Source organism: Hordeum vulgare, chromosome 5H, assembly GCF_904849725.1.
Source record: "Hordeum vulgare subsp. vulgare chromosome 5H, MorexV3_pseudomolecules_assembly, whole genome shotgun sequence".
In the NCBI taxonomy this organism is placed as follows: Eukaryota; Viridiplantae; Streptophyta; class Magnoliopsida; order Poales; family Poaceae; genus Hordeum; species Hordeum vulgare.
Window position 1 is genome coordinate 508,589,069 of NC_058522.1, and position 70,750 is coordinate 508,659,818.

The 70,750-nt window shown below is 45.0% G+C and overlaps 6 protein-coding genes and 2 pseudogenes across 6 annotated transcripts; 4 read left to right on the plus strand and 4 right to left on the minus strand.

Moving 5' to 3' along the window:
• The first annotated feature begins 20,103 nt into the window (after positions 1-20,103).
• On the plus strand, positions 20,104-24,039 carry LOC123451778 (PRKR-interacting protein 1 homolog). The gene is made up of 3 exons (XM_045128314.1): positions 20,104-20,310; positions 21,743-22,054; positions 23,403-24,039. The coding sequence occupies exons 2-3, from the start codon at positions 21,773-21,775 to the stop codon at positions 23,712-23,714; spliced, it is 594 nt and encodes a 197-aa protein (XP_044984249.1). The 5' UTR covers positions 20,104-20,310; positions 21,743-21,772; the 3' UTR covers positions 23,715-24,039.
• A 2,369-nt stretch (positions 24,040-26,408) lies between these two features.
• LOC123451777 (protein CWC15 homolog) lies at positions 26,409-29,119 on the minus strand. The gene is made up of 7 exons (XM_045128313.1): positions 28,912-29,119; positions 28,032-28,138; positions 27,839-27,880; positions 27,661-27,745; positions 27,035-27,125; positions 26,836-26,942; positions 26,409-26,704 (listed from the first exon to the last, which is right to left on the minus strand). Exons 1-7 carry the CDS (start codon positions 29,040-29,042, stop codon positions 26,581-26,583), a joined length of 687 nt encoding a protein of 228 aa, XP_044984248.1. The 5' UTR covers positions 29,043-29,119; the 3' UTR covers positions 26,409-26,580.
• A 2,904-nt stretch (positions 29,120-32,023) lies between these two features.
• Positions 32,024-33,845, plus strand: LOC123451779. The gene is made up of 2 exons (XM_045128315.1): positions 32,024-33,288; positions 33,456-33,845. The coding sequence occupies exons 1-2, from the start codon at positions 32,083-32,085 to the stop codon at positions 33,759-33,761; spliced, it is 1,512 nt and encodes a 503-aa protein (XP_044984250.1). The 5' UTR covers positions 32,024-32,082; the 3' UTR covers positions 33,762-33,845.
• Positions 33,800-34,601, plus strand: LOC123397066 (annotated as a pseudogene).
• Positions 34,602-37,195: 2,594 nt separating this feature from the next.
• LOC123451781 lies at positions 37,196-38,293 on the minus strand (annotated as a pseudogene).
• A 48-nt stretch (positions 38,294-38,341) lies between these two features.
• On the plus strand, positions 38,342-39,110 carry LOC123451780 (auxin-responsive protein SAUR36-like). The gene has a single exon (XM_045128317.1). The coding sequence runs from the start codon at positions 38,459-38,461 to the stop codon at positions 38,921-38,923; it is 465 nt and encodes a 154-aa protein (XP_044984252.1). The 5' UTR covers positions 38,342-38,458; the 3' UTR covers positions 38,924-39,110.
• Positions 39,111-40,238: 1,128 nt separating this feature from the next.
• LOC123451783 (auxin-responsive protein SAUR36-like) lies at positions 40,239-41,180 on the minus strand. The gene has a single exon (XM_045128319.1). The coding sequence runs from the start codon at positions 40,728-40,730 to the stop codon at positions 40,314-40,316; it is 417 nt and encodes a 138-aa protein (XP_044984254.1). The 5' UTR covers positions 40,731-41,180; the 3' UTR covers positions 40,239-40,313.
• Positions 41,181-41,829: 649 nt separating this feature from the next.
• LOC123451782 (T-complex protein 1 subunit beta-like) lies at positions 41,830-45,887 on the minus strand. Its single transcript, XM_045128318.1, has 11 exons — positions 45,763-45,887; positions 45,600-45,656; positions 45,126-45,191; positions 44,905-45,016; positions 44,603-44,731; positions 43,985-44,056; positions 43,597-43,712; positions 43,362-43,438; positions 42,754-43,239; positions 42,332-42,647; positions 41,830-42,251 (listed from the first exon to the last, which is right to left on the minus strand). Exons 2-11 carry the CDS (start codon positions 45,654-45,656, stop codon positions 42,105-42,107), a joined length of 1,578 nt encoding a protein of 525 aa, XP_044984253.1. The 5' UTR covers positions 45,763-45,887; the 3' UTR covers positions 41,830-42,104.
• Between the last annotated feature and the right edge of the window lie 24,863 nt (positions 45,888-70,750).

Here is a 70,750-nt window from a genome sequence, read left to right on the forward strand (position 1 = left end):
ACACTTGCCTATGGCCAGGAAACCTTGACCATCTTTGATCAACGAGCTAGTCAACTAGAGGCTTACTAGGGACAGTGTTTTGTCTATGTATCCACACAAGTATTGTGTTTCCAATCAATGCAATTATAGCATGGATAATAAACGATTATCATGAACAAAGAAATATAATAATAACTAATTATTATTGCCTCTAGGGCATATTTCCAACACTTAATACACTAGATGCATGCTAGGTAGGGGTCGATGTGTGGAGTAATAGTAGTAGATGCAGGCAGGAGTCGGTCTACTAATCTTGGACGTCATGCCTATATAATTATCATTGCATGGATATCGTCATGATTATTTGAAGTTCTATCAATTGCCCAAAAGGAATTGTTTTCCCACCGTTTGTTATTTTTCTCGAGAGAAGCCACTAGTGAAACCTACGGCCCCCGGGTGTCTTTTCATCATATTTGCCTTTGCGAACTATTTTCCTTTGCTTTTATTTTCAGATCTATTAAACCAAAAATACAAAAATACCTTGCTGCAATTTATTTGTTCCATGATCTATTTATCCTATCTACCACTTTTACCTCATGTTATTTGCTTATCTTGAGGTGCCGTACCCGAAAGGGATTGACTACCCCTTTAACACGTCGGGTTGCGAGTATTTGTTATTTGTGTGCAGGTGTTGTTTACGTGGTGTGAGGAGGTTCTCCTACTGGTTCGATAACCTTGGTATCATCACTAAGGGAAATACCTACCGTCGCTATACTGCATCATCTCTTCTTCTTTGGGGAAATACCGACGTAGTTCTAGCAGACATCAACAGGCTCCGGGTTTGACAACATATCTTCAAGAATGTGCTTGGAAGCTTCAATAAGGGGGTAACCACTCGTCAACAATTATCAAACTTTTTTTTGCATCACGCGTTTGTTTTGTGTGTTGAACCCCAAAAGGTACATGATGCGCTCGATGATTAGGATTGGCTTGAAGCAATGCATGATGAACTTAACAACTTCGAGCGCACTCAAGTTTGGGAATTAGTGCCAAGGTCAACGGAGGAACATAATGTCATTGGGACCAAATGGATCTTTAAGAACAAGCAGGATGCACATGATGTTGTCATTCAAAACAAGGCAAGACTCATGGCTCAATGCTACTCCCAAGTCGAGGGTATCGACTACGGTGAAACCTTTGCCCGTGTCGCTCGTCTTGAATCTATTCGCATGCTGCTTGCATTTGCTTCTCATCATGATTTTAAATTGCAGCAAATGGATGTGAAGAGTGCTTTTCTTAATGGTCCCTTCAATGAGTTGGTATATGTCAAAGAACCCCCGGGATTCGAGGATCCCAAGCTCCCTACTCATGTATACAAACTCAAGAAGGCACTCTACAGCCTTAAACAAGCCCCACATGCGTGGTATGAGTACCTTACCGAGTTATTGCAAGATCGTGGGTTTGAAATTGGGAAAATTGATCCCACACTTTTTTACCAAAAAGGTCAAAGGGGATTTGTTCATATCCCAACTATATGTTGATGATATTATTTTTGGTTCTCCTAACGAATCTTTCAATGAAGAGTTTGCTGCACTAATGACCGAGAAGTTTGAGATGTCTATGATGGGAGAGTTGAAGTTCTTTCTCGGTTTTGAGAGCGAACAAGGAAGAGAAGGAACATTCATCAAACAATCCAAATACACTCAAGACATGCTCAAAAGGTTCGAGCTTGAGGACGTCAAGCCGGTCGAATTTCCCATGTCAACCAAATGCAAGCTTGACAATGATCCCAATGGTAAAGCAGTGGATCAAAAGGTATATCGCTCCATGATTGGATCCTTGCTTTTATATTTGTGCATCTAGACTAGACATCATGTTGAGTGTGGGAATTTGTGCATGGTTTGAATCCGCACCAAAGGAAAGCCAATATGCGGCAGTCAAACGAATCTTTTGATATTTGGCTCATACCCCAAACTTTGGCTTATGGTACCCCAAAGGAGTAAGCTTTAGTTTAGTAGGTTACTCCAACTCACTTTGGGCTGGAGACTATGTCGGAAGGAAGTCAACTTATGGAGGATGCCAATTCCTTGGTCGCTCTTTGGTAAGTTGGTCTTCGAAGAAACAAAATTGTATGTCACTTTCTTCCATCGAGGATGAGTATGCAGCTGTCGCAAGTTGTTGTGCTCAACTATTATGGATGAGGCAAACTTTAAAAGATTACGGTGTCACTTGTGACAAAGTGCCTCTAATATGTGACAATGAAAGTGCCATCAAGATATCTCTCAATCTGGTGCAACATAGCAAGACCAAGCATATTGATATTCGTCATCATTTCATTCGAGATCATATCAAGCAAGGAGATATTGAGGTCTTCTTCATCAACACTCAAGAGCAACTTGCGGATATTTTCACTAAACCTCTAGATGAAGCAAGGTTTCGCGAGTTAAGGCATGAACTAAATATCATTGATTCAAGTAATGTGGATTGAAACTAGGCACACCACACCTCACTCATCATTATATTTTTCTCTAGGTGTAGGCATGGACATAGGGGGAGTGTTGTTCTCTCAATGAACTTTCCCTCCCTCATTATGCATAAATTGATCACGTCTTTCACATTAGCCATTGTTGATGGCACTTGTGCTTCAAAGACAAGATGTTGTCATGAACCCAAGGATAACTCTTCGCGGTATCATACCATTTGTCTCAAACATTGGTGGCTCCAGCCACCGCCCTCTCTTCGTCAGAAGATTCGGTTATGTGTTCAAGTTGCGTGTGTGTTTATTTTTATCTTCCCTTGGGTTTTCCTGTGCTTTTTCTCTTCCTCTGGCAAGGTTCAAAGTGTTTTCATAAAAAGGGGGCAAGATTCAATGTGTCTTTGTCAAAAGGGGCACGATGCTACCGCTCCAGGCACGACAATAAACTTTTACTACCGCTGGCCAAGCGGTACTACCGCACTGCCAGGGCCACGGGGGTTATTTTAGGGCAAGGGCAGTTCTTTCTCCCCCGTACCCATTCATCTCGTGGCTCTCTCTTTTTTCTCTCTCTTCTCAAGAGACGCTGCCGGAGGGACTCGCCGGATCTCCTTCTCCGGCCACTCTCCTCCGATTCCGTTTGGTGGGATCGTCTCCCTCCTCTCCCTCGTGCCATGGACCTCGGTATTGCCCCTAGTTCCCTTCTTTTTGCCTTGTTTTTGTTGAATCTAGGGTTAGGGGCATGTATGTTCGTTCATCGTCATGGCACCATCTCTTCATGCTAGGAGGGTTGCGGAGTACTTGTGTGGTAGAATTTTTGTCTGGTGTAGGTTGCAACATGTGGGTTTGGGTCTCTGGTAGTACCGGATCTGCAATTTCCCTTGTCAGATCTGGCACTTCTTCGCCCGTGTCGTACTTCTGTGCCTCCTGGAGCGGTACTACCGCTGTCAGAGCGGTAGTAATATTTTACAACCGCTTGAGCAGCGGTACTACCGCTGTCAGGGCTGTAGTAAAATTTTACTACCGCTTGAACAATGGTACTATCGATGTTTCCTGAGTACACATGTTATGTCCTTCCTTTTCTCCTTTATCTGGGTTTTTCTGATTTGTTTTGATCTTTGCCTTGACCTTTTCTTTGTCGTTTTATTGTGTTTGTGTTGCGTGTCATAGGTGGTGGCTCCATGTGCTCTAACCTACCTCGGGATGCCAGTTCCAAGCAACCTCGTTCTTGAGATGCACCCGAGGGATTACGGGCTCCGAAGCACAATTTAAAGCGGCCCACTCACAAGAACAAGACAAACACTATCGATTGGGATGCTATCTCACTTGCAGAGTTTCAGCTTCACCGAAAGGTCAACCCCTATGACAGCGCTAGGGTTCAGTTGCCGAGAGGTGAAATGTTCTGGTCTAAGCAGCAGTCTCTTATTTATGAAGATGTGATCAAGACGAAGAAGAATATATATGTACCGGTTCAGTGGATTGACATGGATCATCTCAAGAAGGACCCTGCATACTTTGGTGAATCTCTGGCCATGGTGGAACAGCTTCAGATTGAGGAGCTCATCACGTTTCATTATGACTTTGATCCTGAGATAGTTGCTCGGTTCTTTCTTAATGTCCACTTCCACTCTGATGACAAGCGCACTATGTCCTAGATGACCAATGGGGAGAGGTTGTCTGGTACGTGGAAGGAGTTTATGGATTTTCTGAACGTCCGTGATGAGGGGCTTGAGCACTCAGTTGGTTTGCGCCCACACGCTAAGCCTTCTGCTACAGCTAAGGAGAAGTTGATGCCATTCTTTATTATGAAGGAGTACCATCTGGTGAGGTCTCCCACGTGCTGAACCCATTCCTTGATGTCATGCACCGTATCTTTCACAATACTCTTTTTTTGTTAGTTGGCAACAAGGACCGGGTGCATTCATACCTGGTGGATATGCTTATGATGTGTTAGAAAGGGCGGACTCTTTCCTCTGGACCACTTGATGTATCTCACATCATGTGGAGCGAGCTTCACTCGGCACTCCTCCACCGTAAGGTCCCAATCTACGGCCATTATCTGTTTTACCTTATCAAGAAGAAGTGGGCGCAGGCCTTCCCAGCTATTGAGTTACATGCTCCCGGGTGGATTCGCCATGAGCCTATTAAGTTGCGACAGAAGAACAAATGGGCCAACACCACCACTACACCTGATGTTGCCATTGTGGACTCTAATGAGGATGAGGTCGTTCTAGAGTCACATGTGCCTTCCTCTGCTGAGCCATCCGGGGCCAAGAAGCTCACGGATCGGATGAAGACCTTGTTCTGCATGCAGGCGATGGGGTAGTACATGACTCATGTTGCTCAGAAGGAGAGCCGTCAGCGCGACAAGCTGATTATGAGGAAGCTCGATGTGCACGTCTCGAGTGGGTCTTAGCAAGACATCACTCCTGAGGCTGCTTGGATGAAAAATTACAATCTTCAGTGGGCTGAGTCTCACAAGGAGTCTGATGAGGAGACAGAAGACGAGACTGATGAGGAGTTTGTTGAGGAGTCCGCTGGCTGAGTCCTCTCCAATTCGAGCTACCACCTGTGTCGTAGGTGTCCTCTCTGCCATTTTGGTGTCCCGCTGCCAAAGGGGGAGAGAGTGTAGGATTTGCGAGTTTCCTCGTTTTCTATGTTGCCTTATTTGATGAACTTTCGTTGCTACTTTGGTTGTCTTTGCTTTGTGTGTGAGACGAGGAGTTGTCGTACTTTATCATATGGTGTGAGACACATGTTATCTATCCTCTATCTTTATTGTCTCATTATTATACAGTTTATTAGTAGCTTGTGAGTCTAATTATTTTGTGCCCTTATCTTCATGCTCACATGCTATGCCTTGCTTCCATGCTTAGTGTTTATTCAGTTTGTTGCAAGGATTGCCTTGACTATAAAATCTAGGGGGTGCTTTCCTTTGGTTGTGTGTTGGGCAGTCCATATCCTTTTTCTAAAGTATGCACACATCCAGGGGGGAGCATGTCTCTAGTTTGTAGATTTTGGGTTTGCATATGCTTCTATATCCTTTAGTGCAAATCTTGTATTGTCATCAATCCACCAAAAAGGGGGAGATTGTTAGGGCATATTTCTCCCTAAGTGGTTTTGGTGATTGATGACAATGCATGTGCGGACTAATCGTGTGCATTGAGCATTTCAGATAATTCATGACTAGGCACAAGACGTTTCGATGCCCCTCGGAGTCTTTTAAAGACGGTTGCTTTCTATGTTTGTCTTTGGTGGATTTGAGTCGTAGGAAAGTCGTACTATTAAGAGGGGGTCCGCTTCGGAATGGTTTGGGTGGAATCAACGCGTACACATTTATATTGCACCACCTTTCCCTTGCTTCAAATGGAGCTCCTACCATGTTTTCCATGTATGTGCAAAAGGGCCAGCGGTAGTACCGCTCTCTGGGTGGTAGTAGTTTTTTACTACCGCTCTCTGGGCGGTAGTAGCGCTCTCTAGGTGGTAGTAGTTTTTTTACTACCGCTCTGTCAGACTTTTTGCGCATCCTTTTGCCTCTGCAGTAGTAGGCACGGTAGTATTTTCTTACTACCGTGGTTGGTGAGCTGCCGTGCGGTTGTACCTCTCCTAGGAGCGGTAGTAGCAGCGGTAGTACCGCTTGGCTAGTGCAGTAAGTGGGGGGTAACGGTTGGATTGTCCCCCCCCCACTATATAAAGGTGTCTTCTTCCCTAAGAAGACTACCTCTCACCTCCCCAAGCTCCATTGTTGCTCCAAAGCTCATTCTTGCCTGATCTCTCTGCCTAGCCAATCAAACTTATTGATTTCCTAGGGATTGTTTGAAAAGGCCCTCATCTACACTTCCACCAAGAGATATTTGATTCCCCCCCATTAATACCTTGCGGATCTTGTTACTCTTGGGTGTTTGAGCACCCTAGACGGTTGAGGTCACCTCGGAGCCACATTCTGTTGTGGTGAAGCTTCGTGGTCTTGCTGGGAGCCTGATACGTCTCCATCGTATCTACTTTTCAAACTCTTTTGCCCTTGCTTTGGACTCTAATTTGCATGATTTGAATGGAACTAACCTGAACTGACGGTGTTTTCAACAGAATTGCCTTGGTGTTATTTTTGTGTAGAAATCAAAGTTCTCCAAACATCCGAAAAATTTACGGGGAACATTTTTGGAAAATATGAAAAATACCTACGCCAAGATCCACCTGAGGGGGTGGGCCAGTGGGCCACAAGCCCTGCCTACGACACCCCCCTGGTGGCGGTGGACAAGCTTGTGGGGCCCACACGGCTCTGCCGCCCCCAATCTCATCTCTATAAGTTCACTTGCGTCCGAGAAAAAATAAAAAGAGAAGATTTCGTCGCGTTTGCAATACGGAGGCGCCGCCACATCCTATTCTTCATCTGGAGGGCACATCTGGAGTCCGTTTTGGGCTCCGAAGAGGGGAAACCGTCGCCATCGTCATCATCAACCTTCTTCCCTCTCCAATTCCATGAAGCTCTTCGTCGTTCGTGAGTAATCTATTCGTAGGCTCGCTGGGCGATGATGAGTAGGATGAGATCTATCATGTAATCGAGTTAGTTTTGACGGGGATTGATCCCTAGTATCCACTATGTTCTGAGATTGATGTTGCTACTACTTTGCCATGCTTAATGCTTGTCACTAGGGCCCGAGTGCCATGATTTCAGATCTGAAATTATTATGTTCTCACCAATATATGTGTGTTTTAGATCCGATCTTGCAAGTTGTAGTTACCTACTATGTGTTATGATCCGGCAACCCCGGAGTAACAATAACCGGAACCACTCCCGGTGATGACCATAGTTTGAGGAGTTCATGTGTTCACCAAGTGCTAATGCGTTGGTCCGGTTCTTTATTAAAAGGAGAACCTTAATATCCCATAGTTTCCTTTTGGACCCCGCTGCCACGGGAGGGATGGACAATAGATGCCATGCAAGTTCTTTTCCCTAAGCACGTATGACGACACACAGAATGCATGCCTACATCACATTGACGAACGGGAGCTAGCCACATATCTCTCCGTGTTATAACTGTTGCATGATGGATATCATCCAAACAAATCACCGACCCATTGCCTACGAGTTTGTCCTACTGCTGTTGTTACTTGTCTTGCTCTGCTGCTACTGTTGCTACTACTGTCGCTTGCTACGGTTGCTACTTGCTACTACTGTTACTACTGATGTTCCTTGCCACTACTATTGTTCGTTACACTGCTGCTACCTACTACAATTTTTATACGTTGGTCGTTGACGGGTACTGACAATTTCCGTCAACGAGGCAACTTGGCGCCATTGATACAATCGTTAGAAATACTCGGCCGTGTCAACAGATCGTTTCTGACACCGTTGTTATCATACTACTTTGCTACTGATACTTTGCTTGCAGATACTAATCTTTCAGGTGTGGTTGAATCTGACATATTCAGCTGCTAATACCTGAGAGTATTCTCTCACCTCCTGTTTGGCGATCAACAAATTTGGGTCGAATACTCTACCCTTGAAAACTGCTGCGAACCCACGCGCTGGTGGGCCATCAACAACATTCTTCTAGTTTCGTTGCCGGGGAGTGCTAGCAGCATTCTTCTGGTGCCGTTGCAGAGCCTCCAAGATTTGTGTGGAGATAGCCCCAACCTTGTTCGTAAAGGTCCAGTCGCCGCCTTCAAGGGCACCAATAGTGGAATAACGACATCTCGCATTGTGTGAGGGCGTGAGGATAATACGGTGGCCCTAGTGGCTTCTTGGGGAGCATTGTGCCTCCACACCGCTCCAACGGAAATGTACTTCCTGTCAAAGGAAAGGAACTTCAGTAACACTTCCTCGTCTCCACCGTTCCACTTGCAGTTATTTCTTACCTTTACTTTGTACTTAGTATTGTTGTGGTGTATTCCTTACTTGCACTTGTTGTCCTTGTTGTTAGCATCATATAGGTTGCTCACCTAGTTTTTCATATACAGAACCTTTTGTTTCTAACCCTAATTTGTTAAGACAAACTAAAAATTGGTAGTTGGCTACTCAACCCCCCCTCTAGTCAACCATATCGATCCTTTCAATGTTGTTAGACAACAATGATCCTACGAGCTATGGAGAAGCAATGGTGGACCTGGATTCCAACAAATGGTTAGAGGACATGAAATCTGAGATAGGATCTATGTATGAAAACAAAGTATGGACTTTGGAAGCATTACCTGAAGGGCGAAAGGCCATTTAGAACAAATGGATCTTTAACAAGAAGATAGACGCGGATGGTAATGTGACCGTCCATAAAGCTCGACTTGTGGCAAAGGGTTTTTCACAAGTTCGTGGAGTTGACTACGATGAGTCTTTCTCACACGTAGCGATGCTTAAGTCCGTCAGAATCATGTTAGCAATATCTGCATTTTTCGATTATGAAATTTGGCAGATGAATGTCAAAACAGCGTTCCTTAACGGGTTTCTTAAGGAAGAGATGTATATGATGCAACCGGAATGTTTTGTCGATCCATAGAATGCTAACAAAGAATGCAAACTCCAGCGATCCATTTATGGAGTGGTGCAAGCATCTCGGAGTTGGAATCAGTGCTTTGATGAGGTGATCAAGGCATTTGGGCTTGTACAAGTTTTTGAGAAGCATGTATTTACAAGAAAGTGAGTGGGAGCTCTATAGCGTTTCTAATATTATATGTGGATGACATATTGCTGACTAGAAACAATATAGAACTTTTGGGAAGCGTAAAGGATTACTTGAATAAAAGTTTTTCAATGAAGGACTTAGAAGAAGCTGCTTACATATTAGGCATCAAGATCTATAGAGATAGATCAAGACGCTTGATAGGACTTTCACAGAGCACATACCTTGATAAGATTTTGAAGAAGTTCAAAATGGAACAATCCAAGAAAGGGTTCTTTCCTGTGTTATAAGGTATAAAGTTGAGTAAGACTCAATGCCCAGTGACTACAGAAGATAGAGAAAAGATGAGTGTCGGCCCCTATGCTTCAGCCATAGGGTCTATCATGTATGCAATGTTGTGCAGAAGACCTGATGTCAGCCTTGCCATAAGTATGGTGGGAAGGTTTCAAAGTAATCTAGGAATGGAGCACTGGACAACGGTTAAGAATATTCCGAAGTACCTGAAAAGGACTAAGGAAATGTTTCTCGTTTATGGAGGTGACAAAGAGCTTGTCGTAAAGGGTTACGTCGATGCAAGCTTCGACACTGATCCGGATGACTCTAAGTCACAAACCGGATACGTGTTTATTCTAAATGGGGGTGTGGTAAGCTGGTGCAGTTCCAAGCAGAGCGTCGTAGCTGATTCTACATGCGAAGTGGAGTACATAGCTGCCTCGAAGGCGGCTAAAGAGGGTGTCTCGATGAAGCAGTTCATGACAAATCTTGGAGTTGTGCCAAGTGCACTAGATCCAATAAATCTGTTCTGTGACAACACTAGTGCCATTGCTCTAGCCAAGGAACCAAGGTTTCACAAGAAGACCAGACACATAAAACGACGCTTCAATGCCGTCCATGATTACATCATGGAGGAGGACATCAATATTTGCAAAGTGTTGGGTAACGTAGTAAATTCAAAATTTTCCTACGCCATACAAGGATCTATCTATGGAGACACCAGCAATGGGAGAGGTTGTAGAGCATCTTCATCCCTTTGAAGATCGCTAAGCGGAAGCGTTACTATGAACGCGGTTGATGGAGTCGTACTCGCAGCGATTCGGATCACGGTCGGTTCCTATCTATGTGTCAAATCACGGCACCTCCGTGTTCAACACACGTATAGCCCGATGACGTCTCCCACGTCATGATCCAGCAAGGAGGAGGGAGAGGTTGAGGGAGAGCTCCGGCATCACGACGGCGTGGTGGTGGTGGAGCTACAAGGTCTCCCGATAGGGCTTCGCCAAGCACCGTCGGAGAGGAGAAAGAGGAGAAGCAGGGCTGCGCCAAGAGAGAGATTTCGTGTGTCTCAAATCAGCCAAAAGCTCCACTATATATAGGGGGAGAGGGAGGGGCACCCCCTTTAGGGTTCCCACCCCCAAAGGGTGCGGAAGCCCCATCTAGGGCTCGTGGTGGCGGCCAGGGCAAGGGAGAGGGGGGTGGCGCACCCCAGATGGGCCTTAGGCCCATCTGCACTAGGGTTTCCCCCCTTCCCTCTCTTGTGGCGCCTTGGGCCTAGGTGGGAGGCGCACCAGCCCACTCTGGGCTGGTTCCCTTCCACCTTTTGGCCCATGCTAGCCTTTGGGGCTGGTGGCCCCTCCCGGTGGACCCCCGAAACCCTTTCGGTGGTCCCGGCACATTACCGGTGTCGCTCGAAACAATTCCGGCGACCAAATCCTCACTTCGTATACATAATTCTTTACCTACGGACTATTCCAGAGCTCTTCGTGACGTCCGGGATCTCATCCGGGACTCCAAACAACGTTCGGTAACCTCGTATAACAATTCCCTATAACCCTAGTGTCATCGAACCTTAACTGTGTAGACCCTACGGGTTCGGGAGGCATGCAGACATGACCGAGACACCTCTCTGGCCAATAACCATCAGCGGGGTCTGGATACCCATGGTGGCTTCCGCATGTTCCACGATGATCTCATCGGATGAACCATGATGTCAAGGATTCAATCAATCCCGTATACGGTGATCTCCCGCATGTTCCACGATGATCTCATCGGATGAACCACGATGAGATCCCATACGTCACGAGGGTTTCCGGAATGATCCAGAGATGAAGATTGATATATTGGAAGTGTCCATTTAGCTTTCGGAAGATTTTTGGGCATTACCTGTAAAGTACCGGGAGTGACAAATAGATTCTAGAGTTCCACCGGGAGGGGCCACCCACCCAGGATGGAACCAAAGAGGCCCAAGGGTGGCGCACCAGCCCCTGGTGGGCTGGTGGCTGATACGTCTCAAACGTATCTATAATTTTTTATGGTTTCACGCTGTTATCTTGTCGTCTTTGGATGTTTTATGTACCTTTTATATCTTTTTTGGGACTAACTTATTAATTCAGTGCCAAGTGCCAGTTCCTATTTTTTTATGTGTTTTTGACTCTTTTCAGATCTGATTTTGGAACGGAGTCCAAACGGAATAAAATCCCCGAAATGATTTTTTTCCCGAACGGAAGAAGATCAGGGGGCTTGTGGGCCAAGCCAGGAGGGCTACAGGGAGCCCACATGCCCCCACTCCGCCACTAGGGGGCGGCGGTGGGCAGGCTTGTGGCCTCCCTGGCGCCCCCTGACCTAGATCTTGCGCCTATAAATTCCCTAAAAATCAGAAATAAATCAAGGGATCCACGAAAATACTTTTCCGCCGCCGCAAGCTTCCGTTTCCGCGAGATCTCATTTGGAGACCCTTCCCGGTGCCCTGTCGGAGGGGACTTTGGAGTTGGAGGGCTTCTTCATCATCATCATCGCCCCTCCAATGACTCGTGAGTAGTTCACTTCAGACCTACGGGTCCGTAGTTAGTAGCTAGATGGCTTCTTCTCTCTCTTGGATCTTCAATACAAAGTTCTCCATGATCTTCATGGAGATCTATCCGGTGTAATTTTCTTTGGCGGTGTGTTTGTCGAGATCCGATGAATTGTGGATTTGTGATCAGATTATCTATGATATATATTTGAGTATTTGCTGATTTCTTATTTGCATGATTTGATATCCTTGTAAGTCTCTTCGAGTCTTGGGTTTTGTTTGGACAACTAGATCTATGATTCTTGCAATGGGAGAAGTGCTTGGTTTTGGGTTCTTACCGTGTGGTGACCTTTCCCAGTGATAGTAGGGGCAGCAAGGCACACATCGTGTAGTTGCCATCAAGGATAACAAGGTGGGCTATGTCGTAGATATGAGATTGTCCATCTACATCATGTTATCTTGCTTAAGGTGTTACTCTGTTCTTTTGGACTTAATACAATAGATGCATGATGGATAGCGGTCGACGTGTGGAGTAATAGTAGTAGATGCAGAAAGTATCGGTCTACTTGTTTTGGATATGATGCCTATAGATATAATCATTGCCATAGATGACGTCACGACTTTGCGCGGTTCTATCAATTGCTCGACAGTAATTTGTTCACCCACCGTCTACTTGCTTTCATGAGAGAAGCCACTAGTAAACACTACGGCCCGCAGGTCTATTCGCACCTATCGTTTCCACTTTTGCTTTTACTTTGCTTTGTTACTTTGTTGCTTTCAGTTCTCACTTGGCAAACAATCTATAAGGGATTAACAACCCCTTCATAGCGTTGGGAGCAAGCTTTTTGTGTTTGTGCAGGCTCTTGTGATACTCCTTCACTGGACCGATACCTTGGTTCTCAAAACTGAGGAAAATACTTACCACCGCTGCGCTACATCACCCTTTCCGCTTCGAGGGAACACCAGCGCAAGGCTCCAAGGCCACGGGGGAAATCCTTTGCATATTTGCCTAGGAAGTCCCTTAAGGCATAGCCGTAGCAGAAGGATTCCTGGTGCCGTCAACACACCTATTTATGGCGCCGTTGGAAGGTCCTTTGTTGCAGTAGCAGTGGCCAGCCCAAGGAGGCCTATTCGGCCAAGGGGAACAAGGAAATAAGGGTGGGGCCAAACTGAATTGGGGAAGGGGAGTCCTCCTTCCAAACCGTATTGGAGGAGGACTCCTCCTCCTCTCCTTACGCTGGCCGAACCTAGGGCTTGTCCCTAGGGCGCCACCCCTTCCCTCCCTCCTATATATAGTGGAGGTGAGAGAGGCTTTTGGCACCTCAAGCCAAGGCGCATCCCTCTCTCCCTCCACCACTTTGTGACACCCCGTAGCTAGTTCAGTACGGTACGACGAAGCCCTACCGGAGTAGCTCCATCACCATCACCGCCACACCGTCATGTTGCTGAAGAATTCAGCTACCTCTTCGTCTCTCTTGCTGGATCAAGAAGGAGGAGATCGTCATCGAGCTGCACGTATGCTGAATGCGGAGGTGTCGTTCGTACGGTGCTAGATCGGGACGAAGTTCATGGGACGGCTTGCGATTTGGATCGTGAAGACGTTCGACTACATCAACCACGTTTCTTAACGCTTCCCGCTTAGCTATATACAAGGGTATGTGGATCCGATCACCCCTTTCGTAGATGATCATCGTCATGGATAGGTCTTGCGTGTGTATAGAATTTTTTTTTTCCCATGCAACGTTCCCCAACAGTCTCCGCTCCCCGAACAGACACCTTTCGATGGGACGCATTTGTTACATCTGTATAAATACAGTAATCATCTAATGAAATGAGAATCAGATTGATTATTGTTGTCTCGTTTTATTTTAAGAGTCAAAGCTCGTGTCGCTACAACGAGGACTGTCGTCTAACTTTCAAAGCTGCACTTTGCTGCCGTACACTTGCTAGAAGAGCCCTCAAAGGGGAAAATTGACAAAAATGACCCCTCGGGGGAAAGAACTCATAGAGTGACCCCTCGGGAAAAATATTTCACCTGACTGACCCTTTTGTGTGGCGCCCGACACCTAGGCTCCACACTACACTGTGTGACACCAAGTCGTTCGGCGCCACACCCACCGACCACCTGGCAGAGAGGGCCCATCCCCCAGGCCGTGTGACGCCTAAGCCTCGGGCGTCACACATTGTAATGTGTGGCGCCGAACGCTTAGGCACCACACATTGACTTAACAGGCACGGGCCAGCCCCCCTCCCCACCCCCTCCCCATTCCCCTCCCTCATTCAAACAGAAACAGGCACGGCGGCGGCTGGCTCTCATCCAATCCCTAATCCCCTCCCCCATCTCCTTCAGATCTGGTGATTTCTTTCTTGGATTGATCCCCCAAGGTTGGCTACTAGGTAATCTCTTCCGTTTCCCATCCTTCTATCCAAGTGGAATAGGTTTTTGTTGAGTAGATTGATATGAGTAGATTGATATGACTAGATTGATATAAATAGTTAGGATATGACTTCTTAGGATTTGAGTAGTTAGGATATGAGTAGATTCATATTAGTAGTTAGTATTAATAGTTAGTATATGACTAGATTGATATGAGTAGTTAGGATATGAGTTCTTAGGATTTTAGTAGTTAGGATATGAGTAGATTAATATGAGTTCTTAGGATTTGAGTAGTTAGGATATGAGTAGATTCATATGAGTTCTTAGGATTTGAGTAGTTAGGATATGAGTAGATTCATATGAGTTCTTAGGATTTGAGTAGTTAGGATATGAGTAGATTCATATGAGTAATTAGGATATTAGTAATATGTATATGGGTGGATTAGTAGATGAGTATTTTTTTTGAATATGAGTATTTTTTTGTGATTTGTAGGATGGTGTGGCTTTTGAATGATGTTTATGACGTTGAACACTGGGCCTATTTGATGTCGGAGAAGAAAATGGTAAGTAGATCATATGATAAAAAATCATGTATTTAATAAGATGAAAATGTAATGATATCACTTACTCCTATCTGTTTGCAGGAGCTTATGCCCTTGAAGATCCGGTCTCACGGGGCATCGTCTGTAATGCAGTACGATGAGCGGTACACCCCATACATCGAGATGACAGGACTCCTTCCATACATTCAGCTTGTGAGTCGGTCAACGCCCAATCTGAACGCTGCGGCAGTCACTGCACTTATTGATCGTTGGAGGCCGGAGACACATAGTTTTCACCTCCGGACCGGAGAGATGACAGTTACTCCTCAAGATGTTTCCATGATCACCGCACTTCCGATCGAGGGGAAGCCTCTTTGTATGAGCACTGATTCCGAGGGATGGCGGCAACGAATGGAGGCCCTTATTGGTATGTCGCCTCAGGAGCCGGAGGTAGAAGATGGAGGGAAGAAAGATAGAGTCCCGGCCGGCGTACACATGTGAAAACCTGCTGGAACCTTTGAGCACACTCTTTCCCGCCCAAGGCTTAGGCGCCACACATGTGAAAACCTGCTGGAACCTTTGAGCACACTCTTTCCCGCCACCTTTCCCTCCTCGGTTCCCCCCAAATTTTGAGCACACCCTTTCCCGCCACCTTTCCCTCCTCCGTTCCTGCCAATATTTCCACGTCTTCTTTCCCGCCACCTTTCCCTCCTCCGTTCCCGCCAAATTTTCGACGTCTCCTTTCCGGCCAGAATTTCCCCCGCCACCATATTTCACCTCGTAGTGAAAGAGGGATTCCACAAGGTCTTGTACGCTTTTTATGCTCATTGTTGGAAGAGAGGAGATGGAGTTCGAAAGCCTATAAGCGATGAACTCGGAGGTGAGTTGTCTATGGCTTTGCGACAAAAGGGCACCATCAACCCTCTTGCCTCGACACGTGTGAGGCATACAACTGACAATGTTCCATCCTGGCCCTCCTTTCCATGGTCTTGCACGGACAATCCAAGGACACCCTCTATCCTCGCATGCAACCGTGTAACGCAGATTCATGTTTGAATTAACAACTCTGTGTGGCCTATAATGCATAACAGAATATTCATCCAACCACATCTTCAGTTCAAAGAATGTTTCGAACTTTGACCCCGGCAAAATAATATTCTTCCCATGTCTCTCCTGATGAGAAGGTGGCCTAACTCCAAACAATATGCCTTCGCCTCCATCAACCACGGCTTCATCCGCAAGGCTAAGATCCTCGAACAATGCTGTCCAGTGATCACGCTTTAATACATTCCTGAAAGCTTCAGCCTCCTTTGTCATGAACCCTTCCTCATCAACTTCTTCATTGGGACCCTCATCGTCAGACTCAGATGCATAGCCACGTGAGTACGGAATAGAATGGTCCATTATCTCTTGCAAATTATATTTTTCCAAATCACCAAGATTGTTGTCATGAAGAACATTACCATCATTCTCATCATCATCGTGCTCATCATTAGCCTCTAGCAATGGTTCATGTTCAATGTTGACCTCTTCGTTGGCCTCATCGACACAAGAAAGAGGTTCAATGTTGGCCTCTTCGTTGATGAGTGCAGGAATAGCTTCAACAATCGGAGAGGCAACCCGGTTCAAATCCAACAAGTTAGGAACATTTGTTTTGATGGCCAATAACTCTAGAGCCTTGTCTAGTGATTCGGCCACCGTATCCTTGTATGCAAGCCAACGTTGCTCGGAGTTGACACGCATGGTCTTCCAACGAATGTGCATTCCGAATCCCACATTATGCCTACCATCAAACTCAACTACATCACTAGGGTCCATCCAATTCAAATCCTTTCGGACTTGTTCCAACAATTCACCATAGCTAGGACACAAATCGAACACCATGTCAAGCTCATCCGGGTCCGGATCAATATTTCCTTTTAAAAAGGCATCCTTGTCCACGTGATGAACATAAACACATGTTCTTGCCATCCCTAAACAACAAAACATATAACTTTTTTTATAAGCAATCATACAACTACAATATCTACTTACTAACTTCAAAACATCCATAACCCTAACCCCATCATAACCCTAACACAACCAAATATCCCTAACCCTAGCCTAACCCTAAAACAACCATAATGCAAACATCCAAACAATCCTAATCCTAACCCCATCATACCCCTTATCCTAACATACAAACAAATACAACAATATCATATACATCCCACATTTCATGAAAAACTAGGGTTTCCTCAAATTTGCAAAAAAAAAGACCACAAGAGATTTTTATTTGGATGAGAATGAGGGGAGAGGTGGGGATTACCTTAGGGAGTGATTGGACACCAAATGCCCGGTCCAAACCTTCAGATTTGGTGATTTGGAGAAGGATTTGAAGAGGGGCCCGTGGCTGGGAGAGGGGGCTGGGGAGGGGAATAGGGAGGGGAATGGGGAGGGGGTGGGGAGGGGGGCTGGCACGTGCCTGTTAAGTCAATGTGTGGCGCCTAAGCGTTCGGCGCCACACATTACAATGTGTGACGCCTGAGGCTTAGGCGTCACATGGCCTGGGGGTGGGACCTCTCTGCCAGCTGGTCGGGGGGTGTGGCGCCGAACGGCTAGGCGTCACATAGTGTAGTGTGGCGCCTAGGTGTCGGGCGCCACACAAAAGGGTCAGTCGGGTGAAATATTTTCCCCGAGGGGTCACTCTGTGAGTTCTTTCCCCCGAGGGGTCATTTTTGTCAATTTTGCCCCTCAAAGGCCACTTTTGGTGCCATGCTATTGCCACTACAGGTCAGGGACATGTATGGCTGCAAGTTGTCACATCTCAATGCAAGAAGTTACTGTATGCTCGAATTCTGGCAGCCGTTGCTACAAGTCCAGTCGTCGTTGTCTAGCTTTGCAGGTGGGACATAAAGTGCTTCAAGGCCCTCCATTACTACTGCAAGCACTCGGTGCACAACACACTACTACCTCCGTCGCGGTTTAGAAGACACGGTTAAGCTTGCGTGCATTTCCACAACACACAAGGTTTAAGACGCATTGCATTTACTCCTAGCAGCTAATTAGTACTCTGTTGTACTAGTACTTCTATATGCATCCATAGTGTGAATGTTATTTTTTTAACTCATTTTACAACCAATCAATAACCACCTAGGTTCTAGAGAATTTGCATGCACGCCTTCTAAACCGTGACGGAGAGAGTAATGTTGATGCTGGGACGGTGCTTTCAACGGTGCTTTCAATGACTGATGACGCGGGTGGTCTTGCATTGTGGCATGGGAGGCCACGAAGGGTTGCTTTGATGGCGGCTATTTGCATGGGGATGCGCGATGTGATGAACTTGGCGAGCGGTTGAGGGTGGTCAGATGGTAATATGACGCTGCGAGGACGGGATGCAAACGCGTGCATGCAAGATGCAACTGTGAGGTGTGAAAAGAGAAGACGGCTTGGGATTCTCATCCAAATATCCAACGGCCCCTGGCGGGCTAATCGGGTGGCTGGCGAGGCGGGTGATCCCGCCGGCTCAGGCGGCCAAATTATATGGACATTTTACGAGGAGTTTTTTACATGAACTATTGAAGATGCTCTAAGATTGTAGTTTAAACCATGTTTTATGTACGCTAAGCGTATGTTCCCTTGAAGACTCTTTGGGCAAACTTCGGTGGGGCTTCTTCTTCTGCTCGGCCTCTAGCCTAGACGAAACTAGCCCTTCGTGTCTTCTTGCTCATATGGATTTGCCTGAGTAACAATGAAAGGAACAACTAAGTATGTATTATAACTGGACCTGCCCCTAAACCCCCTACCACCTCATGGATGAACAAAATGGCAAAAAGAGATGATATTTTTTCATCCAATAAGTCATCTTCAATGGCGTATTCTGAATCGAACACACTAGACGTCCGTGGAGACAGATACCAAGGCCGGCCATTTAACCATGTGCACCAAACGTCCGCCTCTTTTTTCTTTTTTCTTTGTCCGAACACTCAAAATTCTTTATTTTTAGTCGTTGATTGTTTTTTGAGATAGCTAACGTCTTATTTCAAGTGGTGAACACTCAAAATTCTTACACAGATATAGCATAAATAATACTTCAAGTAGTGCAAATATTCAAAAGCAACAGTAGTTCAAATATAAACAAATAATACAATCCAAACATCAAGTGTTCAAATAAAATAGTTCATACTTGAATTCAACTTGCACATGTTTACTCATTCATTAGTGATAGTTGAGAACTCATGTTCAGCAAATTAAATGTTAAGTTTCTCAACTCGCACTAATGTGCCTCCTCGCGTGCCAACCCAACACACATCATCCCGTTCACTCACTCGGTTGGACACGTTGAGGCAAATCCTATTTGACGCTGCAGGCGTCAAGTGCATTTTTCTTAACCGGCGCGTGCCCAACGGGAGGGACATTTTTCGGTTTTGTGAAGTTTCTCAAAGCTTCCTAGATGGGGTTTTTTCATTTATATTTTCCTAGGACTGATTTTTCTTCGTTTTTTCTCTTTATATTTTTTTGTTTCTTTTCTTTACTCTTTTTATTGCTTTTTCATTTCCATTTTATTTTTTATATATATTTTTTTTAAAGCGCAACCTTTTTCTATTAACTTTTTTCAAACGAAAAAACTTTTTTCCAAATCACTGAACCCTTTTCAAAAAATTACGAATTTTCTAATTAATATTCTATGAACTGTTCTCAAATTTTGATGATTTTTTTGGAAATTTGATGAGCTTTTTCTGAAATTGATGAACTTCTTTAAGATTTGTGAACTTTTTTTCGAGTTGAACGAACTTTTTTCCAATTTCATGAACTAATTTCCAAAATCCGTGAATTTTTTTTTATATCACAGTGAATTTTTCGAATGCGTTATATTTTCTTTTAAAATTTATGAAGCATTTTTTGCTTTTATAAACTTTTTATGTTCACATTTTGTTCGCTTAACTCGGCGATTAGGAGCTCCCACGTTAACTAGTTGACCAATTGCTTATTTGACTGTAGACCAGGTCCACCGCGCGCGGAGAAAATAGCATTATACAACTTATTTTAGGACGGAGAAAATAGCATTATACAACTTATTGTTAAAATAAGCCAGAAGTTAAAAGAAAAAACTGATTTAGAAAAAGCTACCTTATTTTCACCTCGTAGGCAAGTGCAATGGGAAAAAGGTGCTGGCTGGTGGCTTCCCGCAGGCCGCAGCTTCCCGGAAGTGAATCGAACAGGTATCCGAGAGGGTTATGTTGTTTGGTGTTAATTACGGCCAAATTGCCACCGCGGAAAAAACTGCTGCTAGCTCCCCGCACCCAACTCCCACCTCGCGCGAGCACCTCCCAGACTCACTCACCTACGAGGTGGCTCTGCTCTCTCCCTAGGGTTCCCCTGCGCCGCCGCCCCGACCTCGGCCCGGTCCAGTCCCTCCCCGCGGCTCACCCACTCCGGCAACGCCCCCTCCGTCCCCGCGGGCGGCACCCCACCCCTCCCTCCCCTCGACCCGGTCCGGCGACCCACTCCTCCGCCGCCCCACCACCGTTCCCTCTCCCCTCGTGTGAGGCAGCAAGGTGAGCAGCTCCTGTGTGGTATTTTTTGGGATTTCTTACAGCAGCTCATACGAAAGAAATAATTTTGATATAGATTGTGTGGATGGTTTCTGCTCCTTGATGCTTAGCTCTAAGGTGCATGCTTTTGTTGGCAGTATCATGTACTAATAATTTAAAGATATTTTTTATTCAGTACTTCTTCTCAAGTACTCGTACTCGTACATGAGACAATGATGCATGTATGATATTCGTATGCGAGACAATGATCCTCCTTTATGTTCGATTATGACATGTTTCAAAGTCGAATTTATATTCATATGGGCAACGAAATAATAAATAATAGCGCAGTATCAATTAATCCGAACAAACAATATAACCAAAGGGCATTACAGACTTTTCCCTGATCATACCACAAATAAGCTGAGAAAACAGGCACTCAAAAGAACTGGCTAGCTTATTATCTGGAGCTTATTCTCACAGCAGCTTATTTCCACGGGAGCTTATTTCCACAGCTATCGTTCGGTCCTCCTCCACCCAGCCGCCGGCCCGTCGTCCTCCTCCACGCCCCCACCGGCGGGCCTCCGCCACACTCCCGTCCTGCCCCGTCCGCAACGGTGACCAGCAGGAGTCTCCTCCCTCCAGTTCCAGGGGCCGCGCCTCTTTCCCTGCTCAGCTCGACAGCAGTGAAGCGGGCAGGGGTTCCATCCAGCCTGGTTCCTCCTCTCGGCGGTGTGAAATCCCTAACACTCCACGATTCTTTTCTCTCCGAGCTGCTTCAGGCCGTCCAGGCGGCGGCGGCGGCCTGGCCTGTCTGCTCTGATAGAAGCTCATTTTCTTTCTGAATACTTTAGGAATCCCTCAGGCCTTGCACTTTTCATTTAGTTAGCATAGCATGTGAGCTTGAATCAGGTTGAATTCGGGATGCTTTGCCTTGTTAATGTGATGCCTCCCTTCGTTGATTGTGCACCGCGCTGCAAATCTTGTATCTCTTGGATACAATTGCAGTTACAATTACAAACCAGGGATCCTGAATTTCATTATCACATATAGTTTACATCTAGTCCAAAGGTAACCAGGCTTAGGGGACAGATAGATAGGGTCACATCTTAGATAGCGTTGATTCATTAGGAGAGGGTATCTGCTTCATCTGCGTAGGACATGGTCCATGTCTTGATGTGTATTTGCTGGCTCTACTAGCCAGGAAAACTTACACATAGTTGCGTTTTACTTTTTCACGAGGTTGGAGGATGGAAAAGTATTACTAGTTGTTACTGTACATTCATTTAGTACTTAGATTTGTCATGTTCCGTAGATTCCTCCCTTCCAGTCATCACTCTGTTCTTGCTATTTCCAGGTCCATTATGGCATCTGTTATGGTATTGTGAACATGTCCAACATAAACTTAGAAGAATTCTTATCCCTAGCTCATGCTTCAACATTCTGTTCTATGCAGGCAGATCCGCAGGTGGAGCTAGTATCAACAATGTCAGATCCTGTTAAGGATAGCAATATGCAGCAGCTAGTCCCAATGGCACCACCCGCAAGGGTTTCTGGTGGCGAACTAGTGGCAAGGGATTCTGTAGGTGACAGTGGAAAGCAGCTGGCGCTGGTGGAGGGTGGAGGAAAGAGCTCGGGAGGGGTCAAGCTGCGGGAGGATGAGGAGGACATAGAGGTGAAGCTCAGGCGCATCATGGAGAATGTCCCCGTCCGTGCCAGCAACACCTCTGGGTCCTCTGCTGGTTCTGGCTCTGGTGACTTCCACCAGGTACTGTTTCTCTCTCCCACCCTCTCACAAGTGGAGAATTCAGCGAAACTAAGTGTCAGATTGAACCATTTTTTTTCCTTATTATGCGGATGAGATCACATATAACTCTACATTATGGCTATGATAAAATTTATTTGTCAATTAGCACTTGAGTAGATGCTTGCAATATTTTGGTGAAGTAGCCATTTTATTGATTTTTTCTTTAAAGAACTTTTGGGTCTACGGTTCATCTGAACATGAATTATTGATTCTAAATGGTTGCAATGTTCTGGTGAAGTTGCCATTTATTGGTTTTTTCTTGAAGAAAATTTAGGGTCTATGGTTCATCTGAACATGAATTATTGATTCTAAATAGTTCTTTGGCGTCTATATAAGGAAAAACAAACATGGTGCCTTCGGAAAAAAAACGCATGTACACAAGACCCTTTACCTGTTGATGTTCTTAAGAATACTGACAGTATTGAAAGCACTTGAGTAAATTTTGTGTATGCAGTTGGCTATACCAAAACAACAAGATGATTAAAACTTGCATGATTCTTGAATATGTAGAATGCAAGTCGTTTTGGATTCTAAGCTATCATTACTGAATACGAAAAATGAAAAGAATATGTTTTGCTGCATCACTTATCAACGGGGAGGTTATAAGGCTGACGAATGACCACAGTTTGATAAAAGGTAAAGGTCTGTTAAGTTATGATGTGATATAAGAGAAGGGGTCAGATACAAGATCTTTGTATTTTTGGCTTAGCTCATAGGCATTATCGCTTGATAATCTGAAGTTCCAGTAAGAGTGCTGAAATAGGACGGATGCCAGAATTGCTACCAGCCTACCAGGAGAAGATTTAGTGCTTTGCTACTCAACTCTTCATTTGAGTCGTTAAAATGAAGTACTGATGTTGACTTGTGGGCGGAATCCTAGTTTAACTTTAAAACTGCAATTGACTTGTGTGTGGAGAACTGGAGATTGTCTTGCTGAGACTGTATACACGTTCATTCGAATTCTGCTCTCTTTGAGGCTCGTGATAATAATAAACTCAAGATATATTTTGTCTGTCATGCTTGTTCACCAGAATTATCAAATCCTTGTTTCGGGTGACATCATAGCAGCTGAAATACATGATATTTGTATTTGATTCCTCCTGTTCCAGCATTCAGAGAGCTAGAGCAAACATTTTCTTGATGTGTTCTCAACTATCTTATTCACTGATTTCTTTTGTATATACAAATCAGCTAGCTCCAGATTTCTCAAGTTTTATGATATGAATAATTTTGAGAACTTGAATGGAAACACACTGGTAGTTAATAATCTGATGGTTTAACTAACTGTAAGCACTCTTGTTTTTGACAGTATCGGCAAATGAGGAGAAGAGAACAGGACCGAATAACGAGGATGGAGACTGATTACGAAAAGAGGAAACAGGTGGCCGAGTTCAACCTGCGGAGGGAGGAGAGGCTAAAAGCAGCCGAGGATCGTACATCCAAGAAGCGCCTGAAACGCCAAAAGAAGAAGCAGCGCAAGAATGAAAAGCGGGCCAAACCAAGCGGCGGTGGCGAGGAGCCCAATAGCGAAGCAGTGCCTAAGCAGGTGCAGGAGGAGTCAGACGAAGACGATGAGGGTTCGGATTACGAGGGTGACGACAAGTTTAAGCAATGCACATGAAGTTGCTGTTAAACTGCAGACTGCCGTTTCTGGATATTACTTTTCATCACTAGTAGGGATTCTGGATGATAAGGAAGACCGGGGGCAATGAACTAACATCAGGCGCTTGTTTTTGTAGTAATGGAGACTCGGAAACGTACATGCTAGATTGTGGCTGTTAGTGTTTTTGAAAATGCTTGTCTACTGTAAGATGGCAACCGGATGCCAGTGGATGCGCATTCTCCTGGACGGTAGATGGGGATGGCGCATTGGCTTCTTGATATGGAATATTATTTGACCTTTTCCAGATGACATGGCCATGCATGAAACATAGTGTTGGTTTTCTTGTTCTCTGTGCTTGCTTGAGGCCCCTTCTACTAATCACCTAATGTTTCTTTTTTCGTAAATAGTCTTAAACATAATGTATGAACATTTTGGGATGCACAATTCGATCCTGTGAGCATCAGATGAACTGAAGCAGCTGTGACTTTGGTGGGTTTTGTTTATTTTGGCATAGATTTTATGTAAGCAGAAGAAATAGCATTTCATGCCCGTGCTTTCGTCAACATGCTGGTTATTATTCAACTTGCTTGGTGTTGTAATGGAAACCTCCCACCTTGCTTATCTTTGAAGATTATTAGCAGGTTATCAGCATATGAAGAGTATATGTGCCAGTTTTTACCTGGCCCAATTACCTCACATGACAACTTTTCTCAAGAAAAGAAAAAGATCACCAAATTAAACTCATTGTTCCACTATCATTAATTCCAAACGTGTAACAAACATAATCCTTACCGATATGCCATGCCCTCTCATATTACATCATAGCATCAAAGCATAATCTTACAAGTTGGTAAGGTGGGTAGGAGAGGAAACAGCAATAGAACACCACCCTCAAAACTGGGGCAAAGAGAGAGGGCTCAGTTTTGGATGGTGTTTGGCGGTCCTTGGTCTCGTTAGGATACTCCCTCCGATCACTTCTGTAAGACGTTCTAGACATGACCGTGTTGCACTATTTGAATGCAGCAGCAACAACAGGTGGATCACCCCAACCCCCAACCCCCCAAAAAAAGCGAGAGGCAGGCGGGAGATCTACATATTGCCAGCCAACGAAATAGTGCAAACGGAGCAGCAAGGATTCTTCCAGTTTGATGATTTGCAGGCAGACAGGCCAGGAAATAACAGGATCTACTGCATTCGATAACAAGCGACCATATATCAATCAACGAGAACAACAGAATTTGCAGCACCTTGATCTTGATCTCGGCCCAACACGGATTAATACACGCAAAATTAACTCAACACAATGAAACAAGGGGGAGATTAATATTACCCTAGGCATCTCGACCAACCTCATAGAGTGGGCATGCATGGACAGTGGAGAGCTACGAGTGGTGGATTTCCGAGCAGCACAACTCCAATGCCATGAGAAGAAGAGGCAAAGAGTAGCGTGCCGTTTTGCTCACATAAAATCCCACAACTTCGGTCTAGCTTAATCAGAAAGTAACCAAGTGTCCAACAAACCCATTTTTTTAAATGAAAAACATGGTCAGGAAAAACTCCAAGTAGTACTACCCTCCGTCCCGCGATATAAGAAAAACATGGAGTAGATAACAAATTAGAGGCAGCCAAAACTTGAGCATATCAACCAACAAAATTGAAAAAAACAGCAGATAAGTTCAGCCATGGCCAACAAAGACGATTTCAATCACAGGACAATAAGAGAACTGCAGAGACCAACTTACTAATTCAGCCACAGAGAATATGCTCACCCAGCTCCGCTCACCAGCCCCAAGGTAATTAAGTAGCCAGCAACATTGCAAAGAACCAGGAGTGATGGATCTCCGAGCAGCACAACGACCCAGATGCCATGAGAAACTGAGGCATAAGGTAACCTGCCATTTTGCTCGGCTAAAACTCTCAGCTACTTCTACACTAACCGCAAATCAGGCAGTAATCAAACAGCAGGAAACAAATAAAAAACATAACTTCGATTTCAGGCTCATGTAATACCTTTTTCCCCTTAGGGGGCAGCAAGCAAATAGAAGCTCAATTTGCGTGTAACAAAAGAAAAAATCCTAAGAACAGAGAAAAAAAATTATAATCAAAACAAGCTACTCCTTCATTCAAATACGATAATAAGCAACATTATCTCAACATCAATCAACAAAATCAAGACATCTTCTATGCAGATCTGACAAGAATACAGCAGATGCAACCATACAAGCAGAACTCATCGACCAATTAAACAAGGAGCGAAAATAAATGTTACCCTTAGCCCCTTCCAACCAGCCATGGAAAAAGTGGCCAGCCAACAATGGAGAACCAGGATGTTAATCTCCGAGCAGCACAACGACTCCAATGCCATGAGAAACAGAGGCAAAGGGTAACCTGCCAATTTGCTCGGCTAAACTCACTAGCTGTCCATCCAGCCAAACCAGAAAGCAATCAAATAGAGAAGGAACTTTGGTTGCTAGTTCAGTTAAAATCATTTTCCCAGGAGAAGGCCGATAAGAAAATTGGTGTTTCAAGCGCTCAATGAATTCGGCAAAAAATATAAACATTTTCCAAGACAGTGCTGGGCAGTCACACAAACATACATATTTTCCAGGTCAAAGCGAGTCTGAAAGAATTCAAGTACTCCCTTCGATTAATTTGGATCGGAGGGAGTAATCGATATTAACAGAAGATCCTGACATCACGGCAAAGCATCAATAAACACAAGCAGTGGGTTCTTTTCTTTACTCTTAGGAACAAGGTAAACATATCACCATACAGGTAACATGGATGTTACAGTTATGTCATACAAATCGATCTTCAGAATATGAAACATCACAGGCTCTTCCAGCATGCATACTGCCCAGGCAACATAAAGTGTACAGCAGCATCATTTCATGTACCTATGCAGAAACTTGCGGTGGAAATCACTTCTGATGGTGTCGTTGATGAACCGTTTCGGTGTCTTAGTCTCTCCACGAGCTTGGTTCTTGAATACAACATCATCATCCCACCTGCGACAAACACATATATGAGCAGGATTAAGCTCAGCATAAAGCATGGAAGCATTATTTTTTCTTTAAAAAAAGGCACCACAACATAAAAGAAGCATATAATATGATACACTAGGCATCACTGTCTTAACCTTCTCTTCACATTGAAGGAGCCAGAGTTATTCATATTAATCAATGGGTTTCCTCGCATCAGCTCAGCCTCCTTCATCTTGGCCTCTTCTTCTGCTTGCTGACGCTCCTGCAGCAAACAAACGTGACTTCATATTAATTCTCTAATCCCAAAGAAGAAGAGCGCCTCAAAATGATAATACGGAGAAGAAAACAACAAACCTTTCTAAACCTGTCCTCAGCTCTTTCTTTTTTAATTCTTTCGAGCTCTGCCATTAGTGCCTCGGTGTCATCGTCATCATCATCATCGTCGCTGAATAAAAGTTTCAATTTGATGAGCAAGACATAGAGTAAGTTGAGATAATCAGCTGAACTACGAATCTGGGCCCAGATAAACAGCTCAGTCCCAAAAAAATATCAATTTCTGCGTTATTCTTTTTTGCTATTTTACCATATTGTATTGTTGTAAACATCTACTCCCTCCGTTCCTAAATATAAGTCTTTTTAGAGATTCAACTAAAGACTACATACGGATGTATGTAGACATACTTTAGAGTGTAGATTCATTCATTTTGCTCCGTGTGTAGTCCGTAGTGAAATCTCTTAAAAGACTTATATTTAGGAACAGAGGGAGTACCATGAAAAGCATGCTAGCCAGCATAAGAATGTGTATAACACCCAATACCAAAGTTTATGGTAGATAACACACATTGAACAGTTTCAGCCCCAATCCAAAATAATACAACTTATTCATGCAGTTAGAAGATGTATCAGTTAACAGCAAGAGAGTCCCATCGCCATTTTGAATGTGTGTGGTTGATAAACTAATGAGCAAAAATTAAACAGACCTTTCATCATCACTTTTGAGCTCCACGTCAGAGTCGTCTGCATCAATTTCACGTGGAACTATCTTATCCTCATCCCGTTTTGAACCTGTAATTACCAGAAGAACGAAGTAAATTATTATGCTGCCTTGGAACATAAACACTAAACAGCCTTTGCTAAAGCTTCAAGGTTGTCACTGACCTTCTAAGAGCAAGCTCGAACTTTTTCGCCGGTCCCTCTCATCTGCAAGAAAAAAGAGGTTGAACTAATCAATCACAGTTCACAGGTACTCCTACAAGGCAACGACGAAGGACAAACATCACAGAAGAAAGGATACGGCAAAGCACTATTGCATAAATGACGAAGGAAGTGCAGATGGACCCGGAGGTATTACCAACATAGGACTTATCCTTGGATGAGAAGTGCTTGCGTTCACGCTCCTCAAGTTCGTCCCTGAGATTCCTCTTTTGTACCTCCTCTTGAGTTTGTTGGCCCTCTTTTCTGCACATAAGAAGGGGAAGTATTGAGAGGGAGATACTCAGAAAAATAATATATATATATATATATATATATATATATATATATATATATATATATTATCTGCTAATTCCATTCATGGTTGACAGGGGCAAGCAATTAATTAATCATGTGAAGCCTGATGCAATAGTTTAGCCATATAGTGTTAGTTACAGATTATGGTTAACTAAAAAAGCCCACAACCACAATGAGGAACATATGAATCATGATAAGCCATCTACTTACAGATTCACTCTCTTGATGGAGCAGCAGGCAGAATAGGTGTTTGTTCTATGTAGATGAAGATAGCAAACAGCTATATTTTGCTCGACTATCCTAGGTCACTGCACGAAAAAGGCTCGCTCACATTAATACATACAGCACTATGTTCGTTGATAAGTAATTGTGCCGTTGCAGTGAACTGCAGGTACTAGCTGGGCTTATTGGGTTGGGATTAACCTAATCCATCCGGGCAACCGACGAGGCTGCTAGCGATGGCCAGCAATTAATTCTACCGCGCGGAGATGGACGAGACCAGACACCCCGATCTGGAACCCTAGCACCCTTTCCCCGCCCCCGCCCCCAATTGCATAGACGGCGTGGGCGCGGGCGCGGGCGCGATATCCCTAACCAGAACAGACGGAGGATTCGATTCGAGGCACGAGGCAGGGCATGGAACTGGAACTGGAATCGGAATCGGAATCGGAATCGGAGCGCGGGTGGGGGCAGACGGACGATTGGATTTTGAATCTACCTACCTGGGCTTGAGGGATGTGTGGGCGGCGAGGTCGCGGGAGGAGTACTTCCCGGAGGGCCCGAAGATGCGGGTGCCCCCCTGCTCGTTCCCGCCCTTGGCCGGCGCCCACGTCGGCCGCGCCGCCGTCGTCATCCTTCAACCGGGATTCCTACTCCTCTGCTTTGCTTTGGTGGAGACGACGGGAGGATTGCGGAGGGGACCCCCGAGAAGTGCCTTTCCCCTTTGTTTTGTTTCTCTCGTGGTGGCGGTGGTGGGAAAATTGACTACGTATTTGTTATTAAGTTCCTTCAACCGGAAATACTTGTTCTGGACATGGACTTCAACCGGAAATACTTGTCCTGGAAATGGACTTCAACCGGAAATACTTGTTCTGGAAATAGATGTATCTAGACTTATTTTAGTTCTAGATACATCCATTTTATTCATTTCTAAGACAAGTATTTCCGATCAAAGGAAGTAACTACTACCTCCGTCACAGTTTAGAAGGCTCGCACGTGTACCCAGGTTGTCAATTTAACTTATATAAAATCTACTCCCTCTGTTCCTAAATATAAGTCTTTTAAGAGATTTTACTAAGGATCTACATACAGAATAAAATGAGTGAATCAATACTTTAAAATATGTCTATATACATCCGTAGCTAGTCCTCTAGTAAAACCTCTAAAAAGACTTATAATTAGGAACGGAGGGAGTATTGTTTAATATAAAAATTATATCATTAGAAAATAGAACATCTAAAGTTTTTAAAGATATATCTTTCGTAATATATGCTTATCATTAAGTTGATCAAATTAACGACCTAGGTACACGTGCCGGACTTATAAACTGAGATGAAGGGAGTACAAAATTGTTTTTAATAAAATATTAATTAGGGATTATATTGTGAGGGATGTTTAGTGTTAGGGAAAAAAAGAAAATCTCACGCGTACACAGATCCATCTACAGAAGTAAAATAGGAACGCATGAATAGAAGTAAATACATACCACCATTATTTTCCCCTCTTGCTTCCTTTTAGTTGTAACCTTGCAAGGTCAGTTTCCATCTTCAGAACCCTTACAAATAGCCATATACTTTTTGGGCTGAGACATATTTATCTTGATGTCAAACTCTTTCTTAATAGCATAATGTTTGACTGACATTCTAAAGGAATCCATTGAAGGAAAAGTGTCTCCTACAATCATCTTTGGATTATCCCTATCAAAGATAATGAACTGCTCTTTGGATGTGCCATCATCAATGGATAAGGCTGCACCATCAATGTCTTTGGCATCAACATTCTTGATATCGGCACCAACATTAGCAGTGTTAGCATCATTATCAACCTCGCGCAATAACATCAATATTAGCGGTGTTAGCATCATTATCAACCTCGCGCAATAACACGACGCTCTCATTTAGCTTTTTCAGTCCAAGAAAATCATACATCTTGTCCTCCTCGACATGAACACTGGAATCATATGTTTCATCATGTATCACCAGAGTTGATCAATCAACCCCGCTGAAGGTCATCGTCGCTGTGGACGAAAAACTACCAGGTTGTACATCACTGTTAGCCATACACGACAAGGAAAAATATAAAGGTCACAAACAGGTGGTACTTACATGTAATGCGAAATCAACAGGACAAGAATGAAGTTGTAGAGGAAAAAAAGGTGGTGTTACCTGTTAACTGGTTCCATCTTAACTCTCCTACTCCTCACTCTGTTTCAGTTTCAAGGAAGAAGCATGTTATGAGGGTGCTTGGATACGTTTTAGTCCCATGACTAAAAATAGTGAGACTAAAACTTCCTAGCCTCACCCATGTTTGAATCCAAATACTAAACAGACTAAAATCAAGTTAATTAGCATTTATTATCCTCCAAACCCTCCAATCCAGAACTCGCATGTGTTAAAGGAGAGGAGTTAAATGAGGAGAGAGAGGACTAACCCACATTTTAGTAGGGGTACCCCTGACTACAAGATTTTAGCCTCAAGACTAGTTTTAGCCTCTCTTTAGTCACGGGTGCTTGGAACTTTAGCCTCTTAAAGAGACTATTTTTAGTCAGGCTAGTTTTAGTCCCTTGGATCCAATCACCCTCTATATCTCATGAACAGTCATCTGCGACAGCGATAACACCAAACACTAATTAGTTCCATGACCAATATGCATGCATGCATTACAGGACCAATAAACTAGCTATGGACTATGTTGCATCCAAACAATGATAAATTATTCTAAGCAGATTATATTCCGGTTATGGGCTACCTTGCATACGACTAAGTATTTGTAAGCGGCTAGTCCGACTTGTACATGGAAAGATTAACATACCATCCGAGTACTAGCCAAATTGTGAGTGGCTACCGACATGCTGGCAAGTACGAGTACTACTTACATGGATGAGAAACAACGTTGAAGACCTGTGAACGGCTAACCGAACGTTCGATTGACTGTAGAGGCTCTGACTCGCTCACCGTCGGCGCACCGGATGAAGAGTTCGTCGCATAGGGTTGAAGAGGTGTTGCCAGTTGCGACGGTTAGGTCTGAATGGAGGGGTGAAACGTAGTTATGGGCCGGTCACCAGGCTCCTACTTGTACACGTATTGACATATAGGACGTGTGTACATGAGGTCTTCTTCTTTTTTCCTAACACTAATCACCCCTCACAATATAGTCCCTCGCCATGTTTTGTCAATTTTTTTTTATTTTATAGTTATGATCAAACTCGAACGAACTTAATACTACTCCCTCCGTTCCTAAATATAAGATCTTTTAGAGATTGTACTATTAACTACATACGGATGTACATAAACATATTTTAGAATATAGATTCACTCATTTTGCTTCGTATGTAGTCTTTTAGTGAAATCCCTAAAAGGTCTTATATTTTACTCCCTCCGTTCCTAAATATAAGTCTTTTTAGAGGTTCAACTAGTGGACTACATACGGATGTATATAGACATATTTTAAAGTATAGATTCATTTATTTTGCTCTGTATGTAGACATCTAGTGAAATATCTTAAAAGACTTATATTTAGGTACGGAGTGAGTAGAACGGAGGGAGTAACAAATAGCCAATTTTCCCATGTTTAAGAGTGGACAGTGAGTGTGTGAGTTGTTTGGGCAAAGGGCAAAATACTCTTTTCTTTGTGAGTGAAAATTTTCATTGCTTTCGAGCTCGAGTTCAACAGACATGGCCTCAGAGCTAGGGTTAGCGCCGCCGGCGAAACGCCCGACACCGTCTCCCACCACAATTACCGCCATCGGAGACGACCTCCTCCACGAGATCTTCCTCCTCCTTCCTTCCCTCCCGAGCCTCGTCCGCGCCGCCCTCGCCTGCCGCACCTTCCTCCACGCCGTCCGTTCGTCCCCCGCCTTCCGCCGCCGCTTCCGCGCGCTCCACCCGCCCCAGCTCCTGGGCTTCTTCATCGAATCCTGCCGTAGCCACCCCTTCGTCCCGTTTCGCAGCCGCTCCGACCCGGACCTCGCCGCCGCCGTCCGCGGCGCCGATTTCCTCCTCACCCGCCTCCCGGAGGACAGCGATTCCTCCCCCGGGTGGCACATAGAGACCTGCCATGGCGGCTACGTCGTCCATCTCAACAGGGCCACAGACCAAGTAGCTGCTTACAACCCCCTCACGCAGGCACTGCATCTCTTCCCCCCGCCGACCACCGACGAGACCCTCGTCAACGGCTTGCCTGAGTTCATTTTCTTATCCGAAGAGGACCAGGAGACCCGTATGATCTCTGTCCAACACCGGAACAAGCCGCGGCAAGTGCCGGCGCGTCTCACTGTTTTCTCACCGGCCACCAGGGAGTGGCAGATCTTGCCGTGGGTGGAGACACCCCAGCCACCTCAACCTGAGGATGATGGAGACAATTTTTTCACGTTTGACCGTTACACACAGGTGAAAGGATTTGTTTATTGGAAACACACGAGTAAAGCTTATGTGCTCGTTCTCAACACTGCAACAATGCAATTCTCTAGAGTGGATTTGCCGCCATTCTCCGGAGAGATGAACCCTGTGCTATTTAGTTTGGGTCATAGCAAGGATGGAAAGCTCTGCCTGGCTGTGGCAAAGACAGAAACAGAAACGCTTATTGTTTGGCTTTGGAGAACTGGTGAAGATGGTGTTGAGAAATGGATGCAGGAAGGTACTTTTCCGCTGAGTACATTTGTTGATGCCACTAAGATTTCAGCAGAGGGTTATGCCACAGTGCAGGTTGAGGCGGTTATCGAGGGCTTTGTGTACATGTCTACTAAGTATGATGCGCGCACCGAGTCCCTCCAATCCCTCTGCCTGGAAACAGCAAAGCTGAACAAGCTTTTTGATAATAAGTATACAAGCTCTGCTCATCCTTACATCATGGCGTGGCCTCCTTCTTTGGTAGGCAACAAGGTGAGTCCGTCCTTAATTCACTTCCGTTGCTTCTATCGTTGCTAAATAAATCTGTCCTGCACCTTTTTTCTTAAGATCTGTTTTGTATCATTGGTGTCTATAACCTTGCACAATATGTCCATACAAACACTTGAATCCTTGCTTACACAAATCATTTTGCGTGTCAGGAAGATTTAGAAACAAAAGTTACTGGAGACAGTGTGTGGACTGATGGTCCTGTGGGCACAGAAGAAGCTCCCTCTGTTCTTGTCACAGCATTGCGATCATATAAAGAAGCTCTTGTTAATAATGATGGGGCAAAAGTTGCAGAGATAGAGGCATTTATACTTTCTATCGAGGATGAGAAGAAGTCTCTAGAAGCACAGTTGACAACTGCGAGAGATTGTATCTTGAGGATAAGTGCCAACATTGATGACTACAGGGGAAGGCCAGAAAGAGAGGTGATGACAAGTTGTGCCCACTTTGCCAGTTGAACAAGTCCATTGGGAGTGATCATGGTGTATTTCTTCTGATGAGACGAGCTTTTGTTTATATATGCTGGCGCTTCAGTTTTTGGGCGGTGTCCGGTGTGGAGACAACAGCATGTGCTAGTTTCATATACTAGTAGGGTAGCAATTAGCAAGGGAGTACTGGGGACATAAGCTATGGCTAATGAGTGTAACCATCAGTATGTTTTACTATGCATCATTGAGTTGAGACCCACTTTCTTCCTTCTACTATAAATCCATGGCCTGCTCAACACAAACTTCATCTCATCTGTAAACAACATCACACTACACAGCACACTTTCAGACTTCCGGAGCCAAGCGGCATTTGTTTAGCCGGCTAGGAACATATCAGACTCAATCATGAACCATCCAAAGAAGCTTGCTCAGCTGGCCAAGAAGTGCCAGCGGATGTTAGCTGTCGGAGCCGGTGCCTGCCGCCGGCAGCATGCCTCAGACACAGCCGATGACGAATGCTGCAGCACAACGTCGTCTATGGTTGCCAATGAGGGCCACTGCATGGTGTACGCCGCCGATGGAGAACGGTTTGAGGTCCCTTTGGCATACCTCAGGACGACCGTCTTCGTTGAGCTCCTGAGGATATCCGAGGAGGAGTTTGGCTTCGCTAGCGGCAGCGACAGAGGCAGGATCATGCTGCCCTGCGATGCCACGGTGATGGAGTATGTCTTGTGCCTGGTCAGGAGAGAGGCTTCTGAGGAGGTCGAGAGGGCGTTCTTGAGCTCCATTGCTGAGCATTGCCACAACTACAGTGCTAGTTGTGTGGCGCCATCGATGGGACTCAGCCATCAATTTGCTCTTTGTACTTAGCTACTAGCTTATCTGGTGATTTTTTTGTTAGAACCTGAAGATCTCTGTACAGTCTGATGTAAGATCCTACTATCACAAGAAATGATACAAAAGATACTATTTTACTGAGAGAAATTTGGCTATTTGATACATACTTTCGCCTTTGCTGCAGTTCGTCGTATACAGTACTGAAGAGAGTAGAAAGAAACCATGGGCTGGAAGTTTGTCGGTATGATATGTGGGGGCAGGAAGCAGGAGAGGATGTGCCTGACCAGAAGGTGGCAGAACGCGGTGATGGCACAGCGAAGGCAATGCGGATGGAAGATTGGATGAACGATCAGCATACTGCTGTCCCTACCTCTACCTAGAACTGTCGGATTGGAATCGTGTGCCCAGATGGAGGTGAGTGGAGCTGGTTATAGGTTCTTGAGGTAGGAACTGTAGTCTGTTGCCTGGAAGATGAACGCTTCCACCGTCGCTGCCATCGGAAGTGTACGCTTCTGGGTACCATTTCCCTTGTGCCGGAGACTGCCTGTGTGAGCTGGGAGGCCTCTCGTCAGCTCGCCACATTCCAAGTGAAAATGCAGGCTGGAATATGTCCTAATTGCCTTTTGCAGTACATCAGAAACTTAATAGTTTCCGAAGAAAGTACGATATCACATATCTACCTGATATTTGCTTTTGATCTTCTGCTTTGTAGACAATACCCAGAAATCAAATAAACCCTGTTGTTGAACATATTGTATGGTAACTTCCTTGGACTATTTTCTTCTGAAAAGGGTATGTATTTGTTGTTCTTGTATACAGATTCAGTACATTTTTTGAAGAAAAGTGCAACAGAAATTTATTTATTTAGCATACAATATAATCATATATTTGGTTCCCTTAATGGTTGTGGTACTTGTTAGGCGTTAGCTTTTGTACTTTGAATCCCGAGTAAAGTAAATCGCTTTCTTGCGCCCTATGTCCTAAAGGATGTATGGTTGTAGACTTGTAGTTAATGGTACTCCCTCCGTAAACTAATATAAGAGCGTTTAGATCACTATTTTAGTGATCTAAATACTCTTATATTAATTTACCGAGGGAGTACTTCGCAGGATGCAATAAGCTGGTATGCTAATATGTAATTTCCATTCTGCAGTGTTGAACTATCTTACGTCGTGGGAAAAACATGCAAATTGAGGGAAAAGCTTGGCATACATTCAGGAGCTACAAACTGCAAGCTGCTGGTGCAGTGATTACCATACTGCTTGGATATTGGCAAGGAATCATTATAGAGCTCAGGAACGGCCTCTCTACTTCCTCTGATGCATTTCTTCTGAGCAAGCACATGACATACTCCATCACCGCTCTGATGCATTGAAGGGCAGTGTGATCCTGCCATAACATGTAAACCCAAACTCCTCCTGCTCCACGCCTACGAGATCGCGCCCCTGCTCCACGCTTGCATCCCCAAGCGACGGAGAAAGAGCAGGACGGTGGCTGAGGGCTTACAGGCCCACCTTTGGGCGTGCGACATCCACGGTGTCCTGGGAGTCCACAAGATCGGGCCGTACATTCAGATTTCATTCTGCTGGGCATGGTTCTGAGGTATGTTGCTCAGAAATGTTTAGCCTGTGAGTTTGTTGATGAAGTGATGGTGCACTACTAGCTAGCCGCTGAATATATAGGCATAGACGTATGACTAATTTGCATTGGGCAGGGGACAAGGCCATGAGCTTGATGCGTGCAACAGTGGCTCCTGAAGGAGGCAATGTAATCGTTTGATTCTGCTGGGCCATGGCACTATGGAGGCAAGGATAGTGGGCCAGTGGCTGGGTGATAAGATGCATACAACAAACTTCGCTGCTGAATTGGGCAGAGGCATTGTGGGGCCATCCGGGGTCCAGCGTTTATTTTGGTGTTTCATTCAGTTCAGCCTCCTGTATCAAGAGATTAGAAGTTCATGCTTTTGCAGCAATTGTGTAATTGCCAATTAGGTGAGCTGAAGAGGAGCTCACTTCATTGCTTTTGGGTGTACTTTGTGCACTTACACCTGCAACTGCATGTTAGGTGCTTGTTGGTTTAACAGTGTTTTGATTGCTGCATATCTGCCAAGTTGCTGGGAAGTTCCATATCTCATTGTCCACCCATGGTCTGCATGGTCTCTAGCATAGCGTGTGCCAACTATTTCCTGGTACCTTCCTTGCATTTAGCTGGGCAGTTGAGTGTTTCCGGGCCACACCCTTGAATATATCCAAGGACTTGTCATTAATTTTGCTTTGGTATTTCTTTTGGGGAAGTGGACATGCTGTAATGTGACCTGATGCTGTAACTAGAGGTACCAATCAAATTTCATTTGCCAACCACAAAGTCTAGATGAGCTCTGCTGTGTGACAGACCTGATTTCTAAACATTTGCATGTTTGCTGATAGTTGAACAAAATGCAGCAGCCTTTCTCCAAAAGGTCAGCTCCCTTCTGCATATGTGAAGATTCTCCATCCACTTCAGCGTTTCTTTGTAACATTTTGTGTCTCAGTTCATACAACTGAATAGAAGAAAAATTTCAAACACTTGCTGCTTGGACCCTCAAATCTGTATATGATCATTTATCACTGCAAAAAAGTGTATATACGTTGGGAGAACATTGTCTCTTAACTATTGTCCGTCATTTAACAAAGATCAAAATACTTCACATAAACAGATGGCCTTTTCCTATTTTCCTATATCTCTGCAGATGCTAATCAGGAGCTGCAGACACCAAAATGCTGGCTAACTCCCAGATGTGCTGCCACATGATAGTGGCATGGCATCGCCATGGTGTTGAGGAACGCGGCCTCCATCTCTGTGGAGGCACTTCTCCTGAGCAAGCACATGGCGTACTCCATCACCGATGCTGAGGCAGCGTGATTCTGCCACTGTGAACACCTGCGAAGCCGAACTCCTCTTGGGACATCCTGAAGAGCTCGCCGAAGACCGTCGTGCCGAGGAACGCAAGCGGCACCTCGAACCTCACACCGTCATTGGTGTACACGACGAAGTGGCCCTTGCCAGCCACCGATGGGCATGATGTGCTGCACGACCCTTCGGTTTCTTCCATTGACGTTGACGACGACCAGGTCAGCCTCTTCCGCCCGATAGCCGCCACCCTCTGCCACTTCTTGGCCAACCGAGCGAGTTTCTTGACACTCATCATGGTGGCTTATTTGTGTTTCTGGAAGCAGGAGGAATTCTTTTGCGAGATGGAGCTTGAAATGCCTTTATCTGTGGATGAAGAAAACAGAAGAAGTGGTGGTGTTTTGAGGGCACTTAGCCATGGATTTATAGGTCAAGGTAAAGCGAGCGCCCACATGGTGGAGCATGTGATGGTTGGGCAGGGAGACAATGATGTGGGCATGGACGCATGGTACATGTGCTGCTGCCGTTTTGGAGGTGCCATGATGTGATCTGGATCAGGTTCTGCTGGGGCCAAGTGTTTGGCACTTGCCGGAGCTTGGGCTGGACGTCTGGCTTACACGCGTCGTGATCGGTTTGCTGGGGAAATGGCACGAGGACCCCATGGGACTCTCTCACCGAACAAAAATTTCAGATATGGATGGTGCTTCAGAAATCTCATCAAAATCATTTCATCACATTGTCTGCAGCTAGTTGCAACAACACCGCATTCAGAGCACTCATGGCCTTGTCTCCTGCCCAACGCTCTGGCTGATAGCTACACACAACCCATACGCACATGCACTCTGCCCTGAGACCTCTCTTCTTTCTACTATAAATCCATGGCCTGCTCGACACATACTTCTTCATCTCATCTACAAAGCAACATCACAATCTACACCACACCTTCAGACTTTCAGAGGCAAACCGAAATTTAGCCAGCCAAGAACATATCAGACTCAACCATGACCCCTCCAAAGAAGCTTGCTCAGCTGGCCAAGAAGTTCCAGCGGATGTTAGCAGCCAGAGCCAGTGCCCGCCGCCAGCAGCATGCCTCAGACACGGCCGACGACGAATGCTGCAGCACATCGTCTTCTGTGGTTGCCGATGAGGGCCACTGCGTGGTGTATGCCGCCGATGGAGAACGGTTCGAGGTCCCTTTGGCGTACCTCGGGACGACGGTCTTCGCCGAGCTCCTGAGGATGTCTGAGGAGGAATTTGGCTTCGCCAGCGGCAGCGAGGGAGGCCGTATCACGCTGCCCTGCGATGCCATGGTGATGGAGTACGTCTTGTGCCTGGTCAGGAGAGTGGCCTCTGAGGAGGTCGAGAGGGCGCTCTTGAGCTCCATTGCTGGGCACTGCCACAGCTACAATGCTAGCTGTACGGTGCCATCAATGGCACTCAGCCATAAATTTGCTCTTTGTACTTAGCTAATAGCTTAGCTTCTGAAATATATTTTTGGTTAGGACCGAGAGGAACCCTGTAGATTCTGATGTAAGATTCGTTTATCACAGGAAGTGATACAAAAGAGACAAATTTCCTGGAAAAATGCATCATTTGACACATCCTTTAACATAGTTCATATTAATGTATATCACTGAAGAAATTAGAAGGAAACCTTGGGCCCATAGTTGTCAATAGCTCTCCTTTATCAGATGAGAAGCTAGCTGACTTAGTTGGAAGGAACTTGCGGTTGTACTTGAATGCGTGTTCTTAACATTTTGATTTGGTGCGGAACAGTGTCACATCTCAGTTCTTGATGGGCTACCTGACTTGTAGGCTGTAGCCCTTCTTCCTTAGCTCTTTCTCTGTACTTCCCTTTGGGCCTTCAGCCAGCTTTATCTCTGAAGATTATGAATATATAACGACAGGCATTTAGTAAATCATTGCGTCGTCACCTTCTGTAAAGTTTTGTGGGTGGAACATTCTGTAATTCGTTAACAGTTAAACATCAGTGTCTTTTACCCCCCAAAGTAAATTTCCATTGTGCTCCTTGCGGAGTGAGCCTGTTTTCTCTTTTCATTTTGTAATTTTTCCATTTCATTTTGTATTTTTTATCTTACTTGTACTGATGGCTTCTAAATATTCTCCTGATGGTTTGTCCAAAAACGGCTCCTGTACCACCTAGCCAGTTCACTAGTTTACAACTTTTTGATCATTTTAATGTCCTGGTTTAGATGATACAGTACTACTCCCTCAGTTCCTAAATATAAGTCTTTTTAGAGGTTTCACTAGAGAAGTACATACGGATGTATATAGACATATTTTAGTGTATATATTCACTCATTTTGTTTCGTATGTAGTCCTTTAATAAAATATTTAAAAAGACTTATATTTAGGAACGGAGGGAGTAGATTGCATGGAAACTTGTTTTTTTGTATTCTCTGTGTGACAGTACGAAACCATTGACATCTGAAATAGAGTCGCAACAATCGTTGGTTCAGCTCACCATATACTCCCTCCGTTTCAAAATATAAGACCTTTTAGAGATTTGACTAGGAGACTACATACGGAGCAAAATAAATGAATTTACACTCTAAAATATGTCTAAGTACATCCGTATGTAGTTTATAGTGCAATCTCTAAAAGGTCTTATATTTAGAAACGGAGGGAGTAGTTTATATGCAAGTAAAAACGAAAGAGAAGCATGGCTGCAAGCCTGCAACTGCTGGTTGTTGCTTTGGTGATCGCATTGCTTTACATACAACTTTCCTTCTCCTATTGTCTGTCTTTTTTCTTCTTTAAAATCTAACTATCTTACGCTATCCAGGCTCAAGACAGAAGACATCAACAGCGTCTACGCCTGCCGTTCCTCAGCAGCTACAAACAGCAAATCTGATTGCCGGCTCCAACGGTAGGCATCACAGAGCCAGTGTAGTGGCAAGGCGTCAGCATAGAGCTCAGCACCGCTTCCTCGACCGCGGCGGAGGCATTCCTCCTCAGCAAGCACATGATGTACTCCATCACCACGGCGTCGCAGGGCAGCGTGATCTTGCCATCGGCCGCGGAGCCAAACTCGTCCCGAGACATCCTCAGGAGCTCCCCGAAGACCGTCGTGCCGAGGTACACCAGCGGGACCTCGAAGCGCCGCCCGTCGGCCGTGTACATGACGCAGTGGCCCTTGGCCGGTGAAGAAGTGCAGCAGTCTTCGTCTTCCTTGGCCGACCCGGTGAGCCTCTTCCTCCCGAGTGCTTCCACCCTCTTTGCCAGCTGAGCAAGTCTCTTGGCACCGGCCATGGTCGCTTGGTTTTCAGCTGGAGATTTGGTGGAGTATGTGTGATACGGATGTTGTGATGCTCAGCTAAGGTGGTGGTGGATATGTGTGCCGATCAAGTGATGCCGTTGAGCTGTGCCGTTTGCTGGATTTATAAGCGAGACGAGGGGAAGGGCATCATCGTGTCGGCGCAAGGCAAGGCCATGTGATGGGCGCATGCGGTGTTGCGGTATGATTAGTTTGGATTAGATCGCGGCGGGGCCAAATGTTTGGCGCATCATTTGCTTCCATATCGTTGGTGTTGAAACTTCAAAAGCATAGCACATGATGTGTTTGATATTCGGCATCTCACGTGGTGACAAGAGTACATATCTTGACTACGAACCAAACCAAACATATCTTGTGTTATACTCCCTCTGTCCAAAATAACTGTCTTAACTTTGTACTAGCTTTAGTATAAATTTATACTAAGCTTAAGACACTTATTTTGAAACGGAGGGAGTACATATATATACATCACATTTCCAAGCTGATCTCATCTGTCGTGTGCTGACTGTTTGCGTTCCAGTGCATGTATTGTATTTGCAGTGTGGACTTCCAGTATTAATTCCTTACTGGACATGTTCATCATTGAGTTGTCCAGCTTTACGGAAACTCCTTTGTTCTGAACTTGAATGTAGTTAGAGGACATGTTTTGGTGTAGACCAGAGGAGGCAGTTTTATGTAAGCTATGTGTGGTTGATAACTGAACGTGGTTCAGTAGAGGCATCTGCTCATCTGATAATGATCACCGGATATATGAAAAGATACTCTAGGAAGAACAGAAACTAATCAGTAACCCGTTGACAATAAGATGCCACCGTCAAACAGATCAACAATTAAAGACTCTGGAGCTTAAAGATATATCTCCATCTCATTCTCAGGAGGGCAGCACTATATACTTTATCCCATATTTTATTTTATCAAGTTCATAGATTGTAATTAATCTGTATCTAGTTGCAAACAGGACTGGATCCGATTTCAGCCAACACACTGATAGTCAGGTGTCTCTCAGCTGGCATCCAACAAAGTACTGTACATGAAACAAGATGGAAAACTCACAGTTGCAGCAGTGCAAGCATGTTCCGAAACAAGCGCGCTCCGCATGCAAAGATGCACTTAAAACAAGGTTACAACTTACACATCACTATATTTTCTAGTGGTAAATAACTCAAGAAAGCCGAAGCCACTCCCTACAGAACGCTAGCTAGTCCAAACAAGTTGCAGTCGCTTAGGGGTCAGGATTCGACGACAATCGAAATGGAGTCAACTTTAAAGCAGCGCGGACCCACGATCACCCAGCCACAACTCGGCAAACCATACATAAGATAGCCCAGTATCAAAACTGCTCGCGAGAATCACATCCTGTCCTCTCTCCTGCGCGGGGCGCAGGTTATGATCTCGTCGACCCTCAGGATCATCTCCGCAGCCTCGGTCGCGGACAGGACGATTGCCTGCTTCACCTTGAACGCCTCGCAGATACCACGCTTCTGCATGTCTCCCAGCTGCACAACAGGGGACCATGTTAGTTCCAAACTCCCTCGGGTACAGGTGAGATAGAAAATCGGTATCACGATGAGCTTACCCCGCCGCTGATGACGTCGATCCCAATAGTGCTGTTCTCTTTGTGGTGCTCAGCTCGGAGCTGGGAGATCAGCTCGGCACTATCCAGGCCAGCATTATCAGCTATGATTGTTGGGATGGCTTGCAGGGCACGCGAGAAAGCATCAATCGCATGAGATTTCTTCCCAGGGGTCCTCCTTGCAAGTTCATCCACCTCTTTGGACATCACCATCTCAGGCCATCCACCGCCAAATATGACACGCGTGTCATTTACTGTCTGAGAAAGCACACATAGGGCATCATGCAAGGACCTCTCAGCCTCATCAAGCACATGCTCACTGTAGACAACAAGGCACATATTCAATGTGTGGCCAAATAAAACAGAGTGACTGAATAACACAATGCTATCACTGCATGATAAGGAGCTGCACAAATAAGACGCACCTCGCTCCTCGCAGGACAATGGTGCAAGCTTGCCCCATCGCAACCCCGGAGAAATGAATCAGCCTGTCCTCCCCAATCATAATCTCTTCGATGAGCTTGCAGTGCCCAAGCTTGACAGACTCTGGGTTATCAAAAGTTGATGCAATATCGCCACCCGTGACAAGAGCTAACCGCTCGATGCCCTCAAAGTCAGCATGCTCAACTGCAAGGATGCCAGCATCAGCAAAAAGTTCTTCAGGAAAGTTGTAGATTAGCTGCCTGTTGACAAAGCAGTTGATCCCGTGACCAATGATTTTCTCAACTTTCTCTCTCATTTTCTGCTTTTCAGCAGCTTCAATATCTGCAACCTTAGACATTGAATCCACCCGGACACGTGCCCCATAAATCTTAACTTTATCTGTATCCATAGCGGTGTTCGCAACCAAAATATTAGCGTTCTCAATCCGCTTTGGTTGACCAAGGCCAATCTTCTTATCAAGGATGAACCTACCAAACAGATTAAGAATGTTAAACCGATACCAGTCTGTTTGGAACTGATATAGGACCATAATATATCTGGGAGACAAGAGATCAAGGTTTCCCATAATATAGTTTGTGAAAGAACATACCCTTCGTCCAAAAAAGAATCCTTGAGAGATCCTCCAGGTTTCTTCAGAATTTGGATTGATTCCAAGTTGGTGCTACCCTGCCACCAGTGAACAAGTGTGATGATATCAAATCAATGTCTTACCAACAGAATGTAACAATGTGAACAATTAACAAAGAACTACTGAACTAGACTTCAAACAACATCCCACATATAGAAAATATATGGTATGAACAACTTCCCCCAGCCCTTTTTACCTTAAGCCTGAGGACGGCATCAACTGCAAGTTCAGCAAAATACTCCTTGTCCTGGGAGAGAATTTTCGAGCTAAGCGTAGTCATGGCGATGTTCATGAGATCTGATCTGAACTTGTCTGCAGCACCAATGAAGGTTTATTGTGAGAAGAATATTCCTGGTGGTGAACTCTTGATATAAACTATAAAGCATAATGAGTGCAACAAAATTTAAAGATCTGACTGAAAATACTGCCAGGTCCCAACTAGGACAACCAATGATACCAGGTCCTATAAGCAAGTATTCCAGGAGGTTAACATAAACCTTGTTCCACACAAATAATAGCTAACAGAAGATAGTGCTTAAATATAGTGACAAAATCATATATGAGAAGGTAACTAAATAGGTGACCTGTATTATCTTTGTTGTCCATGGTCTTCTGCAACAAAGCATTTCTGGCACACTCAGCAGCCATTCTGTAACCTAATAGTTCAGGGAGATGACAAAGCATTAGAGATGTTCACATATAACCAAATGATTAGCTAAAAATTGCAAACAGTGTGTGTCTCTTTTTTCTTTGAAATATCATGTGTATCGTTTCTGCATAAATAATTAAATAAACAACATAAGAAATGAAAGGCAAACATGAAACTGAACAGAAAACAAATGGTCGTAGTTCTCCATTGACAAAATGGCATCAATGCAGAAGTGCACTGCTTTCACATTTTGTTTTTGCAAGATACTATCTTGTACTTCTAAAATGGCATCAATGCAGAAGCTACCTAGACTGAGGGAGCTGCTTTTTAATCATTCAAGCATGACCAATTAAAAAAAACAAGTATGTAAGCATGAGATCTCATTTTTCAGACTTGACATGTCCGACTGCTCTAGAAAGTGCTGGTATTGAATCATTACTTACCCAAAACTCAGTAACATGTATTGAAGTAGTAATTAAGATGTTGCACAAATTTTAAATGTGAGCCTGTTAGGGACAACATTTTAGATAAAGCATGTATAAATAAGGATTACCTGCAATAATAGTCATCGGGTGAATCTTCATGTTAACCAACTTCTCAGCCTCCCTCAAAAGTTCTCCGGCCAAAACAACAACAGAAGTTGTTCCATCACCAACTTCATCATCTTGAACTTTTGAGATGTCTAAGAATCATCATTAAGGACTACATGTTGTTTCAATTAGGGAGAACGTCCATACAACCGAGTAATTAAATGAGGTCAGGAAAACTTTAAAGAAGCCTATATTGCCAGATCTAGAAACAAGCATCACCTCAGCATGAACATACACAGGCAATAGACTCAAACAAAAAGGATACCAACAAGGACCTTGGCAGCAGGGTTGTCGATGTGGAGGGACTTGAGAATGGTAGCCCCATCATTTGTAACGGTGACACTCCGCCCTCGGCCAGTCGACTGAAGGATCTTGTCCTGGACATAAACAAGGTATCATGTAAGGGAAACACACTAACAGTGGCATTCGAATGGCTGCCATCTTTTGTCCAAATGCACATTTTCTCTGGGAACAGCACACGCATACCATTCCTTTTGGCCCCAGTGTGGTCTTGACCAGGTCCGCGATCGCCATGGCACCAACGAAAGATGCCTGCCAGGAGACGAAACCGAATGAGTTAGAACCCCATATTAACAAAGAGGCGGGTTTTTTTTTGCGAATTATATATAACAGAGAGGCTGAACAACGATTCGACAAGGCAAGGAATCTACAGCCTCTGCGGTTTAAAAGGGGACGAGTAAGCACGTTGCACGCTGTTGCAAAAGCACATTGCAATGGCAATATGGCATCGGTCAGCCACAGTAACCTACATACAGATCCTATGAAGCCAAACCACTAGGCGGCGGCCGCGGGGAACGCTCAGGCTCCTGATCTGGTGCTTCGCGAACTAGCCCTTACTCAGCTCTCAGCACCATCGAGCGAACGAACGAACGGAACGAACTAATAGAGCAACAATGGAACCGAGCGGATCAGAGAGGGGGGTTTCGTTGGTTGTCTCACCATCCTGGCGCGCTCGCCCTTCTCCTGTATGGCGTCATCCTTGAGCACCCTCTCCATCTGCCCAGCCACAGAAAGAGGGAGAAATAAAAAATGTCAGGAACGCATCGCGCTGATCCAGCCAGCCACGGAGAAGGGAAGTGGGGGGGGCGGCCCGGCGGAGTACCTCGGGGACGGGTGGCGGGTCGATGCGGGAGGCCGGCGGATCTCGTCGGGGAGGACGCGGCGGCGGGGGCGGGGGCGGGGGCGGAGGCGGAACGGCGGCGGGGAGCAGTGGCGCAGAAGAGAACACAGCTCAAACGGCGCTTCTAGTAGCGAGCGCCTTTTGATGATGTGCGGCCGCGTCGCTCCGATGGGCCTCCAGTGGACTCGGCCCGCTTCTGTTAGGCCCCGACGACGGGCTAACTATGCAAATGGGATCTTCTAAAGAAAACCTATGCAAGTGGAGAACTTGTTTTCTTCCCTCCTTGTCTCGAAAAAAATCCTTGTTTTCTTCTCTCGATAAAAAAAAGCAAACTATGACGACCTTGTACCCTAGATGACTAGGGTTTTCCCACTCTGTCGTCTCCCCATCAACGTCGAGTTAGCCAATCAGTCCCTCAACCGCGACTGCACTTGTCGATCAGATGAGCGCGTCGTCCTCAAGGGGTCCGGGCGGTGCAGCGGGAGGGAAAGGGCAAGGGTAGGGTTGGAATCGATCTAGAAGAGGTGATGAAGAAGTTACAAAAAGGTTGGCAATATTTTTGTGGGCCAAGAGGAATATCGGGTCTCTCCTAATATGCTAGATGGATTGCGGTTGCAAAGGTGAACATGAACGAGTTCTTTAGTGAATATGCATCCAAGGATACTAATCCCTCAGTTTTTAAATACAATACGTACTATATATATGGAGCAAAATGAATGACTCTACACTTTAAAATGCGTCTGCGTACATTCGTATATAGTTTTTATTAAAACCTCTAAAAGGTTTTATATTTAAACGGAGGGAGTATGAATTATGCATTGAATTTGGTACACGAACCAGAGATCAGGGAAGTTGATGACAATCTCTTTATGATACAATGATTTTTCCTAGACGACTAGAACAAAGGTCATGCACCAGGGTCTGTGGATCTTACGCGTATTTATTGAGGAATGCGACGACAAAGGAAAAACATGATCAATCAAGCTGGAGTGGGTCAACTTCTGGGCACAATTTTGTGATATTCCGGTCCTCTAGGTCGCAAGACATAGTTGGTCAGGTGGCCCCATCCAAACTATGAACGTAGCATATTGATCGTGTCATTTTATTGCTATTCTTTTCAGCGTGTCAAGTATTTGTTCCTATGACCATGAGATCATATAACTCACTGGCACCGGAAGAATACCTTGTGTGCATCAAACGTCACAACGTAACTGGGTGACTATAAATGTGCTCTACAGGTATCTCCGAAGGTGTCCGTTGAGTTAGTATGGATCAAGACTGAGATTTGCCACTCCGTGTGATGGAGAGGTATCTCGGGGCCCACTCGGTAATACAACATCACACACAAGCCTTGCAAGCAATGTGACTAAGTGTAAGTCACGGGATCTTGTATTACAAAACGAGTAAACAGACTTGCCGGTAACGAGATTGAAATAGGTATGCGGATACCGACGATCAAATCTCGGGCAAGTAACATACCGAAGGACAAAGGGAATGACATACGGGATTATATGAATCCTTGACACTAAGGTTCAACCGATAAGATCTTCGGAGAATATGTAGGATCCAATATGGGCATCCAGGTCCCGCTATTGGATATTGACCGAGGAGTGCCTCAGCGCATGTCTACATAGTTCTCGAACCCGCGGGGTCTGCAAACTTAAGGTTCGACGATGTTTTAGTATGGTTGAGTTATATGTGTGGTTACCGAATGTTGTTCGGAGTCCGGGATGAGATCACAGACGTCACGAGGGTTTCCGGAATGGTCCGGAAACGAAGATTGTATATAGGATGGTTTCATTTGGTCACCGGGAAGCTTCGGGCAATTCCAGCAGTGTACCGGGAGTGACGAATGGGTTTCGGGAGTTCACCGAGAGGGGTCCACCCACCCGGGAGTGAGCCCAAGGCACTAGGATGGCGCCACAAGTCCTTAGTGGGCTGGTGGAGTCAGCCCAAGGGACCCATGGCGCCACATAAGAAAATACCAAAGGAAAATAAAAGAAAAAGGGAAAGAGGGAGGTGGGAAGGAAGGGGAGGACTCTTCCTTCCCAAACCGAATTGGAGGAGGAGTCCTCCTCCTCCCTTGGCCGGCGCACCCTTGAGGCCTTGTGCCTCAAGGCTAGCCCTCCCCCTCCCTCCTATATATATTGGTGGTTTAGGGCTGATTTGAGACACAACTTTGCCACGTGCAACTCAAACCTGTACCACGTAGTTTTACCTCTAGATCGGATTTCTGCGGAGCTCGGGCGGAGCCCTGCAGGAGTAGACCATCACCACCACCGGAGCGTCGTCATGCTGCCGGAGAACTCATCTACTTCTTCGTCTTGTTTGTTGGATCAAGAAGGTCGAGATCATCGTCGAGTTGTACGTGTGCTGAACGCGGAGGTGCCGTCTGTTTGGCGCTAGATCGGAACGGATCGTGGGATGGTTCGAGGGACGTGAAGACGTTCCACTACATCAACCGCGATTCTTAACGCTTCCTGCTGTGTGATCTACAAGGGTACGTAGATCCAAATCTCCTCTCGTAGATGGACATCACCATGATAGGTCTTCGTGTGCGTAGGAATTTTTTTGTTTCCCATGCAACGTTCCCCAACATTGGCATCATGAGCTAGGTTCATGCGTAGATGTTATCTCGAGTAGAACACAAAAGGTTTTGTGGACGGTGATGTTCGATTTGCTGCCCTCCTTAGTCTTTTCTCGATTCGACGGTATTGTTGGATTGATGCGGCCCAGACCGACATAACTCGTATGCTTATGAGAGTCTGGTTTCATCGATTGACATGCAACCCCGTTGCATAAAGATGACTGGCGGGTGTCGGTTTCTTCAACTTTAGTTGAATTGGTTTTGACCGAGGCGGTCGTTGGAGAGGTTAAATAGCAATTTGCACATCTCCGTTGTGGTTTTTGCGTAAGTAAGATGCGATCATACTAGATACCCATAGCAGCCACGTAAAACATGCAACAACAAATTAGAGGACGTCTAACTTGTTTTTGCATGGTATGCTTGTGATATGATATGGCCAATGACGTGATATGATATATTGGATGTATAAGATGATCATGTTGTAATAGTTAATATCGACTTACACGTTGATGCTACGACAACCGGCAGGAGCCATAGGGTTGTCTTTAAACTAACGTTTGTGTTTGCATATGTGTTTACTATATTGCTAGGTCGTAGCTTTAGTGGTAATAGCATAAGTAGCACGACAACCTCAATGGCGACACGTTGATGGAGATCATGGTGTGGCGCCGGTGACAAGAAGATCATGCCGGTGCTTTGGTGATGAAGATCAAGAAGCACATGATGATGGCCATATCATGTCACTTATGAATTGCATGTGATGTTAATCCTTTTATGCACCTTATTTTGCTTAGAACGACGGTAGCATTATAAGGCGATCTCTCACTAAAATTTCAAGACAAAATTGTGTTCTCCCCGACTGTGCACCGTTGCTACAGTTCGTCGTTTCGAGACACCACGTGATGATCGGGTGTGATAGACTCAACGTTCACATACAACGGGTGCAAAACATTTGCACACGCGGAACACTCGGGTTAAGCTTGACGAGCCTAGCATGTGCATACATGGCCTCGGAACACATGAGACCTAAAGGTCGAGCATGAATCGTATAGTTGATATGATTAGCATAGAGATTCTTACCACTGAAACTATTCTCAACTCACGTGATGATCGGACTTGAGTTAGTGAATTTGGATCATGAACCAGTCAAATGACTAGAGAGATGTACTTTTTGAGTGGGGGTTTAGCAAGTAATTTGATTAGTTAAACTCTAATTATCTTGAACATAGTCTAAGTCCACTTTGAAATATTTGTGTTGTAGATCAATGGCTCACGCGACAGTGATCCTGAATTTTAATACGTTCCTAGAGAAAGCTAAGTTGAAAGATGATGGAAGCAACTTTGTAGACTGGGCTCGCTCCTGCAAGCTGGGAAGAAGGATTATGTCCTTAATGCTACGCTAGAAGATGAACCACCCGCTACGGCTGACCAAGATGTTAAGAACGCTTGGTTAACACGTAAGGAGGACTACTCAGTAGTTCAATGTGCAGCCTTGTATGGTTGAGAGCCGGGACTTCAGCGTCGCTTTGAGCGTCATGGAGCATTTGAGATGTTCCAGGAGTTGATGTTTATCTTTCAGAAGAACGCCCGGATCGAGAGGTATGAGACCTCTGATAAATTCTATGCTTGCAAGATGGAGGAGAATTCGTCTGTCAGTGAACATGTGCTCAAAATGTTTGGGTACTCAAACCATCTAGCTGAGCTGGGGATTGAACTCCCGCAAGAGGCTATCACTGACATAATTCTTCAATCACTGCCACCAAGCTACAAGAGCTTTGTGTTGAACTATAACATGCAAGGGATGAACAAGTCATCCGGCGAGTTATTCGCGATGCTGAAAGTCGCAGAGTGAGAACTCCGTAAAGAGCATCAAGTGTTGATGGTGAATAAGACCACTAGTTTCAAGAGAAACGGCAAAGGCAAGAACGGTAATTCGAAGAAGAGCGGCAAGCCTGTTGCTAATCCGACGAAGAAACCCAAGGCTGGACCTAAGCCTGAAACAAAGTGTTATTATTGCAAGGGACTGGGTCACTGGAAGCGCAACTGCCCCAAGTATCTGGCTGATAAGAAGGCGGCCGGAGAGATTGACAACCACTACTGAAATCAGAGATTTTGCCATCTGTTGCTTCTTTGCCGTCTGCTGGCTGATGGCAAAGACCCTCTTTGCCATCAGCTACCAAAAACCAGACGACAAAGAGCAGGCTGATGGCAAAGATACTATTTGCCATCAGCCAGCTCTTTGCCGTCTGCCAGCTCACGGCAAAGAGCATTCAGGCAGACGACAAAGAGCATGGGCGTCCCACCCCGCAGCCCCTCTCTCCCCCTAACGGCCTCTCTCTTTGCCGTCCGCTTTTCTCCTCTGTGCCGTCGGGAGGCGGACGACAAAGAGGGTGCCCACCTAACGGCCGTTAGCCCCACCCCCACGTGCCTCTCTCTCACCCCTAACGGCCACCCCGACACCCCTCTCTCTCACCCCCGACACCACCACCGCCGCCGCGCCCTCCTCCGGCCTCCCTGCGCTGCCGCCCCTCCTCCTCCGGCCTCCCTCCGCCCCCTCCTCCTCCGGCCTCCGGCCTCCCTGCACCCCCTCCTCCTCCCTCCTCTGGCCTCCGGCCTCCCTACGCTGCCGCCCCCTCCTCCTCCGGCCTCCCTGCGCCCCATCCTCCCTGCGCCCCCTCCTCCACCACGCCCCCTCCTCCTCCCCGGGACCTGCTCCTCCACCACCGTCGTCGGAGCTCGCCCTTCTCCACCACCACCGCCGTCTCCTCCACCGCCGCACCCTCCTCCTCCCCGGCCGCCCCCCTCCGATGAGTCATTTTTTTTTTCTTTTTTGCTAATTTACAGATTTAGTTTTGTTTTGTTAATTAGTGGTAGCTAGATTATTGTTAGTAGTTTTAGTGGTAGATTTAGTTAGGTTAGTAGTTTCAGTTAGGTTAGTTAGTTAGCTTGGTTAGTTAAGTGGAGGAGGAGAAGAGGAGAAGAGGAGGAGGAGGAGGAGGAGGACGAGAAGAGGAGAAGAAGAAGAGGAGTAGGAGGAGGAGGAGGAGGAGAAGAAAAAGAAGAAGAAGAAGAAGAAGAAGAAGAAGAGGAGAAGAAAAAAATAAGAAGGAGAAGAAGAAGAAGAAGAAGAAGAAGAAGAAGAAGAAGAAGAAGAGAAGAAAAAATAAGAAGGAGAAGAAGTAAAGAAGAATAGAAGAAGAGAATAAGAAAAAAATAAGAAGGCGAAGAAGAGAAAAAAGAAGAAGAAGTTGATTTTTTATTGTTTGGTATTTAGTGGTAGCTAGATTCTTTTTTAGTTACTTAGTGGTAGATTCTTTTTTTTGTTGTTTAGTGCTATCTAGGTTTAGCGATAGGTTTAGTTAGCTTGGTTAGTTAGTTAGTTAGCTTAATAGAAAGAATAGGAAGAGGAAGAAGAGGAGGAGGAGGAGAAGAGGAGAAGAGGAGGAGGAGGAGACAAAAATAAGAAGGAGAAGAAGAAAAGAAGAAGAAAAGAAGAAGAGAAGAAGAATACCTTCTCCTCCTCCTTCTTCTCCTCCTTCTTCTCCTCCTCCTCCTTCTCCTTCTTCTTGATTTCTTCTTCTTCTTCTCCTCCTCCTCTTTCTTCTCCTCTATCTTATTCTCCTGACCTTATTTTCCCCAACAATGAGATAATTAGCCCATTTAGCTACAAAATGGCATAAAAACCTTGGTTAGCTCATGAATATTATATTCTTAACTTGTTTTCCTCTAAAATGACATAATTAGAATATTTGTGTTGATCGGGTGGATTTACATGTGATAGTTGTCTAGTCACTGTGAGGTCTGCTGTGCGAAGACCTGCACGTGCATTGTACGAGCTCCGCCCCTGCATTCGTGGGTCAGTACAAATTTCATCTCCTCCCCGCCTCTTCATTTACTGCGGCTCGGTTTCCGGATGAAACTTTCTAGATTTAGGTAATTAAATTAATTTATCAGTATGCGTGACGAGTATGTGTCTCCTGTTCGAAAGGGCGACATCTATAAATATGCATGTCTTTGCATATTTATAACCGTCATCCTTTCGAATTGTCCAACATTATCCATGGACAACCCGAGTATGTGTAGATTGGGTTCATTTTCCCATATGCCGTGCTTTGGATCCGATGCGGAATTTAGTCAGTGCCTCCCTATTGTTCTCCGGATGCACATCCTCTCTGTTTATTGCGGAGACGTGTATCAGGAGAACAGCGGGGAGGTGCTGCCGAAATTTTGTGTTGGATCCGGAGCAGAGCATGGGAAAACGAACCCAATATACACATACTCGGGTGGGATTAGGACCTATCTTTACCTATTAGCGTGTAGGTTGCCTGGACGTAATAAAAATGGCGAACCTGATTAACCGATGAATATAAATGCTAAATTATATATAAATATATTTCTTCTGTCTTTAGTAGCCACGCAAGATGAGTGATCGTGCGTGGATGTATACCGGTCACCCTAGTCAGAAAGAGATGAAGAAAGAATGGTTTGTAAAAACAAAGGAATTTGTGAAAGCCGCATTCGCAAATGGCCAGGAAAGAAACTATTGCCCCTGTCCTGGATGCGACAACTATAAAAAGACGACAGAGGCTGTAATGATTAAACACCTGCAGAGGAGGGTTTTAAGCCTAATTATACGGTGTGGAAGTTTCATGGTGAGTCTATACAACGCACAAGAGCTGAGGTGGTCCGTCGTCGCACGGACGAGCATGGTACCGGGATCGAAGACATGGTGCAAGACTTTGATGATGCTCAAGATTCGGAAGATGAGATGGAGGAATCTGCAAAGGCCTTTTATGAAATGTTGGAGTCTTCAAAACGTCCTCTCCATGAGCACACTGAGCTCTGTCAGTTGGATGCAATTGCACAAGTAATGGCTCTGAAGGCTCAGTTCAACTTGGGAAGAGAATGCTACGACGCGATGATGACACTATTTGGATGCTTCCTACCCAAAGGCCATGTCATGCCTGCAAACCTGTAACAGTCGGACAAAATACTTCGTGTACTTAAGATGCCCTATGAGAAGATAGATGCATGTGAGAAAGGATGTGTCTTATTTAGGAAGGAGTATGCACACTTGGACTATTGTCCCAATTGCGAGTCTTGCAGGTATCTTGTGGTAGAAAACGGTATGGGTGAGAAGAGGCAGACCAAAATCGCAGTTAGTGTTCTTCGGTATATGCCAATCGTACCAAGACTTCAACGTCTTTTCATGGTCGAAGAGACAGCCAGACAGATGACATGGCACAAATTGGGCAAAAGAACCGAACTAGATGCGGATGGGAATAAGATGATGGTACACACATCAGATGGGGAAGCGTGGAAACATTTCGATGGATTGCATCAGGATAAAGTGGGAGATCCAAGGAATCCTCGAGTCTGCGCCGCCACGGATGGTTTTAATCCCTTCGGCATGATGGCAACCCAATACAGTTGTTGGCCTGTATTTGTCATTCCACTCAATCTCCCCCCCCCCCCGGGCAAATTATGCAAAGAAAGAACATATTTCTGACGTTGATAATTCCAGGACCCAATTATCCGGGGAAGAATATGAATGTGTACCTGCAACCGCTTAAGGATGAATTGGAAGAAGCTTGGGATAATGGGGTCAAGACATATGATGCCGCTAGAAAAGAAAACTTCAAAATGCATGTGTGGTACATGTACTCTATGCATGACTTGCCAGCGTATGCGCTATTCTCCGGATGGTGTGTGCATGGAAGGTTCCCGTGCCCCCAATGCAAGGAAGCTCTTCAGTTTCATTGGTTGTAGGAGGGTCGGAAGTATTCTTGCTTTGACTTGCATAGACAGTTCCTGGATCCTGACCATCAGTTCAGAAAAGACAAGAAGAACTTTACCAAAGGTAAAGTTGTCAAAAACTTGGCACCACCTGCGTTCACAGGCCAACAGATCCTGGATCAGTTAAACGCCCTCGAGCCTGATCCAGAGCGTCTAGGGTATTTCAAGGGGTATAATTCAAAACACGTCTGGACTCACAAGCCATGCTTCTGGGATCTGCCTTACTTCAAAGACCTCCTTCTTCCACACAATATCAACATGATGCACACTGAAAAGAATATCGGAGAGGCTATTTTTGGTACATTGTTCGACATAGATGGGAAGACAAAGGATAATACTAAGGCTAGAGTCGATCAAGAGACACTATGTCATAGACCGTTACAAAACATGCGAGAAGGCAAAGGAAAGCAGAAGTGGTCGAAGCCAAAGGCCTGGTTCAATCTTGGAAGGCCAGCTATGAGGGAAGTTATCTTGTGGGTCAAAATGCACTTGATGTTCCTCGATGGGTATGCAGCGAATCTAAAGAGGGGAGCGAGTCTTGAAAAATTAAAAATCTTTGGTCTCAAGAGTCATGATTGGCACATATGGCTAGAGCGGGTAATGCCGGTGATGTTACGTGGCTTTATTCCTGAGGATGAATGGCTAGTACTGGCGGAGCTGAGCTATTTCTTCCGTGTTCTTTGTGCGAAAGAATTGTCGCCTGGCGTGGTAGAAGACATGGAGGAGTTTGCACCGGAGTTGTTGTGCAAGTTAGAGAAGATCTTTCCACCGGGCTTCTTTAATCCAATGCAACATTTGATTTTACATCTACCGACCGAGGTAAGATTGGGTGGGCCCCTGCAAGATTGTTGGTGCTATGCAAATGAGAGGATGCAGAAGACCCTTCGAGCTAAATGTAAAAATAAGCGTAGAATTGAAGCATCGATGGCTGAGGCATTCATTACTGAGGAGGTGACAAACTTTGTGATAGCACACTACGAAGCCAAAAATCATCATTTGCATAATCCGAAGCCTCGGCACAATGATGCAGACCCTAAAAAAGGTGGGTCCAACCTCAGCCTATTCAAAGGGAAGCTCGCACCAGCCGGTGCTTCGAAACCAATAACGTTGGATGTCGAAGAATGGCGGAACATTTCGTTGTATATCTTCAACAACCTAACAGAAGTGCGGCCGTACATCGAGTGAGTTCTCGGCACATTTTCCCGTAACTTCTAATTCATTTGAACCGCTCTTATTCCCGGATATTTCAAACAGCCGTTACGTCGTCAAATTCTCGGATGGAGCGGTGATCGAAAATGATTCCGTCGAAGAGTATGAGCTTCTGTCAAAGACAGGAGGCGGCTATACCGGTTTCATCTCTTGGTTCAAACAAACGGTAATTATCAATAATGGACCATTTCATTTCTTGGTCTAACTTGCGGCTAATGCAACAATCGTTTTGTATTAAACTTGTAGGCTAATTTAGAGTCTATGGACGCCGAATTGAGACAAGTCGCTAATGGTTTTGACTATAAGGTCCGTTCATTTGAGAAATACAACATCAACGGGTATCTCTTTCGTACCTTTGGCAAAGAGCTATCTATGCCCGACCGGAAATCTACAAATTGTGGTGTCTCTGCTATCGGCAAAGGTGTTATCGAGTATTATGGAAGAGTTGAAGCAATTTATGAACTTCAATTCTATGGTGAAAACCCACCGAACGTCGTAGTCTTCAAATGTTATTGGTTTTAGCCGAAGAAGACTAGAAGGACTCATGAACATATAGGACTAGTCGAAATAAATCCAAACACCCATTTAGATGTTCCCGATGTCTATATTACAGCTCAACAGGCGACCCAAGTTTTCTATCTACCGTGGGCATGCCAAAGGGATAAGAATCTGGAAGGTTGGTATGTTGTTTATGAAGTGCCGCCACATGTCAGACCACCTCTCCCAAATGAACAGGATTATGAACCTCACATTAACCCAGACACATATGATGGAGAATTCTTCCAAGAAACACGTCTTTCCAAGAAACGTTTCAAGAACCGCCGTGCTTCACCCAAGAACATGGAAGTAGGCAGCGACAATGAATCCGACTCCAGCCCTGAGCCGGAACCAGAAGACCTGGAACTCGTAGAGGTTACTGATGCAGATGACCTGTCAATGCTTCAACGATTAAAGGAAGGCCTTTCACAACTTCACGCCGTTGAACCCGACGAGCACGTCATTCATGAAGACATGCGTGATAGTGATGATGATGATTATTAGTTTGTAAGATTCACAACTTAAATTATATATATTTTAATCTTTATTATTCATGTACATATTATTATTCATGTCAGTTATTCAATTTTTTTATGTTGTACTAATTTCTTTTAATCTTTATCATGGCAGGTCACCAGGTGTGGAAGATGGTGGGCGCTGGTCCAGATCGCTCGACGGGTTCTTCCCAGGCGCCCCGCACGAGGGGTGGTACTTCCCTTCCACCCTATCTCTCCGTAGAGCCTTGGCAGACAGTCTGTCGACACCACCCGTGGGTTCTTCTTCGTCGGCGGCATTGCCCACTAGGAGAGGTGCTGGTCGGGTAGGGAAGAAGGGGAGGGGTACAGGGAGAGGTGGTGGCCGCAGAAGATCCAGGAGGACTGTTGAGTCGTCCTCGCCACCACCACCAGCTCATTCACCCGAGCATAGGACTACTATGGTCGACCCGTTTGCGGAGGAGGCTACGGGGACTCCGTTCTAGGAGCCTGGTGTTGACGGGCATTCGTCCCATGAGACTCCGGTCCAGGAGCAGCCTCGGGTCGAGGTGCATTCGGCCCACGAGACTACGGTTCCGGAGGCTTCACCCGACGTGGAGAGGCCGGGATGGGAGACCTGGCCGGATCGTACCGAGTTGCCGGATTGGACCGAGGGTCCGGATGGCTCAGGGGGCGGGGATGGCGGGGATGAGCTTACGGATAGTGAGGGCGGTGTGCAGGTGGACGGGGCCAACGTGTACAAGCGTGGTAGTACACGGCTCCCGGTCGCGCCGGCTACCCGCGAGCAGAGGCCGGTGATTAAACCTGAAGGAGATAGGTAAGGACATTTACTCTTTTTTTAGATTTTGCCTTCAAGTTTGTTCAAATATCTAATGCGTTGACCTTATCATACTGGAGGGGATGGGTACACCCTCTTGGAGTCCGCAGGCCGAACTCCGTCCTTGGTGTGCTTTGCCGGACAAATTTCCCGGGGTTTGTCACGTTGCCTGGTGAGGGTCAGGTTCCTACACTAGGATTTTCCTAGGAGCACTACCAGGCTGCGCAGGCCCCGCCGGAGGAGATTATAGATGGTGTCTTGTGCCACACGAGGGCCGAGATGGTGATCAAGAGCTTTTGGGTAAATTATCCTTTTACAGAATCTAAAATTAACAATATAGCTAATTATAGTACTAATCGGTGTTTTCACGTTTGATTGCAGACCTTCTATAGGTGTGAGGATGGATATGAGGAGGAGGCGGCCGGGGTTCTCGAGGCCGAGTGTAGGCGGTTACTACAGAACTTGCGCCACGAGGCTCGGCCGCAGGCTATTCGAGATTACTACGCCATGTGTGGTATTAAGAAGGAGAAGAAGGATTGCCGCGGAAAGTTTCTGAAGAAGGAGCAATACATGAAGGTAATTACCTATTCTTAAGTCCTTCTACGTACTTTTCTTGATTTCATTCATAGGTGTAGCGTTGAAAATTCTTTCTAATAACTTACAGGTGCCCCCGAGATGGTGTGCGGATAAGATGGATTGTTGGGAGGCGTGGTTGATGAGTGGTGCACACGCAGCTGGCGAGCCGTCCACGAGAATGCGAATGATCGGCGTAGCCAAATGGTTGGTGTGCCACACCATCAAGGCAACGCCAACTTACTTCAGTTCGGACAAAACTGGGTATGTGATTTGCTTCATGATTCATGCAATTCATTCTTCATGCTAATATTTTCTTCCTCTCTTTTAGGCGCATCACAATAAGACGGAGATGCCACACTTGTACGACCTTTATGGCATGGCCCATACTGCCTCGTACAAGAAGGCGAAGGCATTCTCTGAGTCTGACCTGGATGATCCCAATAACTTCACCAACATATCATCCCACCAGAAGCTCGTGGCATACAGGGACGCGGGGAAGGCTACGAAAGGGGATGACTTTAACCCTAGCCAGGAACCTTTGGATCCAGAGGTGGTGATGATATCTGGTGGCGGGAGGCCCCATGGCTCGATAGCCATTGGAGATGGGATAATATGTTGTCCACTCACTCTCCCGGAGATCAAGGCGCGCCAGTCGAGCAGCTATCCTGAGATAATGCGTCATCCACGGCCAGTCGATCTTGCCATCGAGGTTAGTTGTACGGACTAAGAACACTTTCATCCATTTCATTATGTGTGTCACCATAGATCATTACTGTGGTAACGAGGAATGGTATTTCAGGATGCTCTTCAAAAAGAGAGATTGGCAAACCAGGCTGCTCTTGAGAAAGAGAGATTGGCAAGCCAGGCTGCTCTTGAGGCTGCTCTTGAGAAAGAGAGATTGGCAAGTCAGGCTGCTCTTGATGAGAGGGACCAGACCACGGCACGATTGATTGAGGAGGAGAGGTCCCGGAATGAGGTGGGTCAACGGGCCCTGTACGAGCTTTTTGTGTTAAGTTTTTGTTGGGGAACGTCGCATGGGAAACAAAAATTTTCCTACGCGCACGAAGACCTATCATGGTGATGTCCATCTACGAGAGGGGATTTCCGATCTATGTACCCTTGTAGATCACACAGCAGAAGCGTTAAGAAACGCGGTTGATGTAGTGGAACGTCCTCATGTCCCTCGAACCGCCCCGCGAACCGTCCCACAAACCGTCCCGCGATCCGTCCCACGATCCGCTCCGATCTAGTGCCGAACGGACGGCACCTCCGCGTTCAGCACACGTACAGCTCGACGATGATCTCGGCCTTCTTGATCCAGCAAGAGAGACGGAGAGGTAGATGAGTTCTCCGGCAGCGTGATGGCGCTCCGGAGGTTGGTGGTGATCTAATCTCAGCAGGGCTCCGCCCGAGCTCCGCAGAAACACGATCTAGAGGTAAAACCGTGGAGGTATGTGGTCGGGCTGCCGTGGCAAAAGTTGTCTCAAATCAGCCCTAAAACCCCACTATATATAGGAGGGAGGGAGGGGAGGAGGCAGCCTCAAAACCTAAAGGTTTGGCCGAAATTGGAGGTGGAGGAGTCCTACTCCAATCCTACTTGGAGTAGGATTCCACCTTCCCACTTGGAAACTCTTTCCACCTTGTGTTTTTTCCTTCTCAAACCTTATGGGCCTTAGTGGGAACTTATTCCAGCCCACTAGGGGCTGCTTTATCTCTTCCCATAGCCCATGAGACCCCTTGGGGCGTGACACCCCTCCTGATGGTCCCAGGCACCCCTCCCGGCACTCCCCGTACACTACCGATGAGCCCGAAACTTTTCCGGTAATGCACGAAAACCTTCCGGTAACCACATGAGGTCATCCTATATATCAATCTTCGTTTCCGGACCATTCCGGAAACCCTCGTGACGTCCGTGATCTCATCCGGGACTCTGAACAACATTCGGTAACCAACCATATAACTCAAATACGCATAAAACAACGTCGAACCTTAAGTGTGCAGACCCTGTGGGTTCGAGAACTATGTAGACATGACCCGAGCGACTCCTTGGTCAATATCCAATAGCGGGACCTGGATGCCTATATTGGATCCTACATATTCTACGAAGATCTTATCGTTTGATCCCGTATGTCATTCCCTTTGTCCTTCGGTATGTTACTTGCCCGAGATTCGATCGTCAGTATCCGCATACCTATTTCAATCTCGTTTACCGGCAAGTCTCTTTACTCGTTCCGTAATACAAGATCCCACAACTTACACTAAGTCACATTGCTTGCAAGGCTTGTGTGTGATGTTGTATTACCGAGTGGGCCCCGAGATACCTCTCCGTCACACGGAGTGACAAATCCCAGTCTCGATCCATACTAACTCAACAAACACCTTCGGAGATACCTGTAGAGCATCTTTATAGTCACCCAGTTACGTTGCGAAGTTTGATACACACAAAGCATTCCTCCGGTGTCAGTGAGTTATATGATCTCATGGTCATAGGAACAAATACTTGACACGCAGAAAACAGTAGCAACAAAATGACACGATCAACATGCTACGTCTATTAGTTTCGGTCTAGTCCATCACATGATTCTCCTAATGATGTGATCCCGTTATCAAGTGACAACACTTGCCTATGGTCAGGAAACCTTCACCATCTTTGATCAACGAGCTAGTCAACTAGAGGCTTACTAGGGACAGTGTTTTGTCTATGTATCCACACATGCACTGTGTTTCCAATCAATACAATTATAGCATGGATAATAAACGATTATCATGAACAAAGAAATATAATAATAACTAATTTATTATTGCCTCTAGGGCATATTTCCAACAGTCTCCCACTTGCACTAGAGTCAATAATCTAGTTCACATCACCATGTGGTTCCAACGAATCCAACACCCATATAGTTATGGGGTCTGATCACGTCTTGCTCATGGGAGAGGTTTTAGTCAACGGTTCTGAAACTTTCAGATCCGTGTGTTCTTTACAAATATTTATGTCATCTTATAGATGCTGCTACTATGTGCTATTCGGAAATACTCCAAATATCTACTCTACTATACGAATCCGTTTCACTACTCATAGTTATTCGGATTAGTGTCAAAGCTTGCATCGACGTAACTCTTTACGACGAACTTTTTAACCACCTCCATAATAGAGAAAAAAAATCCTTAGTCCATCAGTTACTAAGGATAAATTTTGACCGCTGCTAGTGATTCAATCATGGATCACTCTCTGTACCTCTCAACAGACTTTGAGTTAAGGCACACATCAGGTGCGGTACCCAGCATGGTATACTTCAGATTCTACGGCCAAGGCATAGAAGACGACCTTCGTCTATTCTCTTTATTCTGCCGGGGTCGGGTTTTGAGTCTTACTCAAATTCACACCTCACAACGCAACTAAGAACTCCTTCTTTGCTGATCTATTTTGAACTCCTTCAAAAACTTGTCAAGGCATGCATCTTGTTGAAACTTCTATTAAGCGCTTTCGATCTATCTCCATAGATCTTTGATGCTCAACGTTCAAGTAGCGCAATCCAGGTATTCCTTTGAAAAACTCCTTTCAAACAACCTTGTATGCTTTACAAAAATTCTACATTACTTCTGATCCACAATATGTCAACCACATATACTTATCAGAAATTCTATAGTGCTCCCACTCACTTCTTTGGAAATACAAGTTTCTCATAAACCTTGTACAAACCCAAAATCTTTGATCATCTTATCAAAGTGTATATTCCAACTCCGAGATGCTTGCACCAGTCCATCGAAGGATTTCTCAAGCTTGCATACTTGCTAGTATCTTTAGGATCGACAAAACCTTCTGGTTGTATCACATACAATGTTTTCTCAAGGAAACCGTCGAGGAAACAATGTTTTGACATCCTATGTGCAATATTTCAAAAATAATGCAACAACTACTAACATAATTCTAACAGACTTTTAGCATCGCTACGAGTGAGAAAGTCTCACCATAGTCAACTGTTTGATCATGTCGGAAACATCTTTGCGACAAGTCGAGCTTTTCTTAATAGTGACTTATCACCATCGTCGTCTGTCTTCCTTTTAAAGATCCATCTTTACTCAACAGTCCTTTGACCATCAAGTAGTTCTTCCAAAGTCTACACTTTGTTTTCATACATGGATCCTCTCTAGGATTTCATGGCTTCCAGCCATTTGTCGGAATCCGGGCCCACCATTGCTTTCTCCATAACTCGTAGGTTCACTATTGCTCAACAACATGACCTCCAAGACAGGGTTACCGTACCACTCTGCAGTAGTACGCGACCTTGTCAACCTATGAGGCTTGTAGTAACTTGATCCGATGCTCGTTGATCACCATCATCAGCTTCCACTTCAATTGGTGTAGGCGCCACAGGAACAACTTCCTGTGCCCTGCTACACACTAGTCGAAGTGATGGTTCAATAACCTCATCAAGTTCTATCACCCTCCCACTCAATTCTTTCGAGAGAAACCTTTCCTCAAGAAAGAACCCATTTCTAGAAACAAACACTTTGCTTCCGGATCTGAGATAGGAGATGTATACAACTGTATTGGATATCTTATGAAGATGCATTTATCCGCTTTGGGTTCGAGCTTATCAGACTGAAACTTTTTCACATAAGCATCGCAGCTCCAAACTTTCAAGAAACGACAGCTTAGATTTCTCTAAACCTTAGTCTATACCGTGTCAGCTCAACGGAAATACGCGGTGCCCTATTTAAAGTGAATGCGGTTGTCTCTAATGCATAACCCATAAACGATAGTGGTAATTCGATAAGAGACATCATAGTATGCACCATATCAAATAGGGCGTGGCTAAGACGTTCAGACACATCATCACACTATGGTGTTCCAGGTGGCATGAACTGCGAAACAATTTCCACATTGTCTTAACTGCGTACCAAAACTCGTAACTCAGATATTCATCTCTATGATCATATCGTAGACTGTTTATCCTCTTGTCACGACGATCTTCACTCTAAAATAGCTTTGAACTTTTCAACATTTCAGACTTGTGATTCATCAAGTAAATACTCCTGTATCTACTCAAATCGTCAGTGAAGTAAGAACATAATGATATCCACTGCGTGCCTTAGCACTTATTGGACTGCACACATCAAAAATGTATTACTCCCAACAAGTTACTCTACTTGTTTCATGTGGCATGTTTTGCATGTCTCATGTGATTCAAAATCAAGTGAGTCCAAACGATCCATCAGCATGGAGCTTCTTCATGCATTTTACACCAACATGACTCAAGTGGCAGTGCCACAACTAAGTGGTACTATCATTATTACTTTTTATCTTTTGGCACTAATATTATGAACATGTGTAACACTACGATCGAGATTCAATAAACCATTGAGGGTAATTATTCAAGCAAATAGAATAACTTTTATTCTTTTAAATGAATAATCATATTGCAACAAACACGATCCAATCATGTTCATGCTCAACGCAAACACCAAATAACAATTATTTGGGTTTCACCACCAATCCCGATGATAGAGGGAGCGTGCGACGTTTGATCATGTCAACCTTGGAAACACTTCCAACACGTATCGTCACCTCACCTTTAGCTAGTCTCCATTTATGCCGTAGCTTTCATTTCGTGTTACTAATCACTTAGCAACCGAACCGGTATCCAATACCCTCGTGCTACTAGGAGTACTAGTAAAGTACACATCAACATCATGTATATCAAATATACTTCTTTCGACTTTTGCCAGCCTTCTTATCTACCAAGTATCTAGAGTTGCTCCGCGTTAGTGACCGTTCCCCTCACAACAGAAGCACTTAGTCCCGGGTTTGGGTTTAACCTGGGGTCTCTTCATTAGTGCAGCAACTGCTTTGCCGTTTCACGAAGTATCCCTTCTAGCCCTTGCCTTTATCGAAACATAGTGGTTTTACTAACCATCAACTATTGATGCTCCTTCTTGATTTCTACTTTCGCAGTGTCAAACATCGCGAATCGCTCAAGGATCATTGTATCTATCCTTGATATGTTATAGTTCATCACGAAGCTCTCACAGCTTGGTGGCAGTGACTTTGGAGAACCATCACTATCTCATCTGGAAGATTAACTCCCACTTGATTCAAGCGATTGTCGTACTCAGACAATCTGAGCACACGCTCAACGATTGAGCTTTTCTCCTTTACTTTGTGGACAAAGAATCTTGTCGGAGGTCTCGTACCTCTTAACAAGGGCACAAGCATGAAATCACAATTTCATCTCTTTAGAACATCACTCATGTTCCGTGACGTTTCAAAACGTCTTCGGCGCCACGCTTCTAAGCCATTAAGTATTTTGCATCGAACTATCGCGTAGTCATTAGAAACGTGTATGTCGGATGTTCACAACATCCACAGACGACGCTCGAGGTGCAGCACACTGAGTGGTGCATTAAGAACATAAGCCTTCTGCGCAGCAACGAGGAAAATCCTCGGCTTTACAGACTCAGTCTGCAAAGTTTGCTACTATCAACTTTCAACTAAATTTTCTCTAGGAACATATAAAAACAGTAGATCTATAGCGCAAGCTACATCGTCATTCGCAAAGACCATTAGACTATGTTCATGACAATTAGTTCAATTAATCATATTACTTAAGAACTCCCACTCAAAAAGTACATCTCTCTAGTCATTTGAGTGGTACATGATCCAAATCCACTATCTCAAGTCCGATCATCACGTGAGTCGAGAATAGTTTCAGTGGTAAGCATCTCTATGCTAATCATATCAACTATACGATTCATGCTCGACCTTTCGGTCTCATGTGTTCCGAGGCCATGTCTGCACATGCTAGGCTCGTCAAGCTTAACCCGAGTGTTCCGCGTGTGCAACTATTTTGCACCCGTTGTATGTGAACGTTGAGTCTATCACACCCGATCACCTCGTGGTGTCTCGAAACGAACAACTGTCGCAACGGTGCACAGTCGGGGAGAACACAATTTCGTCTTGAAATTTTAGTGAGAGATCACCTCATAATGCTACCGTCGTTCTAAGCAATATAAGGTGCATAAAGGATTAACATCACATGCAATTCATAAGTGACATGATATGGCCATCATCATGTGCTTCTTGATCTCCATCACCAAAGCACCGACACGATCTTCTTGTCACCGGCGTCACACCATGATCTCCATCAACGTGTCGCCATCGGGGTTGTCTTGCTACTCATGCTATTAATACTAAAGCTACGTCCTAGCAATATAGTAAACGCATCTGCAAGCACAAATGTTATTTGAAATACAACCCTATGGCACCTGCCGGTTGCCGTACCATCGACGTGCAAGTCGATATTAACTATTACAACATGATCATCTCATGCATCCAATATATCACATCACATCGTTGGCCATATCACATCACAAGCATACCCTGCAAAAACAAGTTAGACGTCCTCTAATTGGTGTTGCATGTTTTACATGGTGACCATGGGTATCTAGTAGGATCGCATCTTACTTACGCAAACACCACAACGGAGATATATGAATTGCTATTTAACCTCATCCAAGGACCACCTCGGTCAAATCCGATTCAACTAAAGTTGGAGAAACCGACACTCACCGGTCATCTTTGAGCAACGGAGTTACTCGTAGCGATGAAACCAATCTCTCGTAAGCGTACGAGTAATGTCGGTCTGAGCCGCTTCGATCCAACAATACCGCGGAATCAATAAAAGACTAAGGAGGGCAGCAAAACACACATCAGCGCCCACAAAAACTTTTGTGTTCTACTCGAGAAGACATCTACGCATGAACCTAGCTCATGATGCCACTGTTGGGGAACGTCGCATGGGAAACAAAAATTTTCCTACGCGCACGAAGACCTATCATGGTGATGTCCATCTACGGGAGGGGATTTCCGATCTACGTACCCTTATAGATCGCACAGCAGAAGCGTTAAGAAACGCGGTTGATGTAGTGGAACGTCCTCACGTCCCTCGATCCGCCCCACGAACCGTCCCACGAACCATCCCGCGATCCGTCCCACGATACGCTCCGATCTAGTGCCGAACGGACGGCACCTCCGTGTTCAGCACACGTACAGCTCGACGATGATCTCGACCTTCTTGATCCAGTAAGAGAGACGGAGAGGTGGATGAGTTCTCCGGCAGCGTGACGGCGCTCCGGAGGTTGGTGGTGATCTAATCTCAGCAGGGCTCCGCCCGAGCTCCGCAGAAACGCGATCTAGAGGTAAAACCGTGGAGGTATGTGGTCGGGCTGCCGTGGAAAAAGTTGTCTCAAATCAGCCCTAAAACCCCACTATATATAGGAGGCAGGGAGGGGAGGAGGCAGCCTCAAAACCTAAAGGTTTGGCCGAAATTGGAGGTGGAGGAGTCCTACTCCAATCCTACTTGGAGTAGGATTCCACCTTCCCACTTGGAAACTCTTTCCACCTTGTGTTTTTTCCTTCTCAAACCTTATGGGCCTTAGTGGGAACTTATTCCAGCCCACTAGGGGCTGGTTTATCTCTTCCCATAGCCCATGAGACCCCTTGGGGCGTGACACCCCTCCTGATGGTCCCCGGCACCCCTCCCGGCACTCCCAGTACACTACCGATGAGCCCGAAACTTTTCCGGTAATGCACGAGAACCTTCCGGTAACCAAATGAGGTCATCCTATATATCAATCTTCGTTTCCAGACCATTCCGGAAACCCTCGTGACGTCCGTGATCTCATCCGGGACTCTGAAAAACATTCGGTAACCAACCATATAACTCAAATACGCATAAAACAACGTCGAACCTTAAGTGTGCAGACCCTGCGGGTTCGAGAACTATGTAGACATGACCCGAGTGACTCCTCGGTCAATATCCAATAGCGGGACCTGGATGCCTATATTGGATCCTACATATTCTACGAAGATCTTATCATTTGAACCTCGGTGCCAAGGATTCATATAATCCCGTATGTCATTCCCTTTGTCCTTCGATATGTTAGTTGCCCGAGATTCGATCGTCAGTATCCGCATACCTATTTCAATCTCGTTTACCGGCAAGTCTCTTTACTCGTTCCGTAATACAAGATCCCGCAACTTACACTAAGTCACATTGCTTGCAAGGCTTGTGTGTGATGTTGTATTACCGAGTGGGCCCCGAGGTACCTCTCCGTCACACGGAGTGACAAATCCCAGTCTCGATCCATACTAACTCAACGAACACCTTCGGAGATACCTGTAGAGCATCTTTATAGTCACCCAGTTACGTTGCGAAGTTTGATACACACAAAGCATTCCTCCGGTGTCAGTGAGTTATATGATCTCATGGTCATAGGAACAAATACTTGACACGCAGAAAACAGTAGCAACAAAATGACACGATCAACATGCTACGTCTATTAGTTTCGGTCTAGTCCATCACATGATTCTCCTAATGATGTGATCCCGTTATCAAGTGACAACACTTGCCTATGGTCAGGAAACCTTTACCATCTTTGATCAACGAGCTAGTCAACTAGAGTCTTACTAGGGACAGTGTTTTGTCTATGTATCCACACATGCACTGTGTTTCCAATCAATACAATTATAGCATGGATAATAAACGATTATCATGAACAAAGAAATATAATAATAACTAATTTATTATTGCCTCTAGGGCATATTTCCAAAAGTTTTTTTTCACATTAGCCAAATCATGTGTGTAATGTGTGTTTCATTACTAACTAATACGACCCACTCTTCAGGGTCTGTGCGAGAAGAGCGGTCAAGTCCCTCCGCCGATGCCTGTCTTCTGTTCGATTGGCACGGTGAGTTTCATTATAAACTAGTATTAATAATTGAGTGTCATCATGCTAACTGAGACATTGCAAAATATCTATTCTGCAGAATAACTCCCGAGCGGCATCGCACGACCCTTCTCCACGTGTTTCTCCTCCTTGATGACCACTATGGTAAGTTTCTCTTCTCCTCTTTCATATTCTCCTTGCCTTAATTTCCCCAACAATGACATAGTTAGCCCATTTAGATCCAAATAGACATAATTAGCCCATTTAGCTCCAAAATGCCATAATAAGCTCAAAATGGCATAAGAACCTTGGTTAGCTCATTAATATTATATACTTACCTTGTTTTCCTCTAAAATGAGATAATTAGCCCATTTAGCTCCAAAAAGACATAGTTAGCTAATTTAGCTCCAAGAAGAGGAGAAGAGGAGAAGAAATAGGAAAAATGAAAAGAAAGAAGAAGAAGAAGAAGAGAATAAGGAGAAGGAGGAGGAGGAGGAGGAGAAGGCCAAGGACCGTCTAGTCCTTCACCTCCTCCTCCTCCTTCTCCTCCTTCTTCTTTATTTTTTCTTCTCCTCCTCCTCCTCCTCCTCTTTCTTCTCCTATTTCATATTCTCCTTGCCTTAATTCCCCAACAATGACATAATTAGCCCATTTAGCTCCAAAATGCCATAATAACCTCAAAATGGCATAAGAACCTTGGTTAGCTCATTAATATTATATACTTAGCTTGTTTTCCTCTAAAATGGGATAATTAGCCCATTTAGCTCCAAAAATACATAGTTAGCTAATTTAGCTCCAAGAAGAGGAGAAGAGGAGAAATGAAAAGGAAGAACAAAAAGAAGAAGATAAAGAGAAGAGAAGGAGAAGGAGAAGAAGGAGGAGAAGGAGAAGAAGGAGAAGGAGGAGGAGGAGGAGGAGAAGGAGGAGAAGGACAAGGACCTTCTAGTCCTTCTCCTCCTCCTCCTTCTCCTCCTTCTTCTTTATTTCTTCTTCTCCTCCTCCTCCTCCTCTTTCTTCTCCTCTTTCATATGCTCCCTGCCTTAATTCCCCCAAAAGACATAATTAGCCCATTTAGCTCCAAAATGCCATAATAACCTCAAAATGGCATAAGAACCTTGGTTAGCTCATTAATATTATATACTTAGCTTGTTTTCCTCTAAAATGAGATAATTAGCCCATTTAGCTCCAAAAAGACATAGTTAGCTAATTTAGCTCCAAGAAGAGGAGAAGAGGAGAAATGAAAAGGAAGAACAAAAAGAAGAAGAGAAAGAGAAGAGAAGGAGAAGGAGAAGAAGGAGGAGGAGAAGAAGGAGAAGGAGGAGGAGGAGGAGGAGAAGGAGGAGAAGGCCAAGGACCTTCTAGTCCTTCTCCTCCTCCTCCTTCTCCTCCTTCTTTATTTCTTCTTCTTCTCCTCCTCCTCCTCTTTCTTCTCCTCTTTCATATGCTCCTTGCCTTAATTCCCCCAAAAGACATAATTAGCCCATTTAGCTCCAAAATGCCATAATAAGCTCAAAATGGCATAAGAACCTTGGTTAGCTCATTAATATTATATACTTAGCTTGTTTTCCTCTAAAATGAGATAATTAGCCCATTTAGCTCAAAAAAGACATAGTTAGCTAATTTAGCTCCAAGAAGAGGAGAAGAGGAGAAGAAATAGGAAAAATTAAAAGAAAGAAGAAGAATAAGAAGAGAAGAAGGAGAAGGAGGAGGAGGAGGAGGAGGAGGAGGAGAAGGAGGAGAAGGCCAAGGACCTTCTAGTCCTTCTCCTCCTTCTTTATTTCTTCTTCTTCTCCTCCTCCTCCTCTTTCTTCTCCTATTTCATATAGTCCTTGCCTTAATTTCCCCAACAATGACATAATTGGCCCATTTAGCTCCTAAATGCCATAATAACCTCAAAATGGCATAAGAACCTTGGTTAGCTCATTAATATTATATACTTAGCTTGTTTTCCTTTAAAATGGGATAATTAGCCCATTTAGCTCCAAAAAGACATAGTTAGATAATTTAGCTCCAAGAAGAGGAGAAGAGGAGAAATGAAAAGGAAGAACAAAAAGAAGAAGAGAAAGAGAAGAGAAGGAGAAGGAGAAGAAGGAGGAGGAGAAGAAGGAGAAGGAGGAGGAGGAGGAGGAGGAGGAGGAGGAGGAGGAGGAGAAGGCCAAGGACCTTCTAGTCCTTCTCCTCCTCCTCCTCCTTCTCCTCCTTCTTCTTTATTTCTTCTTCTTCTCCTCCTCTGTCCTCTTTCTTCTCCTCTTTCATATTCTCCTTGCCTTAATTCCCTCAAAAAGACATAATTAGCCCATTTAGCTCCAAAATGCCATAATAAGCTCAAAATGACATAAGAACCTTGGTTAGCTCATTAATATTATATACTTAGCTTTTTTTCCTCCAAAATGAGATAATTAGCTCATTTATCTCCAAAAAGACATAGTTAGCTAATTTAGCTCCAAGAAGAGGAGAACAGGAGAAGAAATAGGAAAAATGAAAAGAAAGAAGAAGAAGAAGAAGAGAAGAAGGAGAAGGATGAGGAGGAGGAGGGGGAGGAGAAGGAGGAGAAGGCCAAGGACCTTCTAGTCCTTCTCCTCCTCCTCCTCCTTCTCCTCCTTCTTCTTTATTTCTTCTTCTTCTTCTCCTCCTCCTCTTTCTTCTCCTATTTCATATTCTCCTTGCCTTAATTTCCCCAACAATGACATAATTAGACCATTTAGCTCCTAAATGCCATAATAACCTCAAAATGGCATAAGAAACTTGGTTAGCTCATTAATATTATATACTTAGCTTGTTTTCCTCTAAAATGGGATAATTAGTCCATTTAGCTTCAAAAAGACATAGTTAGCTAATTTAGCTCCAAGAAGAGGAGAAGAGGAGAAGAAATAGGAAAAATGAAAAGAAAGAAGAAGAAGAAGAAGAGAAGAAAGAGGAGGAGGAGGAGGAGGAGGAGAAGGAGGAGAAGGCCAAGGACCTTCTAGTCCTTCTCCTCCTCCTCCTCCTTCTCCTCCTTCTTCTTTGTTTATTCTTCTTCTCCTCCTCCTCCTCTTTCTTCTCCTCTTTCATATTATCCTTGCCTTAATTTCCCCAACAATGATATAATTAGCCAATTTAGCTCCTAAAAGACATTATAAGCTCAAAATGGCGTAAGAACCTTGGTTAGCTCATTAATATTATATACTTAGCTTGTTTTCCTCTATAATGACATAATTAGCCCATTTAGCTCCAAAAAGACATAGT

Bases quoted from the DNA above. Each gene is read 5' to 3' on its own strand.
- LOC123451778 (XM_045128314.1), top strand. From the start codon at position 21,773: ATGTCAGATCCTGTTAAGGATAGCAATATGCAGCAGCTAGTCCCAATG. The intron at 22,055-23,402 runs GTACTGTTTCTC...TGTTTTTGACAG, and splicing joins GCTCTGGTGACTTCCACCAG to TATCGGCAAATGAGGAGAAG.
- LOC123451777 (XM_045128313.1), bottom strand. From the start codon at position 29,042: ATGACGACGGCGGCGCGGCCGACGTGGGCGCCGGCCAAGGGCGGGAAC. The intron at 28,139-28,911 runs GTAGGTAGATTC...TCTTATGTGCAG, and splicing joins CACACATCCCTCAAGCCCAG to AAAAGAGGGCCAACAAACTC. The intron at 26,943-27,034 runs GTTTGTTGTTTT...TGTTTGCTGCAG, and splicing joins CTGAGGACAGGTTTAGAAAG to GAGCGTCAGCAAGCAGAAGA.
- LOC123451779 (XM_045128315.1), top strand. From the start codon at position 32,083: ATGGCCTCAGAGCTAGGGTTAGCGCCGCCGGCGAAACGCCCGACACCG. The intron at 33,289-33,455 runs GTGAGTCCGTCC...TTTGCGTGTCAG, and splicing joins CTTCTTTGGTAGGCAACAAG to GAAGATTTAGAAACAAAAGT.
- LOC123451780 (XM_045128317.1), top strand. From the start codon at position 38,459: ATGACCCCTCCAAAGAAGCTTGCTCAGCTGGCCAAGAAGTTCCAGCGG.
- LOC123451783 (XM_045128319.1), bottom strand. From the start codon at position 40,730: ATGGCCGGTGCCAAGAGACTTGCTCAGCTGGCAAAGAGGGTGGAAGCA.
- LOC123451782 (XM_045128318.1), bottom strand. From the start codon at position 45,656: ATGGAGAGGGTGCTCAAGGATGACGCCATACAGGAGAAGGGCGAGCGC. The intron at 44,057-44,602 runs GTAATCCTTATT...CTGAACTATTAG, and splicing joins CCCGATGACTATTATTGCAG to GTTACAGAATGGCTGCTGAG. The intron at 43,240-43,361 runs GTATGTTCTTTC...TCTGTTTGGTAG, and splicing joins GATTCTTTTTTGGACGAAGG to GTTCATCCTTGATAAGAAGA.